The 72,089-nt window shown below is 37.7% G+C and overlaps 1 protein-coding gene and 2 long non-coding RNA genes across 3 annotated transcripts; 2 read left to right on the top strand and 1 right to left on the bottom strand.

Moving 5' to 3' along the window:
• Positions 1–12,652: 12,652 nt before the first annotated feature.
• On the top strand, positions 12,653–15,209 carry LOC145823275 (uncharacterized). The gene is made up of 3 exons (XR_014365558.1): positions 12,653–13,096; positions 13,183–13,250; positions 15,121–15,209. It is a non-coding gene; the product is annotated as an uncharacterized LOC145823275 (long non-coding RNA).
• Positions 15,210–37,266: 22,057 nt separating this feature from the next.
• LOC145823274 (uncharacterized) lies at positions 37,267–38,030 on the top strand. Its single transcript, XR_014365557.1, has 2 exons — positions 37,267–37,382; positions 37,677–38,030. It is a non-coding gene; the product is annotated as an uncharacterized LOC145823274 (long non-coding RNA).
• An 11,180-nt stretch (positions 38,031–49,210) lies between these two features.
• On the bottom strand, positions 49,211–50,862 carry LOC145823632 (receptor kinase-like protein Xa21). The gene is made up of 3 exons (XM_082923117.1): positions 50,583–50,862; positions 49,787–49,854; positions 49,211–49,483 (listed from the first exon to the last, which is right to left on the bottom strand). The coding sequence occupies exons 1-3, from the start codon at positions 50,860–50,862 to the stop codon at positions 49,211–49,213; spliced, it is 621 nt and encodes a 206-aa protein (XP_082779243.1).
• Positions 50,863–72,089: the final 21,227 nt, after the last annotated feature.

The raw sequence follows: 72,089 nt of genomic DNA, 5'->3' as shown, positions 1-72,089 counted from the left end.
TCAACTTGTAAATTGCTACAAATTTCAACAAGTGAAGATAAGGAATCAGCTTAATTCCAACTTGTAAATTGTTACAAATTTCAACAAGTGAATTAAGGAATAATCTCGGCTTAACTTCAACTTGTAAATTGCTACAAATTTCAACAAGTGAAGATAAGGAATCAGCTTAATTCGAACTTGTAAATTGCTATAAATTTCAACAAGTGAATTAAGGAATAATCTCGGCTTAACTTCAACTTGTAAATTGCTACAAATTTCAACAAGTGAAGATAAGGAATCAGCTTAATTCCAACTTGTAAATTGCTACAAATTTCAACAAGTGAATTAAGGAATAATATCGGCTTAACTTCAACTTGTAAATTGCTACAAATTTCAACAAGTGAAGATAAGGAATAATCTCGGCTTAACTTCAACTTGTAAATTGCTACAAATTTCAACAAGTGAAGATAAGGAATCAGCTTAATTCCAACTTGTAAATTGCTACAAATTTCAACAAGTGAATTAAGGAATAATATCGGCTTAACTTCAACTTGTAAATTGCTACAAATTTCAACAAGTGAAGATAAGGAATCAGCTTAATTCCAACTTGTAAATTGCTACAAATTTCAACAAGTGAATTAAGGAATAATCTCGGCTTAACTTCAACTTGTAAATTGCTACAAATTTCAACAAGTGAATTAAGGAATAATCTCGGCTTAACTTCAACTTGTAAATTGCTACAAATTTCAACAAGTGAAGATAAGGAATCAGCTTAATTCCAACTTGTAAATTGCTACAAATTTTAACAAGTGAATTAAGGAATAATCTCGGCTTAGCTTTGCCTGAGTTTGACTTGGGTTTACATTAATTATGTCTTCAATAAGCATCGATGCATAACTTTATCAATCATACATGTTTGAAAGGATTCTGAAAAGACTTTATTGATGATATCGGCCAAACAATGATGTGTATCTAATGATAGAAAAATTTCAAATTACAAGTATTCCAAGGTCTGGGAAATGCTTTGCCCTCATTGTCCTCAAGCCGATAAGCTTCATTGCCTAATACTGAAGTAATTCTGTAGGGTCCTTCCCAGTTTGGGCCAAGCTTGCCTTCCCTGGGATCCTTCTTGTTCCCGACGACTTTTCTTAGGACTAGGTCGCCAACTTGAAAATCTCTTGGATTAACCCTCTTGTTGTAAGCTCTGGCAAGCTGTTGCTGGTATACTGCGAGCTGAACTGCAGCTTTCTCTCTTCGTTCTTCCAATAAATCCAGGTCTCGGGCTAAGAGTATGTCATTGGTGCCATTCTCCACTCCCTGGGTTCTGATCCCTAGGATGCCGATCTCCAATGGGATGACTGCTTCTGTGCCATAGGCCATGGCAAAGGGGGATTCTCCTGTTGACCTTCTCGGCGTAGTCCGATATGCCCAAAGTACGTTGGGCAACTCGTCCACCCACTTTCCTTTTGCTGCCTACAGCCTCTTCTTTATTCCATCCAGGATTACTTTGTTGGATGCCTCTGCTTGCCCATTGCTTTGAGGAAAGCTTGGTGTTGAGAAATAATTCTTGATCTTGAATTTTGCACAAAAGTTTTTGATAAGTTTGCTGTCGAACTGTGTTCCGTTGTCGGCAACTATTGCTCTTGGAATCCCAAATCTGGTGATAATGTTTCTCCATATAAAATTCTTGACGTCCACATCTCGGATTTTGGCAAGAGGTTCTGCCTCTATCCATTTTGTAAAGTAATCTGTTGCTACCAGCAAGTATTTTCTCTGCCCAGTTGCCTGGGGAAGTTGTCCAACCAGATCCATGCCCCATTGGGCAAACGGCCAAGGGCTGGATACTGGGTTCAGGTCGGCAGCTGGCTGATGTATCAAAGGTGCAAACCTTTGACATTGTTCACACTTCTTTACATAGGCTTCGGCATCCTTTTGCATGTAGGGCCACCAATACCCCTGGGTAATGGCCTTGTGGGCTAACGACCTGCCCCCAGTATGGCTTCCACAAATTCCTTCATGGATCTCGTAGAGAAAATCTTCAACTTGTAAGGGGTGTACGCACCTTAAAAGTGGTCCAGTGAAGGACCTCCTGTAGAGATGGCCTTCTGCTCTTAGACTGAATCTGGCCGATTTCAGTCTAATTTTATGTGCTTCTTTATGGTCTTCTGGCAGCTTTCTCTCTTTTAGGAATGCAATGATTGCATCCATCCAGCTTGGTCCTAAGCCCACGCACATTGCTTCTTGTTCGGTGCTCTGTTTATCTATGCTCGGGGCCGACATGTAGTCGATCATAATTGTCCTTGTTTTTCCAGTTTGAATTGAACTGGCCAGGTTAGCCAACGCGTCGGCGTGGGTGTTGTCATCTCGGCTAACTTGGAGTAATCTGCAGTTCTGAAATAGGGCTGCCAGTCGAATGACTTCCTTTGCATATGCCGACATTCTTTCGTCTCTGGCTGCAAATTCTCCTGTTGATTGGTTAACAATGAGTTGTGAATCACAAAAAACAATTACCTCGTCTGCCTCCGCTGCTGCTGCTAGCTTTAGCCCTGCAATTAATGCTTCATATTCTGCTTCATTGTTGGAGGCTTTGAACCCCAGATGGATGGACTGTTCTACAATTTCTCCATCTGGAGATATTAGCAGTACTCCTGCTCCTGCTCCCTGGCGGTTTGAACTTCCATCGACGAATAGTCTAAATGAATCGCCGATGTAGATGCTGCATGGTCTGAGCTTTTGCTGATGAACCTGTTTAGGGCTGCGGCCCTTCCAGTAAGCACTTGAACTTGCTTTGCCGATGTCGGACTCTGTAGTTCCAGGATGGCCTTGATTTGGTCTGGGCTGGCCTCAATGCCCTTTCTTGTTACCAGATATCCTAGAAATTTACCTGACCCAACTCCAAAGGCACACTTTGAGGCGTTGAGTCGGTGCCGATATCTTTTGAGTATGTCAAAGACCTCTTTTAGGTCGGCAAGATGACCTTTTGCTTCCTTGGTCTTTACGACCATGTCATCGATGTAAACTTCTACTGTTTTGCCAATAAGGTGTTTAAACATCTTTGTCACTAACCTCTGATAGGTTGCTCCTGCGTTTTTCAGCCCAAAAGGCATTACCTTGTAACAGTACAGGCCTTTCGGGGTGATGAACGCGGTCTTCTCCTCATCCGGAGGGTACATAGCAATCTGGTGGTACCCTCTGTATGCATCTAAAAAACTCATCCTTTCATGTCCCGAAGTGGTGTCTACCAGTTGGTCGATTTTGGGCAGAGGAAAGCTGTCTTTGGGGCAAGCTTTGTTGAGGCTGGTAAAGTCTACACAAACCCTCCACTTGCCATTCTTCTTTTTTACTACTACTGTGTTGGACAGCCATGTTGGGTATTGAACTTCTCGGATGGCCTTGGCTTCAAGGAGTCTGTCTACCTCTTCCTCTACTGCTTCGACGTGCATCAACGTCGGCCTTCTGGCTCGTTGAATCACAGGTTTTGCCGATCTGTCGACATTCAGACTGTGGCAAGTGACCTCGGGGTCAATGCCAAGCATTTCATAAGGTGTCCAGGCGAACGCCTCTATGTTTGCCCTTAAAAAATCTTCCAGTTCTTGTTCCTCTTCTCTAGCTAAGCTTGAGCCAAGAAGAAAAAATCGTTCTTCGTCGCCCTCCTGGACGAGGATTTTCTTTAACGCCTCTTCGCTTTTCTCGGCTGGTTCTTTGCCGACATCTTCCAAGACTTCTATGGCTTCATCTTCGATTTCGACTTTCCCTGGTTCTCGTATGCTGCAGGTGGACTTCATTGCCACCATGGAGCAATTTTTTGCCTGCAGTTGATCTCCTCTGATCTCTTCAATCCCATGCTCTGTTGGGAACCGAAGTAGTTGATGCAACGTTAAGGGAACTGCCCCCATTGCATGCAACCACGGTCTTCCCAAGATGATGTTGTATGGTGAGGGTGTGTCAATTACCAGAAATTCCGTTTTGACCTTCTTAGTGCCGGCTTGTACTTCCAAGCTTGTTGCGCCCAGTGGCCACGTCGGCGTTCCATTAAAGCCGACCATCGGGCCGCTGGATTGTTCTAAGTCATCAGGGTGAAGGCCCAGCTCCTTGTAACATCTGACGTACATGATGTCACAAGAGCTGCCTTGATCTATTAAGATGCGTTTCACTTGGTATTCCCCAACCTGAAGGGATACTACCAAGGCATCATTGTGCGGATGTTGGACCAATTCCAGGTCGGCTTCAGTAAAGGCTATGATCGGCCCTTGGCATTCTTTTGGCCGATGTCTTTTTTCCCCGACTTGGTAGACATGCTGTAAATGTCTTACCCTCTGGGTCTCCCCTCTGACTTCGTTTTCGTTGACCCTTGAGTGGATCACATTAACCACCCTCGGCCCTCCTGCTTGTGGTAGTTGTGCTGGGGGTGGCGGTGCTGCTGGTGCTTGTGGCAACCTTGCCTGTTCTTCCCTTGTCCTGGCTTCATCGACCAGGTCCCTCAGAAGACCTTGTCTTACCAAGTCCTCCAAGTGTGCTTTTAAGGCTCTGCAACCTTGAGTTGGATGCCCTTCTTCATTGTGGTAGGCACAGCGTCTACCAACGTTCCTTCCCATGAATTCCCCCGGTGCTCTTGCCGGAGCCCTGAAATAAGGTTGATTTCGAATCCGATCTAAGACTTTATGGATTAGGATCCGGAATACCGTTGTTACCGCCTGTTTATTTCTTAATTTTGTTTCTTGTTTGGTCGGCCCATTGTTGACTCGGCCTCGCTTTGGCGAGCCGTTTCCCTTTTCTTGTTTCACCTCTTTGTTTCCCGATGTATCTTCTTCGGCCCTGGCGTATTTCTCAATTCTTGCCATGAGTTCTTCCATGCTTTTTGGCAATGTTTTTGCCAAAGACTTCCGTAGCGGGCAGTCATCTTTCAGGCCGTTCTTGAAAGACACGACTGCTACTTCCTGGTTGCATTCGGGTATTCGGTTGAACACCTCGTAGTATCTCTTTGCATAGGCCCTAAGGCCTTCTTCCTTGGTGATTCTTAGAGCCATCAAAGCATCAACCCTCAGGGGTTGCAGCTTGTTGGTCACGAACCTGGCCACAAACATCTCGGCCAAGCCTTCCCATGTCTTTATGCTTCCTTTTGGTAACTTATGGAACCAATCAGATGCAATTTCCCCAAAGGACGAGGGGAATACTTTGCAGAGCAACGGCTCGTTCCCGCTATATAACGCCATTGAGTTTAGGTATAGTCCAACATGAAAGTTTGGATCTGACTTGCCATCATAAATTTGGAACCTTGGCATGTTGAATCTCTTCGGTGGTTCGAATTTGTCCAGTTCCACCGAGAAGGCTGTCTTCGGTTTTACTGGAGAGTTTACCTCGGCTTCTGCATTCTGCTGCCTCCTCTTGAGGTAGTCCCTTAGGTCTTCTTTGCTCCTCCCTAGAGCTCGGCTGTCTTTAGATTTTAGTCTTTTTGGTACACTGCTTTCGGCCTCGTGGTGGGTCCGTTTGGATCTTTCTTCATGGGTTGTGTCAAAGTGGAGTACTTGACCCTGAACATGTCGATGTTCTTTGGGGTCTGGATTCTTCATGTGGTGCGTCCTTCGGGACTCTTCCTGCCTCGGCTTTTCCCGTCCGACTTCCCTGGAAGGCCGGTGAGAATGCCTTCCGCTCCTGGTATGCTGAGGGACCTCGGGGATTGTTTTTCTTCCACCCTTCTGAGTGTTGGTCGCTGGCATCGGCGTATCTTACAGCGGGTATGGTGGCTGCATAACATTATTCTGCATCATGAAGTTGACGACTGACTGAAGGTCCGCCAACTTGTTTGCTAGTTCTTTCACTTCCTCATCCCTTCGTAGGCACCTGTCCCTCCATACCTGGAGGTTATCTTCATTGTAGTACTTTCCTTGGTTTGTTCTTTTTGACGTGTCGCCTTCTGGGATGACGTCGTTCTCTCTGTGACCCTGGTCACGGGCTTCTGCATTGTGGTTGTCTCCTTCAATGTCAAGGTCAATTGGTCTGCCACTCCCAGTGGGAGTGTCATCCCCAATATTTTCCTGCTGTCCGTTACTGGCCATCTATTCTTCCTTCGTTCCCACAGACGATGCCAAATTGTGTGGGTGAAAATCTGACCACACTGCCCGTTTAGTGATCAACTGGAGAGCACAGACAGAATAGATGGCTTTAGCAACCTGTAACAGAAAGAAAAAGCTCCGGCGGTGGTTCTTCCACCCGGGGGCATTCCGACGATCAAGTTAGTATATCTCTCAAAGATAAATCACATGTTAAACTGAATACTCAAAACATAAATTGCATACCTTAGACCCACGGGGGTGCCTCTCTTTTATAATATACTCAATCCAAGTCCCACTTGAAGTATGACTTCTATGAACTCCAATTTTAGTGCTTACTTTGGCCTCTTTAAGAGATAAAGATAAACTCCTTAAGAGCTTTATCCTTATCTTGGTTAAGTCCCCTCTTTGCCTTAGGACTCTTGTCCCTTATCTGCTTATCTCGGATTCCGATATCTTCGGGTATAACCTCGGCAACTCCGAGATCTTCTCGGCTTAACTACCACGACACGTGGCACCTCGGCTAACACGTCGGCGCCACCATGCCACGTGTTGGTATTCAGAAAATATATCCCCACATTTTGTTACAATGTTTGAACCTTAAGATTTTTTTGTGAATTTCTCAAAACATTAACTTTATTGAATATTAGTAGCTACATGAGCGAATCATTTTGTTTCAGAAAATAGGAATTATTTATTCTCAAGTATCATAATTGTTTCTATATTTTTCGGGACAAATCAAATCCGATCATGTGGCTATTAATGTCTCATCATCATAACTTTTGTAGATGGTATTTTTCAAGACAAATCTAATCTAATCACATGGCTACCGATCATGTGACAAATCTAATCCGATTTTTTGGCTTCTAATGTTTGACCATTCTAAATTTTTACATTATTATTATTATTAACAAAATCTTATAATATAAATTGTTTGAATTATTGAGTTAGGCATGAAGTGGAGCCCATTCAGTGAGGGGAGCAAAAACACCCCCTGCTCCTAACTAGGCTACACGAAGTGCAAATAACTAAATGAAACAAAATGTTCTCACAAAACCCAAAAAAAAAAAAAAAAAAAAAAAACAACAACAACAACAACAACAACTAAATGAAATACAAATAAGATTTGAGCCCTTCTAATGCCATGAATTATTTCGTTCAGAAATCCACAAATAAGTTTACTAAGTAGGGAAACAAAATATTTTCCCTATATTAAAATATTCAAAGTTGTTGAGAATGTTGAAATATGAAAGTGTAATCAACAATTGTAATTGTTTTAAAACAAATCTGACAAAAAATCTCATGCCCAAACTAAACACAATTATTTTCAGAGTCGCCACGCACGACAGCTTGAACATACACATATTGATGCAAGGAAGGTAATGGATTGAACAATCGAACACAAGGATGAATTTGATAAAAAGAGATATATTTTTTTTGTAATAATATTAATCTCCAAAATAAATTGATTTTCCCTAAGGCTTGCAGCCATTATTTATAATAGAATGAAGTCCTAATTAAACTTAGGAAATGAACAGGAAAAGACCATACTTGCTAGTCAAACATAAGTCAAAAGAATTACAAAAATTACCAAATATTAAAAAAAAAAAAATTGAGTTAAGCTCAAATCTGAAAACTATAATAAAAAATATATATTCTTGAGAAAACCTAGAGCCAATTGGATTTGTCGTAAAATTGCGAAATTAAAGCATAAACATTAGAATTAGCCCCAAATCCATCATAGGCCATGTCAAAGCAATGAGTATTAGTTGTCACATCATTTTTTATGTCCTGACCAAATTTCATATCATTCCGAACATGTACCATCTTACGTCTATTAATGCCTTTTGCCTTTGCTTTATTTGTTCATGAGTTTCAAGAACTCTATGACCATGCATCACATATCAAGTAGATCCACTTCAAAGAAGTTGCAACTTGATCTTGTTAAGCTTGAACACCACATCCTTAATGTCTGTCTTGCATTCAGGCAATTCTGCACAACACCCTACACCTATTTCCATAATGGCCAAAAGAGAATCTTTATAGGCAATCACATCCCTACCATCTTTTGTTCTCAACAAACCACCATCCACAATTTCCATTGCTCAGTCTGGAAGTGAAGCATTCACCCATTGCTTCACAGTCAGTGCTTCAGTGAACATCTCATCTGTTGGTTTCTTCCTTGTGAATGTTCCTAGTAACATTATTCCATAGCTGTATATATCACCATTGGTAGAGACTCTTCCCTTTGAACCATACTCTGACAAGAAGCATGACAACAAAAATAAATAAACAAAAGTTCTTAGAGTGTGTTTAATGCCTATAGTAAACAAAAAATAGAGTTTCAATGTAGTTGTTTGCCAAATTTTGATATTGCTATCCCTTGTGCCAAATATGACGACAAAGGTATGACGATAAAGGTTTGGCAAATTAACAAATTTTGACCAGGGTTTCTCTTTATCTCTCTTGATGGAAGCCCATATAAGCTATTTGTAATAACTTTTGTGAAATAAAAAATAAAAAAGAAATTACACTTCTTTTATTGGAACAGGGTTGTCAAATTTTGAGATTTTGAGTATTGTAGCATACCAAATATTAGTTTAGTATGTGTTTTGACAATTCAACATTAGAGATAGTCTAATAATATATATATATATATATATATATATATATATATTCTATTAGGCCTTGTTTTATATTTGTAAGTATTATTTAGTGTGACTGGTTTGAGTTTTTTGGTTTAAGTTTTTTAAAAACTGAATTTTTTGGTTTTCGTATTTTTGTTTTTGTTTTTAGTGAATATTTTTAAAATTTTAAACTTTTTTTTTTACTTTTTTAGATGTGTTTTACTTAGATGTATCTAAAAAGTAAAAAATTTGTGAAAAAATAGTTTAAAAAATTAATAAATACATAAAAATACAAAAAATATACAGAATTCTTGTTGTTTTTTTTGGGTTGTATTTTTGGTATTTAGTGAATTTTTAAAAGGTTTTTTTCACAAATTTTTTATTTTTTAGGTATATTTATGTTAGATATGCCTAAAAAGTTAAAAAAAAAAGATTGCTTAAAATATTAAAAAATTCAATAAAAATAAACAATACTACAAGAAAAGTGGGCTTATGAGACGAAACTTTTTGCGACGGCACATTTGCCATCGCAAAAAGTCATGTTTTGTGACGGAACAACTTGCCGTCGCAAAAAATGTGACCTTTTGAGACGGCACAATTTGCCGTCGCAAAAAATATGACTTTTTGATACGACACAACATGCCGTCGCAAAAAATGTGCCTTTTTGAGACGGCACAGCTTGCCGTCACCAAAAAAATGTGACTTTTTGAGACGGTACAACTTGTCGTCGCGAAAAATGTGTCTTTTTGAGATGGCACAACTTGCCGTCGCAAAAAAATGTGACTTTTTGATAAAAAAAATAATAATAATTTTTTTTTCATTAAAATAAAAATAAAACAAATAAATTTTCAATCTATAACTAAAAAAATATATGATTTTTTTTTTAAAATTCATTAACTACAAAAAAAAAAATAATAATTTGGCGACGGCAACCCCCTTTGCAAAAAAAAAAAAAAAAAAAGGTTAAACCACGTTTTGTTGTTTAAATTTCATTTGTGACCGAAATTTTTTTTTCCATTCCCACTATGTTCCCCCCCCCCTTTTTTTTTCATTCCCCTCTCTTTTTTTTTTTTTCCATTCCCGTTCTGTAACCCCCCCAACCCAAACAAAAAATCCACAATCTCAAACCACCCCGCCCAAAACCAAAAATCCCTAATCTCTTCTTACCTTCCTCTCTGTCTCTTTTCACCTATTTTTTTATCTTCCTCTCTCTCTTCTCTTTCTCTCTTTCATTCATCACTCTTCTCTGTCTGTCTGTCTGTCTGTCTATCCGTCTCTCTTTCTCTCTGTGTGTCTCTCACTCATCTATCTCTTCTCTCATCTCTCTTTTGTCTATCTCTTTCATCTCTTTCTCTTTGTGTCTCTCGTCCATCTCTCTCTTCTCTCTCTGTCTCTCTCTCTCTCTCTTTTCTCTTTATCTCTCTCGCTCATCTCTCCCTGTCACTCTCTTGTTTATCCCTTTTCGCTCTTTTTTGTTCTCTCTCTATCTCTCTCTCTTTGTCGATATCTTTTCACCCATTTTTTCATCTTCCTCTCTCTTTTCTCTTTCTCTCTCTCACTCATCACTCTTCTCTCTCTGTCTATCTGTCTATTTGTTTATCTTTCTCTCTCTGTGTCTCTCACTCATCTATCTCTTCTCTTATCTCTTTCCTCTCCCTGTCTCTTTCGCTCATCTCTCTTCTCTCTATCTCTCTCATCTCTCATCTCTCTCTAGATTCTCTCTCTTCTCTCTATCTCTCTCTCTGTCTCTCTCGTTCATCTCTCTTCTCTCTATGTCTTTCTCGCTCATCTCTCTTCTCTCTATCTCTCTCTTTCGTCATCTCTCTTCTCTCTCTGTCTCTTTTTCTGTCTCTCACTCTCTATCTCTTTATCTTTTTGTCTCTCTCTCCCTCTCTCTCTCTTCTTTCTCTCTCTCTCTCTCCCACTGTGTTGATGTTGCTCACTATCTCCCTTCTGTCTTCTCTATTTACTGAGCTCCCTCTCGATTTATCTATCCACTACAAGAAAATGCACTTTTAGCGACCACTTTGTCTCTCTCTCGCTCATCACTCCGTCTTTGTCTCTCTCTCTCTCTCTTTCTCTCCTCTATCTATCTCTCACTACCCATCTCCTTTACCACCTTCACCACTACTGCAAACGCCATTCCACTACCACCATTACTACCACTGTCGCCACTTCACCTCTACGACTACCATTGCCACTACTCCACTACCACCACTACCACTACTGCCATTACTACTACCAACTTCACCACTAATCTCATTCGCCACCACCTTCACCACTACTGCTGCTCCCTCTCCTTTACCACAAAAAATTAGTTCATGATTTTTAATAACAAAAAAAAATGGGCCACAGAAAAATATTTTTCATTGACCACAGAAAATTAACTTTTATTTTAGTGAATAATATTTTTTATTAAAATATTATCCCTACTTCTACCAAATAAAAAATAATAATAGTTTTTTTCATTAAAATAAAAATGAAACAAATAAATTTTCAATCTTAGTAACTAAAAAAAAAAGAATTTTTTTTTAAAAAAAATTCGTTAACTACAAAAAAGGATATATTTTAACAAAAAATAAAATTTTTTGACGACGGCAACCCTTGTCGCAAAAAAAAAAAAATTTAAACGGCGTTATTTTTTTTATTTAAATTTCATTTCTGACCAAAAAAAAATTTAATTTTTATTTTTTATTTTTTATTCCCGCCCATTTTTTTTCCATTCCCGCCCTCCTTCCCCAAAACAAAAAATCCCCAATCTCAAACCCAAAAATCCCTAATCTCTTCTTACCCTCCTCTCTCTCTCGATCGACGGCGAGTGGTGGAGGAGCAGCATCAGAACAGCATCGTCGTCGTCGTCGGAGCAGCGTCGGAGGAGAAGGAGCAGCGTTGGAGCAGCAACAGATCTTCCGATGTTGCCTGGCCTCACCAAGTCCTACCCTGTCACTCCTTCTTGTATTCACAGTTTTATCATAAAACAGTATCTGATATGTGTTCAAGTATCTGATGATTTGATTCCTGAAAATATTCTCTGTTTATTTTGACTAGGTCATTTTTGAAGGGGTTTATGCTTTGCACCCTGATATCAGAAAATCACTAGACTTGTGGATTGCTGTTGTAAGGATGAATGCCACTTCATTTCTGAGGCTTTATATTTTATTTTTTTTGTTGATTAACCTTCTTGTTTCTCATTATCTGTATCAATTTCTTTTGGATGAGTAGAAATACTTGTTATGAGATAACCGGTTGTTTGAGAACAGGTTGGAGGTGTTCATTCACATCTTATTTCTCGAGTTCAAAGGGACAAAAGTAGAGTTGGGTGCTTTATGTCCCAAAATGACATTATGACGATAGTGTTTCCAATGTTCCAGCTGCACATTGAACCACATCTTGTTCATGCACATGTTAGTAGATTCGAAACCATTTGAGGCTTATTATTGTTGCATAATTTATTGTTTCATGTTTTTTTGTCAAAGAAAGAAAAATCATTTTTCACTCTTAAATATTTTAAAGGTTGCCATGGCTTTTTTATATTTGACTATTTTGAACTTTTTTTTTTTTTTTTTATCAAATCTAGTTTAATTTTTTTTTATCATTGATTCAGAAGTATCATAATTTTGTGCAAATATTTTGATATATGATATTTGTGAGATTTAAACCAGGGTAATATTGATGTAGTGACTACATATATCAAACCTTTAGAATTACTCACTGCAGGTTATGGTGGATAATTTCTTATATGCATGCATTGCCTTATCTTTTGCTAATTATTAGAATTATTCTTTAGCAGTAACAGGCGTGAAGGCGAACTATATATATATCTTTTGCTAATATATATATATATATATATACATTGATATTTCAAGAAGGTAGTCGTATTCGTATCATATCCTTATCAGATGCTAATACATTTTGAATACTCACGGGTAGTTTCTAAACGTCTAGTATTGAAATTAATTTTCTTGAATTTTGACAAGTATTGGATACTTTTGGATAAGTCATGTATCTAAACTATTATGAAACTGAGATTGTAATATTTCTTGCATAGCTATAGAGTATAATTGTTAAAATAAAAACAATAATAGTTTTAAATACTCAGTTTATCTCTAAAGCTAGGGTTTCTGTCCATCTCTCTCTCTCTCCCTCTCTAGAAAATTGGGGACAATCGTCGAGTGCCATGGTTCGTTTCAAAGCTAAAGCTTAAATCTTTGTTTTTTTTGTTGTTTGTGTGTTTGATAATTGTATATTTCTGATATCGATATCAATTGAACGTGTACTGATTTGATTGTTGTTTTTTTGTTTGATAAATGATTTGTTAAGCCTCAAGGAGATTGCATAGAGCTTCACAAGAAGAGAAATGGCTATCGCCATGATCATTTCGAGCGCAAACGAAAGAAAGAGGCTCGTGAAGTCCACAAGCGATCTCAGATTGCTCAGAAGGTTCAGTTTCTTCACTTTTCTCATGTATGCATTTATGGAGTTTTGTGTGGAAGTTCTAATTTTGTGCTTCAATTTGAATTAAGCAGTCTTTGGGTATCAAGGGTAAGATGTTTGCTAAGAAACGCTATGCTGAGAAGGCCCAAATGAAGAAAACGTGAGTGTTATGTTTCTTTTTAATTTCTTTTTTATACATTTACATGTGTTTTCATTTTGTTTAATTAAGATTTTGATTCTATACTTGTTTTTGAATCCTGAATTTTAATATTGATGCATTGATCCGTAAACCGTAGTGGTGTTTAGAATTAGAATTGTCGGTTTTTTGAAATAAGTTTGTTTCTTTTTGTCTTTGATGAAATTAGCAGTATCTTTTGAGGAAAAAACATCTCATCTTTCTTAATGAGTTCTGAGAAAGCTTACCCTCCATTTTAGTTAAATGCAAGAAAGTTTCCAGCATTCACTGGGAAAGTCTTTTCATCTAGATGGTTCTGTATGAGTTTGATAGGCGTTTTCGGGTTCTCTTGTTGCAGAAGAGTTCAGATATGGTCAATTGCAGTGAGGTCCCCCACAGTTTGTCTTTAACCTTATGGACCATTCCCAATTTTATGACACAAAATGTATGCTGGTCCAGTCTTTTCTGACTTTATTTCAATTGTTATTTAGTCAGTTTCTCTCTGTTTTACTGTGATTTTGGTTATTATTCCTGACAATAAGGTCCTTGGAGTCTATGGTAGGGGCTGGTTTTTACATGGCTCACCATTGCAATTGATTATGATAAATCATTACTATAATGCACACTGACAACATGTTGTCAACCCAACACAGTAATGTACAATTACAAGGAAACTCTCCCCAAAAGAGAGAGAGAGAGAGTGAGAGAGAGAGAGAGAGAGAGGAGAGAGAAGCCCTTGAGTAGTGGAAAAGAAATAATTAACCTATGTTAAGGCAAATGATTAATTGTGTTGTAATATTCTATTATTTTATGGCATTTTATTTATCATGTGTTGTGGGAGATCTATTAAATTAATATAATAATTATATATTATGAGAAAAATATAAATTATGATAAGATAATGTAATCATCGTATTGTTATTAAACAAAGATTTAACCCTCTCTGAAACATGCTGCAAAATCAGTAATGCTAGAGATTAAAACCCAAATACAAAAAATATATATAAAAAAAAATTAGTGTGATCTAAATTTATTTTAAATATGATCACACTTGAAATGAATTTGAATTATACATTAGTTTTTTAGATTTTTTTTTTTGTTATTCTTAGTCATCCTCCAATTGAGCTATTGTTAATAAATAAATAAAATAAAAAAATTCGACAATAGTTATATGAAGAAGAGAGGAGAAAATCCAAGAAATGAAATACAAAATATATGTTACTTTTTTGTTTTTGGTTTTGGACCAATGATAACTGGAAGAGATGTTAAAAAAGAGAAAAAGAAAAGTTGAACAGTAAAAATGAAAAGGGATTAAAGTGAGAAATGAAAGGCAAAATGCATAAAGAGTAGTGGTAGGAATTATGAAAAAAATATTGTAAAAGATTATTTACTTTTGGATTATAAATATAATAAAATATTATATACTAATTAAAGATGAAAAATTTTTATGAAAATTTTTTATAAAATATTTTATGATATTTTTTTCATAATTCATAATATTATTTATGCCTGAAATCTGTTCAATGCACCGTTGTCCTGCCTGAATTTGCCCTTCACATAATTCATAATATTATTTACGCCAATGTTTTCCCTAGTACACATTTCTGAAGTCAATCATGTTGTGATTTTAGTTATTTCATTCCTTTACTTAAACATTTTCTTAATATCTTTGTTTGTTTGTGTGTGTGTATATATATATATATATCATTCTTCTTTTGTGTGTGTATATATGTATATATATATATATATATCATTATTCTTGTTTTCCAATTGTAGATTGCTGTCATTTATACTTGTTTAATGCATTATGGTTTGAATAAACAACCTTTTGGCTAATTTTCCACCATGTCTACAGGTTGGCTATGCATGAAGAATCATCATCCAGGCGAAAGGTGGATGATGATGTTCAGGAAGGAGCTATTCCTACCTATCTGCTTGATCGTGAAACAACAACACGGGCAAAGGTATGCTATTTTTAGCTAAGATGATAGTACATTTTATAAAGTTCTCCATTTTATGGATGTTAAGTGTAAATATATGTTGGCCATGTACCATTACTGATTATCATACAATGCTATCTATAGGTTCTTAGCAACACTATAAAGCAAAAAAGAAAAGAGAAAGCTGGAAAATGGGAGGTTCCTCGTCCCAAGGTAGGATCAGCTACAACTTTGTACATAGTATCTTTCTTGCATGTTTTTTTCTTGAATTTACTGGATGTCTTTCTTATTTTATGTTTTCATACCCTAGTGGACCTCTTTTTAGGGAAATCCGCCTATTATAGGAGTGCAAATGGGGAAGATGATGTGAAATTGTTAATAACCAATTATGTATTTAAAGAAAATAAAAATGCCAATTTTCAGTTCTTCCCTACACCACAGAAATTAACACATAAATTATATTTAAAGAAATTAACCCATAATTATATTGTTATTAATTATTTTTATTTTTTGTTTTCAGATATTTCCCTAGTAGTAGTTTGCTTCTTGTGGAATGCAGACGTATGAAGATTGCGATTAACTTTTATTTTTGTTACCCACGGAAGAATCATGATGATAACTTTTGTTTTTGATTTACGTTATTTTGAATTGTGAACAATATTATGTATTTAAACATTGTATATGTATTATGCAACATTATATAGTGCGATAATTTTGCTGATGTATTGTTATGAATGGAAGAATATTTTTATTATGGATGAATGGAATTTTTATATTATTATGTAATTATTGGTTTCTTTTTCAATTATTTTTCATTTAATACAAGTAATTTTCATATTTTTAATAATTTTATTGTAATTTTTTTTTTTGAGACGGCACCACGTTGCCGTCGCAAATGATATCCGCACTAGCTGAGACAAAAGCCTTTTGCGACGGTACTCTTTGCTGTCACAAATGATATCTGCACTAGCTAAGACAAAAGCCTTTTGCAATGATACTCTTTGCCGTCGCAAATAATCTTTTAGCGACGGTAGGTATCCTGTCACAATAAAAGTTCTTTAGCGACAGCATTTTGCCGTTGCAAATAATGCCTTTAGTGACGGCAACATAGTGCCGTCTCAAAAAATCTCAAATTTTTTCATATTAATGGCGACGGCAAAATTCCGTCGCAAAAAGGCAACTTTACCGTCGCAAAAAAAAGGCGACGGCAACGTGCCATTGCTAAAACCTTTTTGCAACCCCCTTTGTTGCGACCCCCCACTTGACGTCGCTAAAAGTCCTCTGCCGTCACAAAAAACCTTTTGAGACGGCATTTTGAGTATTTGCGACAGCATTTTACTATCGCAAAAAGTCAATTTTTTTGTAGTGCAATCACGCTAAACAAGGAAGTAGAATTTTTTGAAAAGTGTTTTTTTTTTTTTTTTTTTTCTGCGGAGGTAATTTCACTATGGTCAGAAATTCAAAGTGTGACACACATTTACACAATAATTTAGGGGTTTGTTTGGTCTATAATGGCTAGACATGGTGGATATTTGGTACTAGTATAGAGAGTTACACAACCAAACCCATAATTTTTTCTATTTCTTTACTAATGAGTAGGACCATGGGATGTTTGGATTGGAAGTTTAACTTAAGCTTACTCTCACCAACCAAAGCGAACAAGAAGTGATCTATTGACCTTAAGACCAAAAAGTTATTGGCATATATAGCGATTTTGGTTTAGACCCAACCCGTTTGATGTTTGGATCTGGGTTTCTTTGCTTTATATGGTTGTTCATACTCTTATTCATTCTTTTCTTGATTGAGTTTGGTTATTGGAGTGTCATTGTTGCATTTGGAACAGGTTAGGAGTCCGTTTTTCAAAGGAGTCATTGCCCCAGATTTTTGACATGTTCGCTCGAGCGGTCTTTTGGTTGCTTGAGCAGTCTTTGAGAACTCTCAGTACTTTTGCATGTTTGCAAAACTATTGTGAGGGTTGCATTCTTCGCTCAAGTGGTGTTGGCTCGAGCTGTCTTTCTTGCGCTCGAGCGGTTGTCCTTTGTCTGCAAAACTTTTGGGAGTATATCATTGTGTGCTCGAGTAGTCACTTTGTTCAGTTGAGCAGTCTCACTTATTGTATCTAGTTGCTTGAGCAGTGTTTTGGTTGTTCGAGCGGTTTGCGTGTATATCAGTTCGTAAAAGTCACTTTTTGAGTCACTTTTTTATCTCTTTCTCTCTCTAAACATTCCAAAAAACCTAGATCCGCTTTATCTCTCTCTAAAACTCATCTTAAACCATCAAATACATCTTAATCCATTGATCTCTACACCCTAGTCCCTTTGATAAAAAGATAGAGCACACTGAGAGCTTTCTTTTGATCGGAACAAAGTTGATCTTTGGCTCCATTGAAGTTTCTTCACTCTTTCCCTTGTCTTCTAGCTTGAGGTAGGGACTTCTCCACACTTTAGCATGATTTTTAACTTAGCTATTTGTTTTTCTAAAATAACATTGTGATTTGGAGATTTTTGAACAAATCTAGGGTTTTAGTTTAAAAATGGAAAGAGGGGTTTTCAAATGGATTCTTGAAAATAGTTGAGATTGTAAATGTGGTTGAATTGTGATGAAATGATGGATTTTTATCCTTGGAATTGATTTTTAAAGAAAAGAGGATTTTACCCTAAAATCTTGGATATTTAATTTTGTAAAGAGGAAATGGAAATGGTGTGCTTTGATGAAATTGGAATGATGTTAATGAAGATAGTGGAGTTGGATATATATTATCACTCCCATCTCAAAAATTTGGAATGCATATCTTCATTGGAAATTATTTATCTGTTTAAAGATATATGTTTTGGGCTATCGATGGAGGATAGCTATGATTGTTGTAGAAATTGCATGAGAATTAGGAGAATTGAAACTAATTTCTTATCCATATGCATTGAACATTGTTGCATATTTGATACATTGAAAATGTTTATTGTTTAAGAAAAATGGGCGAATACCTTAGTGAATGTGGGTAGGAGGTGTGGTTGTGGTATTATGTTGGCCTGTGGGTTCTTGGTAAAAGTCCTGAAACCCACACAGTTAGGTGTCGAGCCTTCCGGTTAATACTGGTAAAAATGTGATGATCGGTTCGAAAGCCGTCGCGTTTCTTTTTTAGTTATGTTGGGTAAGTTGTTGAAAATTCTTTTTCTAAATATTTTCGGTTGCATTGTTTCATTTCCAAGTTTTCAATTGTTCCAGAGGGCGCGAGGTCGACTCTGGAGTGTCAGGAGAGAAGCCAAGGTTTTTCTGGGATGGAAGGCCAGAGCCGCATGTGCGGGGCCTTGGGCTGCACGTGCGAGAGATCAGGCTACACGTGCGGGAAGTAGGGGAGATGGCTGTGTGCACACTACATAAAAGGCAGGTGCGGAAGTGAAGGTGCGCAAGACACCACACGTACGAGGGTGAGAACCGCACGTGCGGGAGGGGCACTCCGCTTATACGGGAGAGGCTGCGCATGTTCGGCCAGATGCGTGAATTGTCTCATTTTTCGTGCATTTCAACTATGTATTGCTCTTTTGCTCATTTTCCTCTCATTTCAGATTATATGTCTCTCTCTACAATGTTTCTCTATTTTTCTCTCATCTCTCTCTACCCAAACCCTTAAAACTTTGTATTTTCTTTTGATCTCAAGAATCCGTTGGGATTTTGGTGCTAGTTCCTGATGCCAAAATGATAAGCATATCGAGGGCTTCGTCTTGACCGGTGGAGATCGAATTCCGGCGAAGTTGATTTTTGGGCTTTTCTCCTCTTGTCTCCTCGAGGTAGGGATTTCTTTGATCTTTTTCAATGCCTCTTTTATTGATAGACATGCGGTATCTTCTATTGTATAAAAACCATGTTGTTATGGATCTTTTTGGAAAATCATAAAGGGGGACCTAAGTGTTGATGCATAAGGTTGAGATTTGGGAAATAAATTGTTGTTTGGTTAATTTAGGGGAAATGGTTTAACATGTTATGGGTAGAGAGAAGTAAAGCCCTAGTTGTTTTTGTAGTAATGCTTAATTGGTGAAGATGGCTGAAATGGTGAGATAATCATGTTGTGAATTAAAGAAATTGATTAATGACTTGGTAATCTATTTGTGGGTAAATCAGGTCTTATGATTTTTAACATTTATTTTGTGTTGGGTTGATTATAGTTAAATATGACGAATTGATAATTTGTTAATTGTTAAAAAGGAGATTTAACCATGAGATTCGAAATTTTGGGTAATACCCTTGTTATGTTGAAATTGAGCAGATTATGGCTTGTTATCCGTGGATTGAGTTTTTGGTTAAATGAATGAAATGAGTCTCTTTATTTGTATATATACATGTATATAAAATTGGTGTATTGCGAATTGGAAATTTTAGAAATTGACATTGGAATGTAGAGGCAATCATAACTCTTTGTAAATTGAGAAAGAACCTTGGCAAAAGTTGAAAAACTTGGAATATCATTGTTGTTGTGGGACCTAATGCCTCATAAGAATTGGATGATTGTATTTCGTGCATTTAATACATGTTGCTTAGAGGTTTTGTCCTTGGTCATCGGTGGAGGATGACATTGTGAATGCTGAAATGATTATGTGTCTGTAGTACACTTGAGTTATCTATGAATGTTATATAAAGTGACGGTTGGAAAATGTGTAATATAGCGACCCTAGTTTTGACCCGTCCCTTGGGGTGTTTCGTATTCAGGTTTGTATGGGTTGAATGGTGGTTCATATCTTGTTTTCCTTATCTTCCCCTTATTGTTGGTTGTTGGGTTATAGTTGTGTGTTTGAAAAAGGTTGGCTGCTTGTTTTTCCAAACTCTTGGTTGCCCAGAATTTCGGCTCTCCGCTCGAGTGGGCATTATTGCGCTCGAGCGGGCTTCACAAATTGCTCTACGCTCGAGCAGGCATTCGGGCGATCGAGCTGGGACTGTGACTGCAAAAATACTAGGAGAGCGTGTTTCATGCTCGAGTACAGAGTTTCACGCTCGAGTGGGAGTCTGTGTCTGATGCTCGAGCGGGGCTTTCCACGCTCGAGCGGACCGCGCTTTATCAGCTCGCGAAAGTGACATTTCAGATCACTTTTTGCAATCCTCTCTCTCTCTAAAACTCTCCAAGATCCAGATCTAGAACTTCTCTCTCTAGAGATCATTTTCTTTCTTTGATTTCTCCAAATCCATTGGGATTTGGGCCATAATTCCTTCGTTAAAGTTGTGTAACTTCTCGAGAGCTTCGTTGTGTGCGGTGGAGATCGGGTTTCATCATCGCTGATTTTTGGGGTTTCAACTCTTTTCTTCTTCAAACTTGAGGTAGGGATTTTCTTTGACTTATATGTATATATTTTTGCAAGATCTAGATGATTTTCAAATCATCCTTTGATTTTCTTTGAAAATGGGTAGTTGATTTAAGAAGATGAGTAATTTTTGAAAGTGGGTTTACTTTCGTGTTTCCTTAAAAATTGAAGTTGAGGGTTTTGAACTATGTTGATTGAAGAAAAAGGATTTTGGTGGGATTTTTCTCAAATGTTTGAAGATGGATGGTTTTGGTGAGAAAACCTAGAAATTTGAGGATTTAAAAAAAAAAAAAGAAGTTGAAAATCCATGGTTGATATTGTTATATTCATTTTGAATGCCCAAAATAAGTGATATTTGGAAAATTTCTTCTCTATATTGTATAAATGATAAATTTTGAGAAATATGAGAGTTGTTGTTCATTTTGAGAATTGTTATTCAAAATATTGATTTAGTCTTGAAATGGCTAATTTGTTGAAAATGCTCGGAATATGGAAGATGTGTTATTCCTCGGATGAATTGAAATAAATGTATATTTCTTCATCTTGTGAAATTGCATGGAAAGGAGAAATGGGAATTTTGATCACAATGGTAGAATTGTGTGGAAGAATTGGAAATGGGAGAATTGTTGTACTGTATTGATTATTGTTGCATTGGCATACAAATTCATTTGGTTACATTGAACTTTGAAAGTTGATTTGAAAACCCGCATTGAGAAAAGAATGTTGATAAATGTTTTCATGAAATGGTTTTGAGGTAAATACGGTGGTAAGTATTGACAGGTGGTGTAGATGATAGGTGTCGAGCCTTCCAGCTAACACTGGTAAAAATGACAGATTATAGGTGTCGAGCCTTCTAGCTAACACTGGTAAAAATGACAATTGATAGGTGTCGAGCCTTCCCATTGAGACCGGTAAAAATGACAAATTGGTAGTACTTGTATAGTCTACTTACAGACACCGACCTAGGGACTATCAGAGTTGTATTTACCGCCCCTCGAACAAAATTTGATAAATGTTGAGCAGTTGAAATTGCATGACATTATTGAGCATGTTGGTTTTCAAAAGATGAAGGTGTATATACTTTCAAAAGAGGCATGACATGGCATAAGCATTTCATCTCATGAAACTTGTATAAAATGTATATACTTTGTTAAGAATTTCCTACTGGGCTTTATGCTCACCCTATGGGATTTTTTGTGCAGGAAAAGATGTGGTGTTTCCGCCTAACTGAAGGTGTGGGATTGTGTGCAGAGAGCATAGTGTGCTCATTTGCTGTGACTCTGGTTGTAAGGTAAGGGCTTTATATGTGTGGGTTTGAATAACCATTTTGTGTAACCCGACTCAAGTCTTGGAAACTTGTAAACCCTTGGGGGTATTTGTTGTTTAATTAATTGTTGTTGAATTATTTGTACTATCGATTGAAGACTATTTACATTATGTAATGTAAGTATGAGGATTTATTACCAGTTTTACTTTAAAGGGTTATGATTATTGTATTACCATTTGGGCATGAAAATGGGGGCGTGACAACTTGGTATCAGAGCTACCGGGTTTGAATACTTGGAGCTCGTGGGAAGTGGTTACTTTACCACAATGGGTTCATGCTGCATGATAGGTTGCATTATAGGAAGATGTTATACATTTTGTGACTATGTGATAACATGCTTATGTGACTATGTGGGTATTGGGTTGGACTTTGGGGATGTTGTTTATGCCTGTTAAATTCCTTGAGGTCTTTTTAGAAGGGTACTTGATTAATACTCATTCTACTAAGAATTCTTGGTTTTTCATGGGACAAATTTCATCATGAAAGAATAATCCGTATGTGTTTACATGACTAAGTGCTTATGTGGAATGAAATTGAAATGTTTATATAGTAGTGAAATATATAGAATTGCGGTGATTAAACGTGTGAGGTCAATTGCGGGCACGTACGGGTTGGTTTGCTAAACCATTTCTATTGTCCTTTATAGGATGTCAGGAAGAGGTCAAACCCGTGGTGGTAGAGGCGTGAGACGTGGTAGGGCTCGCCGAGGTGTGCATGAAGTACCGGTCCATGAGGTTCCGGTGCAAGAGGAAGAGTCCGGCCAAGCTAATATGGCTGATCAAGTGGACCAAGTGGGCCAAACCACAATGGGGGCCCTAGCTAGAGAAATAGCAGAGGCTATAAACTTGTTGAGGGCGGAGAACCAAGCTCGAGAGAACACCTTAGAGGTAAGAGCGAGTTTTCTTACTAGGGAGTTTTTGCGGGCCAAACCGGATGAATTCCATGGTGGCCCCGAGCCTAAGAAAGCAGATGAATGGCTCGAACAAACTGTGAAGACATTTGAGATGCTTCACATTGATGATAGCGAATTGAGAGTGACTCTAGCGAGTTACTACCTTAAAGGGGATGCGGGTCAATGGTGGAAGTATGCCAAGAGTAGAGTGGAGCCAACATGGGAAGCCTTTGTAGCTGCTTTCCAAGATAAACATTTACCTCTCACTGCTAGGGAGAGATTGAGGCAAGAGTTCAAAGACCTCAAACAACTCGACATGACCGTGGCCGAGTTTGAGGCAGTTTTCTGTAGTGTAGCTAAATTTGCAACAGAGTTGGTGGCAACGGAGGAGCACTGTTGCATTGAATTGGAGAAAAAGTTGAAAACCAAAATTTTCTTTAAGATTGTTGGAAACATGATTCAGAACTATGACCGTCTTGTAGAGTCGGTGGCATACGTTGAGATTTTCGTGCAAGCCGAGAATGAGAGGCTTCGGAGTTCAAGGCCTAGGCGCCAAGAGTCTCAAGGATACTATAGGCAAAATAAAAAGAGCAGGGGTACCTTTTCATCTCAGCCCCAACCACAACAGCCTCGATCTACTTTTCCTGGGCCTGCACAGAGTGGCTTTTCTTGTTTCAAGTGTGGCCAGTAGGGCCACAAAGCCTTTTCTTATCCACAGAAGGGTGGAGGATAGTTGATGTTGCCACCACCACCACCTAACCGATCTTAGAGTCTGTCTCAGTCTCAGAATGGAGGCAGGGATTTAATTGTTACCAGTGTGGTCAGCTGGGGCATATGAAGAGAACTTGCCCTCAGTTGGGAGGCGCATCTGGCGCATCAGGGTCGAAACAGACTCAGAGCCACCAGCAGGCTCATTCCACTCAGGCTTCACGAGCTAATCAGGGAGCCACTTCGGCTCATTCGGTACAACAGGCCTATGCTCCGAGAGGGGGGCAAGTTAATCAGGGGCCACAGGGGCGCGTGTATGCTGTTACCGTGCTAAAGCAGTTGCCATAATCCTCAGTTGTGAGAGGTATTTTTGTTGTGTGTAATTCTTTGGCTAATGTGTTGATAGACACGGATGCGTCTCATTTATTTATATCTACTGCATATGCTTCTGCATTGGGGTTAGAAGTAACACAGTTAGTGTCTCCACTCAGAGTAGAGTCACCTGTTGGGGGTACGGTTGATTTAGACTGCGGTTGTCGTGATTGTGAAATAGAAGTTGCTGGGCGTCGACTTTTGTTTGCTTTTGTGTTGCTAGATATGTCGAGTTTTGATGTCATATTGGGTATGGACTGGTTATTATCATACTGGGCTGTTATAGATTACTACCGTCAGAAGGTTACTGTATGTACCTTGAGCGGGGATTGCTTTTATTTCTTGGGGAACCGAGTGGATAGAGTCTTATCACCGGTGTATGATCCGCGTGGGCGGAGTGAACTCAATTGTCTTCTTGCTAGCTTTCTGAGTAATGAGCGTGATGAGATTCAGGTTGAGTTGTCAAGGGTAGTTTGTGAATACCCAGATGTCTTTCCCGAGGATCTTGTTAGTTTACCGTCTTACCAAGAGATTGAGTTCTCTATTGATTTAGTGCCTGGCACGGCACCGGTTTCTATGGCTCCATATAGATTTGCACCTGCTGAATTGAGTGAGTTGAAGATTCAACTCCAGGAATTACTAGATAAGGGTTTTATTTGCCCTAGTACTTCACCTTGGGGAGTACTGGCTCTCTTTGCTAAAAAGAAAGATGGAGCCTTACGACTTTGTATTGATTATCGAAAGTTGAACCGAGTCACTGCTAAGAATAAGTACCTAATGTCTCATATCGATGATCTGTTTGATCAGTTGAAAGGGACTTGTTGTTTCTTTAAGATAAACCTAAGATCAGGTTATCATTAGTTGAGAGTAAAGGAGGAGGATATCCTAAAGACGGCATTCCGTACGCGGTATGGCCATTACGAGTTTCTTGTGATGCCTTTTGGGCTAACCAATGCACCTGCTGTATTTATGGATCTAATGAATCGGATTTTTCGTGAGTTCTTAGACCGTTTTGTAGTTGTCTTTGTGGATAACAATTTGATTTATTCGCTTTCCGATGAGGAACACGAGGAATATTTGCGAGTAGTACTTGAGTTACTTAAAGCCCACAAGCTGTATGCTAAGTTTGGGAAATGTGAATTTTGGCTGAGAGAGGTTAAATTCTTAGGCCATGTGGTATCCGGGGAAGGGGTGACTGTAGATTCATCCAAGATAGAAGCAGTGCAAGATTGGGCACAACCTAAGAATGCTTTCGAGATTCGTAGTTTCTTGGGGTTGGCCAGGTATTACCGTCGGTTTGTGAAAGATTTCTCTAGACTAGCTTCACCTTTGACTAAGTTGACGAGGAAAGAAATCAAATTCGTGTGGAGTGAGACATGTGAGAAGTCGTTTCAAGAGCTTAAGATTAGACTCACCACTGCTCCAGTATTGATTATACCGGAGAGGGGTTTGGGTTATTTAGTATATTGTGATGCTTCACGGGATGGTTTAGGTTGTGTATTGATGCAAGAGGGTAAAGTAGTGGCCTATGGCTCACGGCAGTTGAAAGTACATGAGAGGAATTACCCTACTCACGACTTAGAGTTAGCGGTGGTGATATTTGCCTTGAAAATTTGGAGGCACTATTTGTATGGAGAAAAATTTGAAGTATTCTCTAATCATAAAAGTCTGAAGTATCTGTTTACACAGAAAGACTTGAATTTAAGACAAAGGATGTGGATGGAATTCATAGAGGATTATGATTTTGAGTTGCATTATCATCCCGAGAAGGCCAATGTTGTGGCCAATGCTTTGAGTAGGAAGCCAATTAACAATGTAGCTTCTATAGCCATTCGAGAATGGGAAATGTTGGGTATTCTCGGTGAATTTGACTTGCATCTGGGTGAGTCTGTTGAGTCCGCAGCTTTGTTTTCAATAGTTGCACGGCCTACACTTGTGAATCGAGTGTTGGAAATGTAAAAGGGTGATCGTGAGGTGGAATCTTTTCGAGGGAAGATCTCCAATGGGAAAATAGAAAGAGGTTTAATTGTGTATCCCAATAGAGAGTGTGAGATACTGTGAGCATTTGTTTATACCAGAGTCTTGCCGAGAGGAAGTGCTCAGAGAGTTTCACCATTTGCGCCTTACGGTGCATCCGGGAGGTACAAAGATGTATCATGATCTTAGTTGCCAGTTTTGGTGGAGAGGTATGAAAAAGGATGTAGCAGTGATTGTATCAAAGTGCCTTACTTGTTAACAAGTGAAGGTTGAGCATCAGAGGCCAACGGGTTTGTTGCAACCATTGCCTATAGCTGAGTGGAAGTGGGAACATATCACGATGGATTTTGTTGTGGGTCTTCCAAGGACTCAACGGGGTAGTGATGCCATTTGGGTGGTCGTTGACCGATTGACTAAGTCGGCACATTTTATTTCTATGCGCGTAAGTGACTCGATAGATTATCTTGCCGATTTGTACATTAGGGACATAGTGAGGTTGCACGGGGTCCCTGTGACGATTGTTTCGGATAGAGATCCGTGTTTCATTGCTCAGTTGTGGCAGAGTTTGCAGAGTGCCTTGGGCACTAGATTGACTTTTAGTACTGCGTATCATCCTCAGACTGACGGGCAGTCCGAGCGTACTATCCAGATCCTTGAGGATATGCTTCGAGGCTGTGTCCTTGACTTTAAGGGTTCATGGGAGAGGCATTTGCCATTAGTGGAGTTTGCCTATAACAATAGTTTCCAATCGAGTATTGGCATGGCACCGTTTGAGGCCTTGTATGGTCGACCGTGTAGATTTTCTGTTTGATGGACTGAGGTGGGTGATGCACCTTTGTTGGGTCCAGAGTTGGTTCGGGAAACGACGGAGAAAGTAGTACTTATCCGTAAGAGGCTAACTACCGCTCTGAGTCGCTAGAAAAGTTATGCCGACCGTAGAAGAAGACCTTTGTCTTTTCAAGTAAGAGATCATGTCGTTTTGAAAATATCACCTAGAAGGGGTTTGATGAGATTTGGGAAGAGCGGGAAGTTATCCCCTCGGTTTATTGTCCCTTTTGAGATCCGTGAACGGATTGGGGAGGTCGCTTATCGTTTGGTGTTACCGCCACAAATTTTCGGGGTTCATGACGTGTTTCATGTTAGTATGCTTCAGAAATATGAGCCGGATCCATCGCATGTATTGGATTGGACCGACTTAGAGGTAGATGAGGATGCCTCGTATGAGGAGAGACCGGTGAGAGTCTTGGATAGACGGGACCAAGTCTTGCGAGGCAAGACAATTCCCTTGGTAAAAGTATTGTGGAAACATCACGGAGTCAAAGAAGCAACTTGGGAACGTGAATTAGAAGTCCGAGAGAAATATCCGAATTTGTTTGTTGATGCATGAATATGTATTGAGAATTTGTTGCATTAATGAAAAGTATAAGCATTGTATATGTTTTAACTTGTAAGAACATTGTATATGTTATAACTGTTTGGGAAAAAAAAAACATGGATTCAATATAAACATTGTATATGTGTTGAGAATGTGGAATATTGTGGGTGTTGTATCACTATTCGAAGCGTCGTATATGCTGTTGGTAATCATTTTGGAAATTGGCTAAAACATGGTTTTTATAACATGATTTGTAATTTCGGGGACGAAATTCTTTAAGGGGAAGAGGTTATAGCGACCTTGGTTTTGAACCGTCCCTTGGGGTGTTCCGAATTCGGGTTTGTATGGGTTGAATGGTGGTTCATATCTTGTTTTCCTTATTTTCCCCTCATTGTTGGTTATTGGGTTGTAGTTGTGTGTTTGAAAAAGGTTGCTTGCTTGTTTTCCAAACTCTTGGTTGCCCAGAATTTTGGCTCTCCACTGGAGTGGGCATTATTGCGCTCGAGCGAGGACTGTGTCTGCAAAAATATTGGGAGAGCATGTTTCACGCTCAAGCGGGAGTCTGTGTCTAACGTTCGAGCGGGGCTTTCCACGCTCGAGCGGACCGCGCTTTATCAGCTCGCGAAAGTGACATTTCAGATCACTTTTTGCAATCCTCTCTCTCTCTAAAACTCTCCAAGATCCAGATCTGGATCTTCCCTATCTAGAGATCATTTTCTTTTTTTAATTTCTCCAAATCCATTGGGATTTGGGCCATAGTTCCTTCGTCAAAGTTGTGTAACTTCTTGAGAGGTTCGTTGTGTGCGGTGGAGATCGAGTTTCATCATCGTTGATTTTTGGGGGTTTCAACTCTTTTCTTCTTCAAATTTGAGGTAAGGATTTTCTTTGAGTTATATATATATATATATTTTTGCAAGATCTAGATGATTTTGAAATCATCCTTTGATTTGCTTTGAAAATGGGTAGTTGATTCAAGAAGATGAGTAATTTTTGAAAGTGGGTTTACTTTCTTGTTTCCTTAAAAATAGAAGTTGAGGGTTTTGAACTATGTTGATTGAAGAAAAAGGATTTTGGTGAGATTTTCCTCAACTGTTTGAAGATGGATGGTTTTGGTGAGAAAACTTAGAAATTTGAGGATTTAAAAAAAAAAAAGAAGTTGAAAATCCATGGTTGATATTGTTATATTCATTTTGAATGCCCAAAATAAGTGATATTTGGAAAATTTCTTGTCTATATTGTATAAATGATAAATTTTGAGAAATATGAGAGTTGTTGTTCATTTTGAGAATTGTTATTCAAAATGTTGATTTAGTCTTGAAATGGCTAATTTGTTGAAAATGCTTGGAATATGGAAGATGTGTTATTCCTCGGATGAATTGAAATAAATGTATATTTATTCATCTTGTGAAATTGCATGGAAAGGAGAAATGGGAATTTTGATCACAATGGTAGAATTGTGTGGAAGAATTGGAAATGGGAGAATTGTTGTATTGTAATGATTATTGTTGCATTGGCATACAAATTCATTTGGTTACATTGAACTTTGAAAGTTGATTTGAAAACCTGCATTGAGAAAAGAATGTTGATAAATGTTTTCATGAAATGGTTTTGGGGTAAATACGGTGGTAAGTCTTGATGGGTGGTGTAGATGATAGGTGTCGAGCCTTCCAGCTAACACTGGTAAAAATGATAGATTATAGGTGTCGAGCCTTCTAGCTAACACTGGTAAAAATGACAATTGATAGGTGTCGAGCCTTCCGATTGAGACCGGTAAAAATGACAAATTGGTAGTACTTGTATAGTCTACTTGCAGACACCGACCTAGGGATTATCAGACTTGTATTTACCGCCCCTCGAACAAAATTTGATAAATGTAGAGCAGTTGAAATTACATGACATCATTGAGCATGCTGGTTTTCAAAAGATGAAGGTGTGTGTACTTTCAAAAGAGGCATGACATGGCATAAGCATTCCATCTCATGAGACTTGTATAAAATGTATATACTTTGTTAAGAATTTCCTACTGGGTTTTATTCTCACCCTATGGGATTTTTTGTGCAGAAAAAGATGTGGTGTTTCCACCTAACTGAAGGCGTGGGAGTGTGTGCAGAGAGCATAATGTGCTCATTTGCTGTGACTCTGATTGTAAGGCAAGGGCTTTATATGTGTGGGTTTCAATAGCCATTTTGTGTAACCAGGCTCAAGTCTTGGAAACTTGTAAACCCTTGGGGGTATTTGTTGTTTAATTAATTGCTGTTGAACTAATTGTATTAGCGATTGAAGACTATTTACATTATGTAATGCAAGTATGAGGATTTATTACGAGTTTTACTTTAAAGGGATATGATTATTATTTTACCATTTGGGCGTGAAAATGGGGGCGTGACATGTAATGCGCTGAGAATGAGAGGTACCATTACCTTCCAGCTAGCGCCTGGAGAATTGGTTGGCTGAGAATGAGAGGTATCATTACCTTCCAGCTAGCACCTGGAGAATTGGCAAATGTACCATTACCTTCCAGCTGGTGTCTAGTAAATTGGCATTTTATTGAGGAAATATGTATCATTGGCTTACCTTGTTGTAGGCAGGTGGAGTGGAATTTGTTTATTATTATTGCTTCGATATATTTGAGTATGTCAAGTGTTATGATGGTTATGGTTTTTGGAAGGCCAAATTGCTTAAATTGCAGAAGTAGATAGTTATCGGATGCTTGTTGTGTTTCATTTCGTACTAAAGGTACACTTGCATGGGCATGGATATGTGGGAAGTAGACGTGAGTACTGTATTGAGATTGTAAGAAATGAGGAAGTTATTGGATACTCATTAACATTTTTTTTTTTTGAAAAGTCAAATCAGGTGCAAGTTCAAAAAGGGTGAGAAAGTGGAAAAGGTTTTTGGTGAAAGTCTTTCTTTCAAGAATTTGTTATTTGTTATATAAATTTTGGTAAAATGGTGTTAAGAGGGAGGAAAGGTGAGTTGTCTACGTTAACGAAAGAAATGAATGTTTTTTAGAAAAGTATATATATAAGTATACTTTGGTTATAAATTGTCACATTACTTATACAGTATGAGGCTAAGCATTCATGATCATAGCTATCTATAGGTTATTATTGTTGAGGACGATGTTGAGATCCCTACTGGACTATATGTTCATCCCACGTTGTTAATCTTTTTCAGGTGAACATGGAGAGGTGTTTCAAGGTCATGGATCTTCCTTATCTTGTTGACCACAGGGCCTTATATTTGTGGGCAGAATGCCATTGATGTAAAAGGGTTATGCCCTTTCTCTGCCTTTTAAGATGTAAGCCTTCGGGCAATTTATTTGGATATACTCCTGTCACATTCATTTTATATTTGAATGAGAGAATTATTATTTATGTATTCCTTGTAAATATAACGAGCTTTTATATGCTATCTCTGAAATTGAATTTATAATAATAGTTTTGGTAATGGAATCTGAGTAATAAAAAGTGGGGCGTGACAAAAAATAACAATTAATTATGCTTGTATAGCCTACTTGCAGACATGTACCTGGAAATTCCCAGAGTTTGTACTTACTGCCTTGTTTTTTATTGTAAATGAAATGATTTCATGAATTGTGATATAAACTTGGCATTGCATGGTTTTGTAAAAAGATACAAAATGTTTTGATACGAGTATTGCATATGCATTCATCTTATATCTTTGTTAAGATTCATACACGGTGATAAAGTATCTCTATTAGGTTTTGGCTTACCCTATGTGGAAAACCATTTTTAGGTGCTGATGATATGCCTCCGCCAAGACAATAGCTTGGGAGGACTTGAAACAAGCGCTTCATTTTTGCTTATTGTTGTAATTACTTTGTACAAGCCTAGAGCTTTAACTGTATTGAGTTTGAACTCACTTTTGTTATAACCAAGTACCGTCTTGGAAAGTTGTAGACTTTAGGGCATTTAATTATCTGTTTAACTTTGATTCATATCTCTTACTTATTGCACATGCTATAGATTCAGAGTTAGAACTTATGAATGTATAGTTACATGTGTCATTTTTTGTACAAATGAAATCATATGAATGGAAGTGTCACGACCCCAAACCGCCCCTAGAAGTTTAGTGCCGTGATGGCCAGTAATCCGAGATTACCGAAGGCCAACCTTCAAAATTCACACACAAACAGAGTATAAATATATATGGGGCTCACAAGTGCGGAAGCAATAATTTAAAAATACAAGTGGTCCATAAGAGCAGTGCGTAAGTTACATGGAATGGCATACGACTTTACATAATATTATAGCTTGGATACAAATACAATAAAGTACAAAATACATTTTACATCTTGACCAAAAGGCTTCTCTAGCCGACATGTGTAAATTACAAGCATTATAAGCCGAGAAGCATAATTTTCAAGACTGCCGACATGAATACAAGTTAGGCCGACATAACAAAAACCCAAAACAAGCTTGCGAGTCACACCTAGGCGTCACCGCCTTCCTGCTCATCACCTACATATATATATATAGAGGGTGAGCTTGGATACTCAGTGAATGGTATAAGAAATAAAGGGGTTTGCATGACTGGTGTTCAAGATCTTTATCAAACAATACATAACATAATTAGTGCAAGTCAAGGGATGAACCAAGTCCATTTTCCAAATCTGTCAAGTTTCAAAGGATGCTTACTAACATCATTATAATACAAGTGATGACATCTCGGAAAACAAAACCCACGCGGTAAATCGCCAGTGGCAAACAAGACAAGACAATGGAGATATCTCAATTCAATGGTGCCGTTGCATTATAGTCCCCTGACACTAAGGACTTGTGCTACTAATGCTTAGAGTCCCCTAGCACGTACGGACTTTCAAACTTTGTGCTACTCATGCTTATAGTCCCCTAGCACGTACAGACTTCCAAACTTTGTGCTACAAATGCTTATAGTCCCTTAGCACGTATGGACTTCCAAACTTTGTGCTACAAATGCTTATAGTCCCTTAGCACGTATGGACTTCCAAACTTTGTGCTACAAATGCTTATAGTCCCTTAACACGTACGGACTTTCCAAGAATGTCATCAAAACAAGATAATATAAATATATTTTCCAATTAGGAATAACCATTCATGCTTACAAATACTTTCCAAAACGAAGCAAAACAAGACTTTTATCAAAGCATTATAATATAGCTTTATTAAAAATACCACTCACTTAGCTCTTCAAACGTCGGGGTCGAGGCAAGTCCAAACCCTACAAACACATGGCAAAGTCTGTTGAATGCACTTTCAAACAAGTTTCACATGCATGCAGATGATCTCGGCATTCCTCAAGACTAAGTCGAATCAAAACAACATAGTTCTTTATCTCGGGAAAACATGCTGGGCAACAGCCAGGTCTAGGCCGAGGTCCCACACCTCCTTACCGAGGTGTTGCCTCGATGGCCACATTCAAGGAAATGAGGTCGGGAAAAATCTGGGTTTCCCTCTCTTGAAGAGCATGATGAACATGAAGAACATGATCATGAGGAAGATGGATGCAAGGATAATGATTTGCTATTACAAAACCTGAGATTTCATGCTATGAGTTCAAAAACATGGACCTGGGTACCCATATTCAAGGATCTTGTGAGAATGAACACAAAAACATGAATCTAAATGCAAACTTTCAGATCAAATAAGACTTTTTCTTCAAGAACACATGAACACTATTTTCTCTTTCTAAAACCCACTTTAAATCGATGCATGACATGCAGAACGGGTTCGATCATGCAATGTCGCTAGATGATCGATAAGAACGACAAAGGTAAATCAAGAATCTAACCTCAATATGCGAATCTAATGGTCTGATCTCTGGGAATCAAGCTCGAAAATCCACTCTCTCACTCTAAACTTCTTCTTCTTCTAGAGCTTTTCTCTCCTCACAAACAAAGACATATAGCAAAATGATACATTTTTAGGTCTGCTGGCTGACTTAACCCTCTACAGAGGTGGCTGAGTGAGAAGACAAGACCATGACAAGTGTGTTTAACAAGCAAGATGGTATGGGCACTTCGGTAGGTAATGATCTCGGCTAAAAGCAAGGCATCGACAAGTAAGGGAATAATGACCTCGGCTAGGAAGGACAACACTTGACTAAGCTGTGCCACACCTTGGCCTAGATGTGCCACACCCCGGTCTAGGTCATACCTCTCCGGGACAAGATCACTTAGGTGCAAAGGTAACATCTCGGCCTAGATGGTTCACATCTCGGCCTTGGTGATGAACACCTTGGCCTAGATAATGACATCTAGGCCAATATGTCAAGGCGGAGGTGGAGGTCAAACAAAGTGGTTCCAAGGTAATTCTAGACTGAAGATGACCTTGGCTGAACTCACACCAAGCAAGGTACAAAACATGCTGAAACACTTTAAACGAACAAGGACAAGACTTGAAACACAAGCTTACAAGACAGACTCACATGAATGCAAAAGAGTATAGTTAGGATAACGCGAGGGTTATTACAGGAAGAGTATATTTCTAGAATGCATTGTCATTTATTTAACATTGTGGTTTATTGTTATTTATTTCAAGGCATTACAATATAGAATTTTTTTTTTTTTGTAAACCACATTTAAGTTATACATAGACTAACAAAAGGCTTCAACAATTAATCAATTATATGTTGCTGAAATGCACACCTAGTAATATCTATCACATACAAATTAATATATGCCTTCTCAAGAAACTTGGAGAAAGTGAGTATAACATGTGAGAGAGAAAAGGTTCCATCTAGGAGGTCAATAACCCATTCCAACTATTTCTAGCCTTCAAAAAAAATATTGGATCAAACTCATCAAAACGAAGAATAATTAAAAAGTAATACGGACGACAGATAAAAGAAAAAAGAAGTTATTTGCAAAAAATTATGCAAGGTTCCATGAGAATCAACAAAGTTATATTTTTGTAACATCCGTGATAAGAAACTTCATGTCTTTCGCTGAAGAAAAAACAACTTGAGTAAAGGGCAGAATTCATACAAATATAGATCAAACTAAAGTTATTAAGCATAACAAACATTTTGTTCCTGGAGATAATTGCATTTTTATTGAGTTATTGATATATTTATTTCATTTTCTAGACTTGTTCGGTAGATCAATTTTCTATTCAAGAATGAGCTACTAACTAGCCACCATGGGTAGACTGCATATAAAAAATAATTTATTTGCAAAAAATTATGCATAATTATGAGAATCAACAAAGTTGCATATAGAAACTTGGCTCAACAAGACTTGAATCCCATATATTAAACTCATATATACCTGCCACATTGCAATAGAAATTGTCAATTTAATTCTTCAGTGTATCAAATCAACTAAGGTTGCAATCCACAATGATAGTTATACTTGCTACACTGCAAGAGAAATTATCAATTTAATTCTTCAGCCTGTCCAATCAACTAAGAGTTACAATCCACAATAAATAACAGTTAATTTAGTGAGGATCAAAACCCAAGTAAGGGCCCTTGATATTTGATAATATTTCCAAGTTCTTTATTCAAAATGAACAATATAGAAAAATCTAGCTGAAATCCAAAAATTATAGAAGCCAAAAGCATACTAATTCAACAATGACAATAAATTGGTAGACCGTGGAATTAAGATACACCGACAATAGATTGAAAGATCTCAATTCAAGTAATGTTGAACAATACAATAATCTCACTTTTTCTACCCATAGAATATATCATTCACTTTCCACACATTCCATGTGTTAAATTCAACAATGGTCATGAACTGAACTAAATTTTAACCAAATCACCATAACATGCAAAATCTATAAACATTAAAATCATATATTTTTCAAAAAATACATTAAACCCATTATCACCAAAAAGAAAAGAATATAGGCAATTAAACCCATTAAGGAAGATTTGATAAATGTCCTTTCAAACACAAACAATTACCCAACCCTTTCCCACATTTATTTTTCTTCATTCATTTCGTCATTTTCCCCCCGTTTTCTTCTTGTGTTCATCAATATCAATTCCCCCTTTTTCCCTTTGTGCTTGTACAAGTAGAGTTGGGTTAACAAACCAACTATGCAATGCAAGTGTGCATGTGTGTGTTTTGAATTATTAAAGCACACCACATATTCTACAATTAACTTGGAAAATGAAACTATGACTACAAGGAGCAAAAATAGAATTGATTTTAGAAGTGTGAAAGAGATGGAGAAATTAATCGATCATGAAAAAAAGAGAAAGTCAGTGCATGCCAAAAATCGATTAAAAGAGAGATTTTTAAGGTTTCTCAGAAATCAATTTGAGAGAGAGAGAGAGAGAGGGGTTATTGTTGCAAATGGAGGGATTTTGAGTTTTCGAAGTGGTAGAGGAGATTGGAATTAGGATGAGGCTTTGGTAAAGGGAAATCATTGAAGTGAAGAGGGCAATAAAGAGAGAGAGAGAGAGAGAGAGAGAGAGAGAGAGAGAGAGAGAGAGAGAGAGAGAGAGAGAGAGGTCCATATATGCCTGATATTTATCTGGATGGAGAGAACCCCTTCACTTCAGCGATGGAAGGGTTACACAGAGATGGTGAGAGCAGCAGAGGAGGAGAAGGACCAAGAGACAAAAAAAAAAAAAGAGAAAGAGAAGCATAATCGTTGTGGGGGAGTGAGAGGAAAATAGGAGGAGAGAGAGTTAACCGGTTGCTCAAGTTTCCCATTTTCTACCATTAAACAATTCAATGATCCTGATCAATTGTTCGTAATCCAATGGCAGAAAAATGCTTAAAGATCACACTTGAGTAAATTAAAACATGATACTTTCAATGACAGTATGATTAAAAAACTGAAATTAATATTTTAATTACACCTAATTTAATTAAGTGTGATGATATTTATTTTTTATGTCACTTTTTAATTAAATGTGATTATATTTTTTTTAATCACATATTTTAATTAAATTGTGATTACATATATATTTTTTAAAATTTTATTTTTACATCAAATATTCCCATATTCTTATTCTGAAGATGCCGAAGCATCCTTATTTTGAAGAAACCGATCGTCTCTCTCTCTCTCTTTCAACCCCAATCGCTCTCAACTGATCGAATCAACAATGATTCATCTCAGTGATTTCAATGCATCCCAGAGAGGGAGTGAGAGATTCATCTTAGAGCAATTTCGATTTTGATTTCAAAGTTCTGTCTCTCGATTTCGAAGTTCTGTCTCTCTCGATTTCGATGCTCCACCGCCACCACCATCACCATCATCTGCACCGGCGAGAGCGAGCACCATCGTCTACAATCTCAGTTTTGTATTCTCTTCCTTCCCGTCGATTATTCTCCTAGGGTTTACAATGTTGAATCTTCTCCTAGGGTTTTCAATCAGCCTTCTCTAATAATCTGCTCAACATAGGTACAATGTTGATTTGGTTATAAGGATCGAAGATTGGGTATAAAGTTTTAGGGTGTATGTTCTCAACACAGTTTATTTGTTATTGTTTTGTGAATTGATGTGGTTTGTTTGTTGTAATTCATTGTTTGGATTTGATGGTCAATAAATAGAATTGATTTATTTAAGCATTATTTTCATATATTTTACTGACGTCCTGTCTAATTTAATTAAATATGCCAAAGAAATGTTTCTATATGCTGAAAAGAGGTATGCACAACGACTACAAATTTCAATTGCAATTTTCAAAGCTATAACCATTATTTCTTCTTTCTTGTAACAATCAAATAGATTGGAACAAGCTGGGATGGCTTTTGGAGCTGATATGACAATTGTTGTTGTGCATTTTGAATATTTTTAGTTTTCACATTTTGATCCATTGTGCATGAGTGCATGTAAAAGTTTAGTTGTTCAGCTGCTGTTTTTGAATTGACATTTTTTGCATTTAGTTTTTTGCTGAATCTAAGCACTGTTAGAAAATTGAATTGTAATATATGTCTTGACTTAATTCTTCATATTGTATTTAATAAAATGTCTTATTTTACAGTTCACTGAGTAATATCAAGTACTTCATGTTAATGCCTTCTACCCTCTGCTTCCTGGGGAAGAACAGATCTTTATTAGTAGTTTTAGTTGTTGTTGTTCTTATTTTATTTATTTATTTATTTATTTTTATCATTAGTGCTGTTATTTTGTTGTTAAACTGATTCTATGTTTATCTGCAGGAGTTTGGTAATCATGTTAGGTTGGCAACTCATGTTAACTTCTCTACTTTTGTAAAGTCAGCTGGTATAGACTTCTACCCTTTCGGTGGTTATCCTCGGGTTTTGGCAGGATGTAAGATGTCCTTGACTTGATAACTTTTTTTCCCCCCCCCATCTCTATTTAAAAACAGAATTGATTTTCTTCATGTGTTAGGTTTTTGAGAAATCACTTTCTAAGCCTCTCCTTTTGTTTTGCTTGGATCAATTATTATTTCTTTTCTGTTTGTTTGTCCTGTCATATATTTATCATATTACTGACAGTTTCATAACTGGTGTTAAAATTGGGATAGGATGTGCAATCCCAAGATCTTTATTTTGGACGTACTAAGTGGTGCTTTTTTAATTATTTTATTTTTTCATTTTCTAGTTCTCCACTGCAATTATAGATATGGCCAGGAACAAAGGTTTAATTCCATCTGCACCAGGAGAAATATCTATACAGAGAAAGCAACTAAAGGCCATTGTCGAATCTCTTTAACCAGCATGCACTGAACCAGATGTAGATACGGGTGAGCCTTTTAGAGCTCAGGCAATTATTGCAAATCCTCCCACTTATGGTGAGTACCCGACAAATTGAATATGTATTGCTCTTTTATTTTGCATATGATGTGCAACCTTTACGGGTTGCACGCCCAAACAACTCCCTTACCTTAAATACCATTCTCATATCAATTTTACATCTCACAATGTTAAATGGAAAGATCCAATCATCTACAGCCAACCCAATTTCCAAATTTTGTCAGATTAACACTTCATAGGAACTTTGTTAGGTTTTTATTCTTGGCAATCCCGTTTGACAAAACTCCTTTTTGTTGTATTTGTTTTCGCACTTTTTATTTCAGTGAGGCTATGAGTTTTTAGATGCGAATCTAACTCGAATTGTGCCTTGCAGAGAAGTTTTGTGATGTTAATTTTTTCAAGATTGCCACTTCGCTGATTATGAAGGGGATTGAGCTGCCCGATCAGCTCGAGGGGGTCCAGGGGGCTGCGCCCCTTGGCGGGTTCGGGGCAGCGCCACGGCGGGGTCGAGGGGCAGCGCCCCTGAAGCAAAATGCAAAAATGCATTCCAAGTTACCTGTCCGCTCGAGCGGACATTCCCCCGCTCGAGCGAAGAATGCTGAGTTCCAGAAGTTTAGTCCACCTGCAAAAATACTGGATGTTGTTTTTTCTCGCTCGAGCGGAACTTTTCGTGCTCGAGCGGCCAATCTGACGCTCGAGCGGAGATCGCGGGACAGTTTTCTATAAATATGTGATTCAGTCATATTTCACGATTACTTCTCCAGATCTTCTTCTTGGGTTCTAGGGTTTATATCTGGGGATATTTTGCTAGTTTTTTTTTGATGTTTTGATTCAGTATTCAACTCATGGTTTAAAGAGTATACATCAAAGGGTTTTTATTTGTTCTATAAAAGAGAGAGTTGTTCTTCGATGGATTCTGAAGAATTCAAGCCTGAAGCTTTGGTGGATTCTGGAGTGGCTCATCGTAAAGACAATTCCGAGGTGAAGACGGGGTTAGAAGAGACACATAGGGGTTGGTTCAATTCGGGTGTGGATTCACTAGGTAATTGAGAGTATACCAGTGTAATTCTTTTAAATCTTCTTAGTGGATTGTTTTGTGGCTGTTGCCTGGGGTTTTTTTATCACAATTCGAGGTGTCCAATTATGGTTTTTCCACATAAAATCGTTGTGTCGATTTGTCTTGATTGTTTGATTGGGATTGTTATATACTGCTTAAGATTGATACATAATCACAAATCAATATCTAGGGGATTTCTAGATTTTTCAAACTTGAAGGTAAAATGCCAAATATCTATATTTTGAAATTGTAAAATTGGTAAGATTTTGTTTTTCCCCCTGAACTTTCCACATTTTAATAAATTAATACAAATGAACTAGAACAGTGATATATTTCTTGTCAATATTAGTATGAGTACTTAACTTGGGAAATTCCGCACCCCATCTTCAAAGAATAATTATTTCTTTTCTGACTACATGACAAGTTCCTTATTACCAAAGACAGGTGCTGATTTGTTTTCTTTTCTTATCAATGTTTTTTATTTATTTTAAAGGGGTGGTTGGGGGACTACATCCGACACAAATCTATGATCAAAGTCAACATTACTCCTTCAATTGTATTCAATTTTTTTTTTCTTCTTTATCTTAGTTCATATCCTCATGGCTTCAATTTTTGTCCATTTTTGTGTGTGCACGCATGTGTGTATTAAAGTTCACTATCTTCTCAATAGAAGAACAAAAAAATGTAGCTATCTAATTGTTGATAAAAAATTAGAAGGAAAAAAAAAGAAATAGAAAAAGAAAAATTAAGCTTTGGTTTATATGCTTCTTCTTGTTAAGAAAGATTGAAGCAAAAATATGGTTCCAAAATACAACAAATATTAGCAAAGAAATAAAGTGGCACACCCGTCAATGCCCTGCTTTCAATTAAAAGATAGCGAATACTAGCAAACAAATAAATTGACACACCCGCCAGTGCCCTGCTATCAATTAAAAGAAAGCAAATAAATAAATTGGCACACCCGCCAGTGCATTACTATAAATTAAAAGAAAGCAAAGAAATAAAGTGGCACACCCACCAGTGCCCTGCTATTAATTAAAGGAAATAAAATACAAGCAAATAAATAAATTGGCACACTTGCCAGTACCTTGCTATCAATTAGAAAGCAAACGAACGCACATAAATTAGCACACCCGTTAGTGCTACTACTAGGAGGGAGGGAGGTATACCTTTACTTCTATTTAAAGATGGTGAAATTGAGGACCTGCGACAAAAGAAAATAGAACATGAAAATGTGTTAGAAAATAAGACAATGCTTTAGGAAATTTAAGATTATGGGGAGAAAGGGTATAATATATTATGACGAATGTCATTTTGCACATATCCTTCCACATTCACAATCTATCTACACAAACACACAAATATAATCATTTATCTCTTGAAGTAATACATTTACATTCATCATATATTGTAAAACTGCATATAAATCCAATCCAAGATTACTTTGAGCTACAAATTTGCTATAGATTGAATATAAACAGATAATTTATTATTTTTAAAATATATATTCTACAATCATTGCCACTGGATCCGCAATTACATTAAAGTCCCCATGTTTTGAAAAATATGTTTTAAGTTTTAACTAGGCTTAAAAAAATAGACCATAACCTCTTCCAATTCCTAGAATAGAAAGCAGATTTTCTGTTGGGGAATGACCATATTATATGAACCCAACTGTCTTCGTATTTTTGTTAAAACAGACAAAAAAAAGAAAAAAAAGTGTCTTGGTATTTTTGCGTCATTTTTGGTTTTAGACCAAGAAATAAACAAAACACTATTAGCACTACAAATTGCGGAGCTCTTTTCGTTGATAAGTTTTTCAAAAGGGTTTTGTTGGAAAATAAAATGAGTAATGCCATGTAAATATAAAATTCATACATAAAATTTATTCTGAATGATATGATTTCTTAAGCATGTTGTTTTCGTATTGTTTTTGTGACAAATTTTGTATAACAATTATGTTTAAATGGGTGCATTTGAAAATTGAAAATGGAAGATCCAAAGTCTCCCCCATGTAAAATTGCACTTGTAAACCCTGCAAAACCCAGATTATAGCAAATATTATTGCACCTCTAAAGTCTTTAAACAAACTAAACTACTAAAAGAATTTCCCACTTATGCCTGATTTCATGAAATGATCAAAATGTGCATGTTTTGTTAAGGTTGTATGCCCAATGGGTGATCATAGTTTGTGGCACTAGGTAAGTGTTGTTAACCAAGGGGAAAAAACACTCTATATGGTTGTGTGCATAATGAGCATGTAATTATGCACAAAAGAACACGCGACACAATGCACTCACTCACAAAAATATATTCAACACGACAATGTTTACAGTAAAATCATAAAATTCAAACAAATCAAATAATCCAAATCCGTGAAAATGAAATTATTGAACAAGTACCTCAAGTAATACCATTTTCAGATTTTTATTTTCAACGAAAATAATTTAAAATCATTACAGTTAAAAAGAAAACTCAAAAGGAACCTAATCCTTGCATGCATTACTTGCATATATCCGATGTTTGGTTACAAAAGAAGAATGAAAAAGATTTTAAAGTTATTACATCTCACATAAACATTGATCTGTAGAAATGTATGTAGCAAATAAAAAATTAATGTGAAGCACAATGCTTTCCCCAACCAATGTGCTAGGTTTTGAATAAGCTAAAATTCAAAAAATTTCAGTAAGATATATTTGATCATTGTATACCCAAGATATATTTGATATAGTTCAGTGAGCTAGATTTTAACTATTTTTGGTATCCAAAATCATTTGAAAGATCTCATGCTTAATAAACACTAATTTACCAAAAAGATTTACTTATCTTCTTTCTAGTGAGTAAAAAGGGCAGCACATTCAAATTCCTCTCCAAATGCTCTTCACTAAAGTTTATTTTTGTTGATCCCAAAAAAAAGAAGAAGAAACTAATGCATTTTTACGAATATCTTAAATGCAATCAAATTTCAAAGAACAATTTGAAAAAGATCATTTAAAATACAATTTGGAATAGTTTCGAACAGTCTCTCATTCTTTGGATTATCTTAACTATGATCAAAGAATCGTTTAGAACAGTTTGGAACAGCTTAAATCTAATCAAATTCAATCGTCTTAAACACTAGAGAGAAAAATAGTTTAAAATCGCTACCAAGTTTGGAAAAAACTCTTTAAGTTGTAGTTTCCCTAGTCCAATGTTCAAAATTCTTAGATAATATGAAGAATGAGAGACAAAATTGGATAAAAATCAAAGTGTCTAGAGTTTTCCAAATAGCCAAAAATGAAGGGTTAGTAAAGTTATAATAAATAGGTCATATGGGTTTCACCCCACAAACAATGAACTTAAAAGAAGTAAAAAATCAACAAGCAAAGAAGAGTTCACAAAATGGACCATAACACAATGATAGAGAGAGAGAGAGAGAGAGAGAGAGAGAAAGAGAGAGAATATATCAGCAAAAGAACACAAGAAGATGCATAGACTTCAATTGCTTCTTATATTAACACATAATCAGAATAAGGCTCACAAAATGGAACAACATATATACTAGATTAAGTTGCAAAAAATGGAGATGGAAGAGTTTCGACTTTGCGGGAAGGTCTTTCGAGTAGCGTCGTAGGAGAGAGAAAATTGTCGGAGTCGCGTTGGGAGAAAAACGTTAGGGCTTTCTTAGAGGGGAGAGAGAGAAAGAGAGAGAGAGAGAGAGAGAGGAACTTTTCAGTCAGGACAACAACTGGTTGAGAAGGTTTCAAGTTTTTTCCATTAAATTATTCAATGGCTTAGATTAGTTTGTGAAGATTCAATGGTTAAGATATAAAGTGCACATGGTAGCAGGACTCGGAAATCAAAAGTGACAAAACAGTGGAAAAAAAATTCTTTATTTTTTGCAAGAAACATCTATGTATATTTTGCAAGAAATTGAAAAGCAACTTACCATGTTGTTATGGGTTGTACAATAAATTTAACAATCTTGCATTTTCCAACATTATCATTTATCATGCTAAATAAAGAAGGGAAAAAACAAAATTCAAAATTTTCCCTTTCTCACACTTTCCACTACTTCAATCCTAAAGTTTCACACTAATCTTTCATGGTTGCTAGGAAAGCATCCACGCTTAGAGGAAAGACAGTAATTCATGGGTTATCTTAACATCAATACACTTTGAAAAAAGTATGTGGTGCAAATTCATTTTATTAAACATAAGCTTCATGTTGACTGCTTTTTAGCTAAAATTAAAATCATATACTTCAATTCTTTTTAGGTTTTCACACTTTTTTATTGGTTGGTGTCTCTTTCCCGTTAGCTTCTCAACTACTCATGCTTAAACAACGATACAACTGAAGTTAAAGTACTCTTTGATTAATATTTTTGGAAGTATTTTTATTGTATGTGAACTAATTTCGCTTATATATATATTTGAAAACCAATCAAACAAATGATTTACTTGAGATGGCTATTTAATTCAACTAGAACAAGAAGTACTAAACATTACCAAAAACACTTGGAATAACTATTTTCCCCAACGTACAAACTGGGAGGTCCCACCACAAGTTATAGTTGCTTCATGTGAATATCACTAAATATAAATTGGAATAGTCAATCATAAGTTTTCAACATCTAAATACAATGAAAATATAGTTCCAAAATACATTTGTTTAAATTGCTAACAAACTAAGCATTTTTACAAACATATTAAATGCAATCAAAATTCAAATAACATAATTAGCTCTATAATTTTAATGCCAAAATTTCTCATAAAATATTTTGCAACAACTCACGAACAAGTTATGGAAGCAAAAATATGGTTACAAAATACTATATTAAAAAATGTAAAAATGGATTATTTCATTAAGAATGTCAGCCGAGATATATAAATAGCAAAATAGAACAAAATTGTTACCAAGCCTTGCTTCAGTACAAATTTCGAAGTGTGAGCCAAGAGACACTGGAATAGAAATCCAGATGGAACACTAGAGACAACAAATAGGGTAAAAATCACAGAGGATAGTTTTAGAAGAGGGATGATTTCAGAAATATTCAAAGAGTAAAAAATGGGAAAGAAGAGAGTTTTAGAAAAGGGTTTAGGGTTTCAGAATAATCAGAGGGAGAGGCATACCTTGTTGATTGCTCTTCAAAAAAAAAAAAAAAATTTTTTTTTCTCAGAAACCAAACGAAGGGTCACTGGGTTAGATTAGGGTTTTAAACCAAACAACCACTTAGAACCCGCAATCAGTTGAGTCAGACGAAGAGAGACGAATGAGCGCAGTAGAGAGAGAAGAGAGCGAGAGTAGCAGGGAAGAGATCACTCGAAGGAGGGAGTAGTAACGGGAGAGGGAGAGGGAGTGGGAGAGACGAAAGAGAGAGAGAGAGAGAGAGAGAGACTACGTTAATATTGGATTGGAGATGGTCAACCGGTTGCTCCGGTGTCTAAATTTTCAAAATTAAAGAATTCAATGGTCATGATGTATTTGTGTAATCCAATGGCCAATAATTGTCACCGTCTTTGTGCGCGCGTCTCTTTATTGAAATTGTGTGACTATAAACTCTTACTTGGCTACAGTTTTGTATTTTGATACAAGGTATATTGAATGTATATCATGTTTTTTGTTGTGCATTTTTTTGATGTTAATTTTTTTTTTTTTTTTTTTTTTGTAAACATATACTTTTTCTCATGTTGATGTCTTCATGCTTTGTCCCCTTAAAAACAAGTTGTTTCTTAGACACATTTTTTGTTCTCTCTTTCTTTTTCTTTTTCTTTTTTTTTTTTCGTATCTGCATTTGTTTATAAACTAGTGATCAGGTTTTTTGCAGGTGGGAAGAGGGGGAGTAGTAGGTGTTGCAGGTAGTTTTTAGGTTGTCCACTTAACCAAGTTTTTGGTTGTTTTATTGTACTTAATTTACTCATATGATTCCCCATCTTTACCTTAGAAGTGCTTATTAGTTGGGTTTTGGTTCACAAATTTTTCTGAAAGGTGGCCAATTAGTTGGGTTTACAAATCAAGTTGTGAATTGGCTGGTTCGTGGCTGATTCATTATTGAGCCATAAATTTGTTAAACATATTTCATTTGTTTGGTTGTTTCACTTGATTATCGAAATACATTGCTTTTTAATCAATATATAGATTTTCTAATTTATTTTACTTCTTTTAATTTTTCTTGCATTGTTTTCATTCTCAAAAGTGGTGGAGAGAAGAAGTAACCCAATATCTAGCTTTGTATTGCACTGTAAAGGTACGTTAGTTGTTTTGCTTATATTTTAGAACATCTTCTTTAACTGTTTTTTAGCTCTAAAATTGTTGTATGTCTTTTTCATTATATTGGTTCAATTGCATTGATCAATTGGATGTTGGATTATGCAAAAGACCAAGAAATTTGGCAACTTACTATGGTATGTAATCTTCCAGGGATGTAAGAAAATTGGTTGATTACCTTTTTTTGCTCTAAATAGTTTGAATGCTCTCAATTGAATCTTATTAGATGTGAAGTTATAAAATATTTTGGATTGATTATGAAAAAAATCTTGTGTTGATGTCCATTTTAAGTTTTATGTTTTTGTTATTTGAGCACAACCTTTGAATAATATTTTTTTTAAGGGGTACAGTAAATGATCATCTCCAAACAAATTATCTTCATTGTTCAAGGTACTCTGGAGTGTTTTGGAAAATTGGTTAAAAGCTAGTTTTTTAGCTTTTTTTTGGCTTTTTTTGTCTTTTTGTGGGTAAAAATATGAGAGGTGGTGTGATCCAAAATGAGTTAAAAACCAAAAGCTTTCTTTTAACCAGCTTCCCAAAGTGCCCCACAACTTCTTTGGTACCCAAAAGCATTATTGAAGTGGACTTCGTTGGTATTTTGTACACGATTTTGCTTAGGATGGTAAAACTTTGATGCGAAGGTTCCCGTCACGAATCGGTATCAATATTTTAAATTTAGCAATCACCTCATTAAAAAAAAAAAAAAACACTATTAGAATCAACAAGGGAAATTTTTTCATAAATGTTTGGAAAGGGCCTACCTAGGTACAAGAGGGATAGAACAACTGAAACAAAGGATTAATTGTACCATGTCCGTTAAGAGATATGGTAAATCCTATGGTATGCACCCCCAACACAAAAATGTGCAATTTTATCAAGAAAAATTCATAACATTAACTATAAAATGTGTAATCTCACTATAAATTTATGTTATAAATCTAAAATTTTGCAGTTGCGAAAATTTGTGGTTTGGTTATGAATTTTTTTGTTATGCTAATTTGTAGCGAGATTATATATTTTGCTATTGATGTTACGAAATTTTGTAGTAGGATACATACACATAATATTGCAAGTGTATGTGTATGTGCATGTGCATGTGATGCAAGGTAGAATAATGAGATGAAACTCAAATACAAAGATTAACTACGAATTTCATAAAAGAAATACTCTCTCTTGAACATATATTATTTCTCTCAAAATAAGATGCTTTGCAATAAGACTCACTCCCATTATTTATAGGGAACAAGCCCCAATACAATAGGAGAAAAGCTAAGGTAATACTCACTAATCAAGCCTAAATCAAAGATAATATGAAAATTACCAATAATAGAAAGATTTAAGTTAATCTCAAATCTAGAAACTTGAATAAAAATTACATATTTTGGGAAAAATCTAACCGCAAATGGATTCGTTTACACCAAGTAATTAACGAATCAATTATTTTCAAAAACAACGAAGTCGCGAAATTGGAGACCTAAATATTAGAATTTGGCCCAAATCCATTGTACACTATGGAAAATAGATGGATATTGATTGTGACGTCATTTTCTATAGAGACCCTAATTTTTTGTAATTACACTTGAAACTCTGAGCCTTAGGTTAGTAGCATTTTAGCCCTAGTTCCATAAAAGTCTGCGTAAGGGCCCAAGTAAAGAATAATTTCTCCGTGTGTTACCATAATTAAATCATAGAACACCACTCTATGATTGGAACTATCCTAAAACTTGGTTTTATTTATTTTACCTCATAATTTCTAAATTAATTCACACATTTTATTTTTATTTCTATTTTTTTTGTTTTTATTGTCTTTCATTTATTATTTATTTGAATAGAATACTATTATGTATTTGAATATATCATAGTTTAAATATATATATATATATATATATAATATGTTGGTAGAAGAGTTGGTTCGATAACAACAAACAAACAAAAAAAAAAAACAAAAAAAAAAAAAACAAATATCTAGATATTTAGTTCACTTAGCCATTAAGCTACCTTATACTCTATAAATTGAGATCTTGTCCAAATCCACTCCCACGTTTTTGAACAGCCCAAAGAGAGGGTGAGAGAGGGAGAGTTGGCTCAAAGGAAGTAGAGAAGTAAGAAGAAAAAAAAAAAAGAGAAGAGAAAAAGAAGGAATTCTTGAAGGTAAGAACATACCTCTCCCTTAATTTCTCCAATCCTTTCATCAACTCATTCTATTGTCTAGTATGTCTCTTGTGTTACAAATTAATGGTAAATAGGGTTTTTGGTGTGTGTGAAAGTATGGGCATGATATAGTGTCATTGTCTTTGCAAATTTGTGAAATTAAGCACTGCTGCAACTTCTCTAATTTAAAAGAAATATCAAATCTATCTAATTCTCAAATCTGAATTTATTTTAGAATATTTTATGTGTTTAGAGCTTGTGACAATTTTATTAGCTCCTAATTGTGTGTTTTTAGGGCTTGGATAATTTGTTGAAAAATCTGGTCCTGAGTCTCTGAAAAACAGTTCACTTTTAGCAATTTTATAAAATTCTAGAAAAATCATCCCATGTTGGTTCTTCTGTAAAAATTTAGAACTCTGAGTTCTCTTTCCAACAGATTTTATTTGACTGAAAACCATCGGGTAGATTGAGAGAAAAGCTAGTTTTCCCAAAGGGTGACAGATCTGGACAGGTTTTCAAATATAGTTTGTAGATGAATTTTTGGAGGGGCTGTGCAACTTCTGAAAATTGAAACTGAAACTAGACAGATTGAGTATTGTTTTTGTGCAATTTCAGCCCCTAATTTGACCTATAAGTATTTTTACCAAAGCGTTCTTGTTAGCCCTGTAGAACCGAACAGTGCTGGAAATTGTATTCTATTATGTTAATTGTCTCTAAGTGTTTCAAAGCATTTCTAATGTTGTTTTCTTGCCTTACTATACTTATGAATGATGATCATGGACTATATTTCCTCTCGTATGTTTTTCTCATACTCTTATATGATCGAATTACCGAATGTGACTAACTTACCTAGCAAAAGATCTAATAAACGGGAAATGATAAGGGGCTGGCAATGGGTGACGTTCATCTTAGTGTTTTAGAACAATTTTATACATATGCATGACATGAATTATGATGGGATTAATACCAAATGAGTTAAGTTTTGTGTAAGCGTTTTGAGCGAGCCCCTAGGTTGACACGGACGTATTCAGACTCTATGTGGTGGTTTCAGGGTGTAAGCGAGCCCTTAGGTATGGTATGTGCAGGGTGTAAGCGAGCCCTAGGCACGATTTGGGGTGTAAGCGAGCCCACTTGTTTGGCCGTCCCTTTTGAGGTCCATCGATGTCGTTGATTGATAAATAACCGGGAGGCGGGCATGGGTGGTAAGGTCTGCAAAGCAGCAAAAGGGGGAGTTCTGAGTAGTCCGGTGTTTAATCTTTTGGTTGGGTAGAAGGATGTCTTTGGGGGGTTCTAGATGCCTAGTCTAACTACTAATTCATAAAAACCTTAACGTGAGTATGTTATGTTACCTGATTTGTTTTGTGTATGGTTGATTGATTGATAGAAGATATAGGGGTGTGTGTGTTTTTACTGGGCATTTCAAGCTCATGGCGTGTTATGCCAGGTGAAGAAGCAGCTTACGACGGGGAAGGTTATCTCGAAGACAATCAAGATGAAGTTTTAGAGCCGTGGTTCACTGGAAAATTTTGGACCAGTAGTTTGTTTTTGTTTTCTCTCTTCTTTTACCTTTTGGTTTGACGGTGTTTTGTAAACCTCTAGTGGAACTCAAATTAGTTATCTATGTTATAACTCTGCTTATACCTGTATATTAAAATATTGTGGTTATCTCTTTTGTTTGAGTTGTACTTTATATATTTCTCTTGTGGTCTCAAATTTTGGGGCGTGACACTTTCAGTGTTTCGACTGAATTCTACGTCATTCTGAGTGCGTACTAACTCACATCTACTAGTGCCTTTTGTCTTTGCTATGCTTGTCCATGAGTTCTAGAGAACTCTATGGCCAAACACTCTGCATCATCATGTCAAATACTTTGGATGCGAAGGAGTTGCTTTCTGATCTTGTTCAGCTTGACAAGAACCTTTTTAATGTCACTCACTAGTGCACTCTAAACCCAACTCTAAAATAGCAAGAAGAATGCTTTGTGAGGTAACCATGTCAGTGCCATTTTGCATCCTCAATAAACCACCATCCACTATTTCCATAATTTTGTTGGGAAGTGATGCGCTCACCCATTGCCTTAAACTGATGTCTGCAGAGAACATTTCATCTGTGGGTTTGTTTCTTGTGAATGTTTCCAAAAGCATCACACCATAGGTATGTATATCACCATTTGTTGAGACTCTGTCCTTCGGAGCCATACTCTGTATAAAATATGAAATTTGTTATATATCACTGATCTTTGTTACCATTTTATGTTGCCATATATATGGATCCATATAATTGACTTCCTTGTTTGAAGATGATTATGAAAAAATTAATGAAAACAACTAATATCTTGCCAAGTATCTTGGTCATCTAAAACGGTGAAAAAAATAGATGATATATATAGAATTTCATGGAGGTAGCCCAATTAGGCAAAATATTTTATTTCAAAATTGGTTAAAACTGGATAACATAGACACCTATGATCCATAAAATATGCATTTTGTGTCTCCTTAATATACCAAATTTGAATTTTTGTCAAAAAAGTTTTTAAAATTTGAGTCAAACTTCTCCAATTTCACCCAACGGTCTAAACATTGACAAAATAATAATATAAATTCATCTATGTATCGATAGTATGCGTGTCATATCACTTGAGTCTAAAGTTTTAAATTTATCAATTTTATCCAATAGCATTGTGAGGCTATGCTTTGTCTTCTTAATTAGTGTTTAGTGACCAAAGCAACAAAATTGAAGACTTTTGAAAAATAAGTGACATGAAACACACTTCAAGGATTATAATTGTAGTTATTACTATTTTAATGATTTAAACAATCCCTTGGAAATTAAACCAATTTGTTTCAAATTGAAAACATTAGGAATAAAATTGACAAAATTAAAACCCGGGCGACAAAAATAATATGACAGAATGTATATTTTAGGAACCCGGTGTGTTTTATCCTAAAATCATTCATTGCCTCGTATTTTCTTCTTTTTTCTTTTTGGCTATATAATCCTTTAACCTTGTAATCTAATTAATCTAGTAATTAGTGTCAATATTAGGCATGTGGTTCAACATTAAAGTTGCATTGAAAAGCCAGAACCTATCTCAACTTGACATTATGTTCTTGATGAAAGCAATATATTGACACTTAACAAAAGCCATCTATGATATTTCTTCGGCGAACTTAAAACATAAAATTTACACTCAAGACATGCATGCCAAACAAATTAATAATAAATACATAGAAAATTGATTTGTAACAAAGTCTGTCAAATGAGAAATATATAGTAAATAAAGGTAATTAAAACATTTACCTGGAGCAATATAGCCGATGGTACCTAAAGTCCTGGTCTGTATTGCAGTCTTGTTTTCAGCTAAAATTTTTGCAATGCCGAAGTCAGCAACATGTGCAACCATGTCTTCATCTAGAAGGACATTGCTCGGCTTCAAATCACAATGAACCACAGGGTCTAATTGACCATAATGGAGATATTCCAGAGCTAATGCTACATCAATCATGATACCAATCCCTTGAAGGAGATTAAGGTAGGAGTTATGAGAATATAACCACATTTCAAGGCTTCCATTAGACATATATTGCAAAACCAATGCTCTTAACTCAGGATTAGAGCATGTTGTTATAACTCCAACGAGATTTCTATGTCGAGTTGTTCGCAACACTTTACATTCTACATCAAAACTTTTGAAAACTCCTTCAAGTTGCTAATTTAAAACCTTAACAGCGACAATTGTCCCATCTGAAAGTACACCTTTGTATACCGAGCCATAGCTTCCTACTCCAAGCAAGTTGGCTTTGCAGAAGTCATCTGTGGCTTGTCGAAGCTCTAGATATGAAATCATTCTGTGCTCCGTTGTTGCATATAAATCTATCAGATTTTGACTTTGGACATTGTTTCCATGATTTCTTTTCACAATATACACACCAATAGAAAAGATTAGCATCAACGCAATGACAGGAAGAATGTATCGAAGATTAATTTTAATCATCGACTTCTCAGAACTATTGCTTGCACATGGTGGCACTTTCAAAATAGGATTCCCACAAAGTGCTTCATTCTCCATGAAAGACCGTGATGTGAGGTTCATGAACGGCCCTTCATTTGGAATCTCCCCAGCCAATTTATTGCAAGAGAAATTCATGTATTGGATATGTGAAAGTGCCTCAAGAGACTTAGGTATCTGTCCAAATAGATTGTTGTGTGAAAGATCCAAGTAATCCAATGTTATCAAATTGCCCATTGTGTTTGGAATGGGTCCCGAAAATGAGTTCCTAGACAGGTTCAAAGAAGTTAGGCTTTGAAATGACACAATAACTCTCGGAATGCTTCTTGAGATTTGATTCCAAGATAAATCCAAGATTTCCATCACTTTTGATGGTTTTATGTTTGGATCTAGGCTTTCACCTAATGAATTGAACGAAAGATTCAAGTCCCTTAAAGTTTCAAGGTTCCATAAACTCGATGGTATGAAGGTCAGTTTATTATGAGAAAGCTTCATCACCTGCAAACCTCTAAGATTTTCAATGCAACTGGGGATCAATCCAGATAACTTATTTTCCTCTACATAAAGTTCCCCAAAGTTGTCCAAAAGGCAAATCTCATTTGGAATTGATCCATCAAAGTTGTTACCGCCAAGATACAACCTTTGTGAGCTTTTAATTTCTCCAAGAGTTGAGGGGATGTTTCCATTCAGATTATTGTCAGCCAATGCAAGTACAGTCAAATTCCTCAAAGAGCCAATCTCTTTAGGAATTGTACCAATTAGTGTATTTTGAGAAACATAAAGTATTTCCAAAGAGTTTGAAAGATTTCCAATAGAATTGGGTAGGGTGCCACTTAATTTACTTTGTTCCACCTCCAACCGCACCAAGGAAGTACAATTTGTCAAATCTGTGAGAAAACTAAGTTCAATACTTCCTCGTTCATTTGTCAGTTGATTTTGAAATAAATGCAAACGTTCTAGGTGTTTTAGATTGCCTAAATGTCTTGGTACTGGTCCAGTAAACAAGTTGGCCGCTTGTCACGCCCCAACCCTGCCCCTAAAAGATCGGGCATGACCTGTGCGGAAGTAGACACTAAACCTGGTATAAATATATACATAGGGGCCTGAACGGAAGCGTTGCTGACTAAGATAATATAAGAAAGTATGACATCCATTGAGCTACCACTATCATGCCAGGATCACAAATATCGTATAAGACGAATAGATATAAGGAGCACACATTTGAGAACTAGATATTTATATATACATACATAAGCATATATAGAGCCAGCCCCAAGATTGGGCATAGAACAAAAAATATTATATACATAACCCCCTAAGCCAATAACGAAAGTATATGCCATGATCTAGCAAAACATTACATAAAAGAACGGCTACAACCAAGGGCTTAGGCTGACAAAAGTGTGACGGTGGCCGGTTAGGACCGACCTCTAGCATGGTTACCTACAGAAAGAGACATAACATAGAGTGAGCCAGGCTCAGTGAATAATAGTATTTAAGTGCTTCGATACTTTATTAACATTGTAATACATATAAAAGTGTAAGTAATGCGGAGATCATGTAGCGAGTCTGAATTTGTACACATTTACTGAATAACTTTATCGGTTCACAGTCTCATAGATTGGCCCTTGGCCTAAAGGGTTCACACGTTCACAACTTAGCCCTTAGCTTCATAATTCCATAACTTAGAATCATAGTTTCACAATTTGGCCCTCGGCCCCTTAAATCCATATTTCACAAGTTGGCTCTCGGCCTCATGGATTCACATTTCACAAGTTCTTTCGATGTTTCCTTAGTTCACACTGGGTCTCAATTTTATGACTTCACAAGTTCTTTTGGTACTTTCACAACTTCACACCGTTTCTTAATTTCATAGCCTCACATTTCTTTCCACATGGCACATATATTAAGCACAATGTTAATAACAATAATACTTGGCGAGATTAAAGTACATCTAGTACTATTACTCACTGTGTTGCGGCGGGGCACTTGATCCTCTTGAAGCATGTCCTACACATGCACAAGATACACATTAGTTTCCCTCTTTCTTGTTAAATCAATTCTTGATTCATTTTTCTTTGATTAATTTAACGAACATTATAACAATATCAGTTGCAGGTTTCGACAATGTTAGAGGAGCCAACACGCAAAACAGAGCAACCCGTGTTTCCCGGCCTGGGCCGTACGTGCGGCAAGGTCTCCCGCACGTGCGGCAGTGATGCCCCGCACGTGCCTTTTTAGCAGTGTTGAACTCCAAAATTTGCCATTTTTCCCGCACGTGCGGCCATGACTCCCGCACGTGCGGCTGGGGCTCCCGCACGTGCAGCCTTGGACCCGGTACGTGCGGCGATTCTGCACAAAAAGGTCCGAAAATTCTACACAATTCTATCCTTTTGTAGATGTGTTTAGGGCCTCAAAACTTAACTATAAATTGCTAATGTAAGGCTCAAATGCATGTGAATAAGCATCAAAATACATACTTCATTTGAATATAAGTTAAATCATTATTCCACACTCATAAACACTCCCCATTTCATGAGATTCCTAACTTTACACACATATATAGACAAAGCCATGTCAAATAATAAAAGTCAAGCAACTCAATTGAGTCATAGCTATTTTAAATTAAGTCAAAACATTCACATTCACTTCTTACACACCCTTAGAACCACAATTCCAACCCTTGAGTGCCATGATTTTGAGCATATCTCTCACTATAGAAGAAGAAGGAGAGTTGTAGGAGTTAATTAATATAACATCTACATACCTTGTGCTAAAGTTTCTCAATTCCCCACCTTCTACCCTTCAACCTTTCTCTCCTCTAAGCTTTTCTCTCCAGAGCCATGTATTGAGTGAGGAAGTTGTTTTTGTTTTTATCAAGTGGTCAAAGAACACCCACATACATATATATATATAAGGAGGGAATAGGACAAAAAATTAATCGTTTAATCATTCCCAAATCAAATTTCTGCAAATATGCTTATTATTACTTAAAAATTATGCCGTTTCCAAATACGAAGTCTGTTTCAGATTACCAAGTCTCTAAGATTCTCAATTTCTGATTTACCCATTCTAGGTGTGACAAATACCCCCATTGCCCAACAGATACATGTTAAATTCATAACGTTTGTATACATAAATTTAATTTCTCCTGAAATTTCACATTAAGTATTTGAAGGCTCAGAATAATTGACTGAAATATATCACACAATCATAGACGAGGGTCGGGTTATTACACCGCTAGCGTTAGCTTAGTGAGCTTAGAAGAATTGGAGAGAAATGAAGGGATGTTTCCAGTTAGTTGCTTGTCATTCAAATAGAGGGATTCAACATTAGGAAGGCAAATGCCATTATTTGTTGGAAGGTTTCGAGAAAAGGCATTCAAATTCAAGTCTTGATTAACCATTGAAGGCTTGTTAAAAATTGCAGGAGGTATTGGACCTGTGAGATAATTGAATAGAAGGTAAATTTTCTTCAAATTTGGAAGTTGTGCAAATTCAGTTGGAATGTTTCCATAAATGTGATTCACTTCTAGCCCAAACGCTTCTAAGCTTGAAATGTTGCCAAAGGAAGGTGGAATAGTACCTATAATGTAACAACCCACATTTATGGCTTAGTCATGTTCATCTGCATTCACATCATGTGGTCTTGTTAAGTTTGCATTCATGAATCTTGCCTTGTTTTGTGCTCATGTGATTTGTCTAAGTGTTGTATGCATGCTTTGTTCCTTCCTTGGTGTCGCAAGCCTAAGTTATGTTAAGCCTAGATCATTCTAAGCCGAGCTCATCTTCAGTCCAGAATTATCTTGGAACCACTTTCCTTGACCTCCACCTTTGCCCTGACATATTGGCCGAGATGTTACCTTTGCACCTAAGTGACCTTGTCCTGGAGTGGTATGACCTAGACCGAGGTGTGGCACATCTAGGCCAAGGTGTGGCACAGTTTAGTCAAGTGTTGTCCTTCCTAGCCGAGGTCATTGTCACCTTAGTTGCCGAAGCTTTGTCCTTAGCCGATGTCATCACTTGCTGGAGTGCCTTGCCGGGTAGCTTGTTAGATACGCTTTGTCGTACACATGTCTTGTCAATCTATCACCTTTTTGAGGAGAACCAACCAGCCGTTGCCACGTGTCCGAGCTGAGTGTTAAATCAGCCGGCAAAGAGAGAAACCTATCATTTGTTATATCCTTGTTTTTGAAGAGGAGAGAGAGGCTCTAGGAGAGGAAGAGGAGTTCTTGAGGGAGAGTGGATTTCCAAGCTTGATCCCTAGAGATCGAACCGTTAGATCCGTGTTCTAAGGTTAGATTCTTGAGCTGCTCATGTTGTTCTTCATGTTCATGTTATTGCATTTGCATGATTGAATATGATTTGTAAGCCATGCATTGCTTTGAAGTTCAGTTTTAGAAAGAGAAAATAGTATTCATGTGTTCTTCAAGAAAAGTCATGTTTTGATCCGAAAGCTCATGCCAAGATCCATGTTTTTGTGTTTGTTTCCATATGATCTTCAAGTATGGGTACCCAGGTCCATGTTTTCGAACTCATAGCATGAAATCCCAGATTTTGTAATAAAGAAGTTATGATTTTAGTATTCATGTTCTTCATGATCTTCATGTTCATGTTCTTCACGGGTGGAAACCCAGATCTCCAGACCTCACTTCCCTAAGTGTAGTCGCCGAGATCACTCTTACCTAGACCTCACACTTAGGCCAAGCATCGTATCTCACTTTGGCCTACCTTGCATGATCACTTACACCTTTAGTTTGTCTTGTGCGCACCTCGGCATGCAGCCGCACGCCGAAGCCTAGGTAACCACACCTCGGCCAGGAGGTGTGGGACCTCGGCAAAGACCTGGTTGGTACCCAGCATGTCTTCCTAACATGTAAAACAGTGTTTTGACTTCCAGCATGTTTTCCTGAGATCATTTGCATGCATGTAAGACTTGTTTTGAGAAGTACGTTCAGTAGACTTTGCCATGTGTTTGTAGGACTTGGACCTTTGCCTTGATCCCGACGTCCGAAGAGCTATGTGAGTGGTATTTTTAATAAAGTTATGTTATAAAGATTTGATAAAGCCTTGTTTCGTTTTGATAAAAGCATTTGATCAAGCATGAATGATTATCCCTATTTTTATGTATCAAGTAAGCTTTGTTTCGATGACATTCTTGGAAAGTCCCTTGTGCTGGAGGACTCTAAACTTTCGCAGTACTAAGTATGAGAGATCTCTACCATCGACGGTCTATGAACGGATGTCCCCACCGACGGCCTTGTGTGGGTGGTTTGTCTAATCGATTCCGGGTCGATTATTCCTTTGTTTTGCCACTGACAGTTTACCGCATGGGTTTTGTAAGTCCGGAATGTCATCCCTTGTATTATGTTGATGTTATTAACATCCAAAGTAAGTAAGCAAGTTTTGTAAGTTTTGATTGATGAACTAGATTCATCCCATGTTTTGTACAAGCTATGATATGTATGTTTTGCAAAGATCTCAGTTATCATTCATTTAAAACCTTTATTACTTGTACTATTCACTGGGTATCCAAGCTCACCCTCTCTATATATATGTAGTAATAAGCAAGAAGTCGGCTACGCTGAGATATGTGTTTTGTATGTATGTTATGTCGGCATTGAGGATGTCGGCAATCTAGAAGATTATGTTTCTTGACTTGTAGTTCATGTGTTTTGTATATGTCGGCTTGAGAGGCCTTTGATCAAGATGTAATATGTATTTTGCTTATGTTATATTCAAGATGTAAGACCATGTTAAAGATGCATGTTATTTCATTTGATCTATGCACTGCTCTTATGGACCACTTTTATTGTAAATTATTGCTTTTGCACTTGTTAGCCCCATATGTATACTCTGATTGTGTGTGATCTTTGTAAGTTGGCCTTCGGTAAATCTCGGATTACTGGCCATCACGACACCATTCTACTAGGGGCGGAATGGGGTCGTGACATATAAGTTCATTTCCACTTAGAGCAAGGAAACGTAGAGAGGATAAAGTGCTCAACTCTTTCGGAATTCTACCACTAAATTTATTACTTGCAAGAGATATCACTTCAAGCCTTTGACAGTGGTGTAAACCAAGTGGGATGTTTCCTTCTAACATATTAAAAAATAAATAAAGGGTTTTTAGGCGACGCAAATGGCCTATTTCATCTATTAGATGACCGTAGAAGCTATTGTTGCCAAGATCGAGTAGTTGGAGGAAAGAAAGATTACCAACATGAGGAGATATGGTGCCTTCGAGACCCATGTTGCCAAGGTGCAAGCCTGTGACTCTTCGTCTACGTCGGCTGCATAAGACCCCTGCCCAGCCACAAAATTGGTTTCTTTCGTCCAGTTACTCAACACATTATTGGGATCATTTTTGATGGATGATTTGAACCTGAGGAGAGCTAATTGGTCTGTGAAGTTCGAGGAACAAATGGCCAAATCAACCATGTGTAAGTGCACTAACAGTGCCAGAGCTCCCATAAGAGAAGCATTGTACAGACTCCTCATGGACATGATTGTGAGAGAGAGGGAGAGAGAGGCAGAGAGAGAGAATGCTTAAGCATAAGCTTGTGAAAATGTACGTTCATCATCATATCCATACATTATATATAGTGTTTTCCATGTAATCTATTCGTCAATAACTTGAAAAATCTAGAAATCCCCCCTAGATATTGATTTGTGATTATGTTACAATTTTAAGCAGTATATAACAATCCCAATCAAACAATCAAGACAAATCAACACAACGATTTTAACGTGGAAAAACCACAATTGGACACCTCCAACTGTGATTAAAAAAACCACGGGCAACAGCCACAAAACAATCCACTAAGAAGATTTAAAGGAATTACACAGGTATACTCTCAATTACCTAGCGAATCCACGCCTAATTGAACCAACCTCTATGTGCCTCTTCCAACCCTGTCTTCACCTCGGAATTGTCTTTACGATGAGCCACTCCAGAATCTACCGAAGCTTCAGGCTCGAATTCTTTAGAATCCACCGAAGAACAACTCTCTCTCTCTTGTGTATAACAAACAAAACCTTTGATGTACTCTCTTTAAACCATGAGTTGAATACTCAATAAAACATCAAAGAAAACTAACAAAATATCCCCAGATATAAACCTTAAGAACCAAAAAGAAGATCTGGAGGAATTCAATAGTTTTGGGAGAAAACCAACTATTTATAGAAAATCCAAAAGTAATCCTAATTTTGGAAGGAATCCAATTACTTATAAAAATCCAAAAGTAATCCTAGTTTTGGAAGAAAATCAACTTCTTAAAGAAATCCTTGTCAAACGGGATTGCCAATAATAAAACCTAACAATCTCCCCCTTTGGCAATGCCATGACAAAACACACCTAACAAATAAAATCCTAAACACCCCAACCCATTACAGCCAGCAAAAGCCAACTTCTTTCTCAAGGTCATGATATGCAAAACAGCTATTAGTGCCACAATCTCCAAAACAACTATTAGTTCCACAAAAGTATATGAAAAAGCAATAGACATATGACACGATTATCTTGAAACATGAGATGGAAAACATGAATAGATGAAAACTAAGACTCATGAAAAATAACTCTCAAACAACAAAAGCAAGATCATAAACCACACAAGCAATGATATGACGACGTAAAAATCAGGGGTATGCAAAAAGGAAATAATTTGCAAACAGTGCAAAGAAACATGCAAACACAACTATCGCCAATTTCCCTTACCAAACGAATCAAAGTGTTCATGCTAACAAACTCTTGCAATGAAAAACCAAACTCCCCCTCACTAAAAACAAAAAAAAAAAGAAGAAAAACGACAAAAATAATATGGTGGAGCAAGCAAGGAATTCCAGATTTGTACCTTAAAAACACACAAGATTATCCAAGAAGCACCATTACAAGAAAACACAATGTGCACAGTCTGTAGAAGATTCCTCATGAAAGAAAGTGATGTATTATGTGAAAAGCATAGATCCCATGATAAAAGTGTGTGTGTGACTCTTGGAGTTCGACAAACACTAGATTCAATCCTAGTAGTGATATGAAAGCTGGACCTCCAACAAGAGAATCTTAAGCACGACAAAGGAAAGTCAAACCACTAGGAATCAAGGGGTATTTGGTGAGTGTAAAGGCGGAGGCTCCCCCTTAATCAATGAATCTTTTCTTTTCTTTTTTTCCTTTCTTTTGCACATTTTTTCCTTTCTTTTGCATATTTTGTCTTTTTCTTTTTCTTTTTCTTTTTCACAATCATTAGTGGCTGACACGCTCAAGAGTATGGAAACCGAACTAGAGAAGCATGGATATAATAAGGATGGCCTGGTTGGTGACTCTGAGGTAGCCTTTTCCTCATGGCTAGACTGCAAAGAATTAAGGGGAACGCCATGGAGATGCAAAAAGATGGTAGGTGGTTAAGAGACTCAACATCACCCATGATATGCTAGTATAGGTCAATTCCTCTCGAAAAGCAAAAGATACAATGCCAGAAGTCCATAAAAAAAATAATAATCACTAAGACGGATGACTCCAAAATTTGCTAATCCAAGAGTGTGTACAGAATGAGACATGCTAATCAAAAAACACACACACTCCAAAATGAGTAATGACCACAGAAAGCACTCATATATTAACAAGTAATGGATATTCTCATCAAATCCAATATGCACCAAGGACCACTCAAAAATTTCAAGCTTGCAAAACCATACTAAGAAAATCTTTTTGGGATTTTTTTTTTTTCAAAAATAAAGCAAGACAAAAAAAAAATGAACAAGCACGCATTTTTTTTTTCACTAAAAACAACACACAAAAACCCAAAAGCTAAATCAAATAAACAAATTAACACAAGTCAAGTTTTCTCACCCAAACTGCTTTAGTACGAACAAAGTTGTGAGAATTGCAGTTCTTGGGTGGTGTCTTGACGTTGTGGTTCCTTTCCCCTGCAATAGGAACTCATCTCGACATGGTTTCCAACTTCCTATTCCTAGGTCTAGGCAAATACACTCTCCCATGCAACTTATAACAATAAGGGCGAATATGACCATGCATACCACAATGATGACAAGTAAAAACAGGGTGTACCTTCTTTTCTTTTACCTTACCAACTCTAGGAAGTTTGAGAAGTCCATCCTTTTGTTAAATTTTTTGTTCTCCCTTTCCTTGAGTTCTTGTATCATGAGATGTTGAAGCACTCTGTTTTTGCTCTTTCTTACCACCAAAGCCGATGCCACTCTTGTCACAACTCATTTGTTGAGACCCAATGATATCCTCCAAAGTCTTTGATCCTTTGTTCCAAAGGCCAATGGTAGCCATAGCACACTTGAGCTCTTCCTCTTTCTTTATCATTAGTTCTTCCAAAGCAACTTGTGACATCTCGAGAGATTCAATCTTTTCTTCATACATGGCATGGGTTTACAGCAGCTCATTCCTCTTTGTCTCACAAGCCAACAGTTTTGCACAAAGAACTTGTCGATCATCAGCTACCTTGATGGCATTAATCCTGGCCTCAAAAATCTCCTCCTTAAGTTTGACATTCTCACTTTCACATGCTTTGAGTTTCTTTGTGAGTTTGTCATTCAATTTGAATAAGTTAAGAGATTCCTTATACAACTTTTCATAAGCTTGATCAAGCTCTTCATGATCACTCTCTGAGGATTCATCATCAATGATATTCTCAACTGACATCTTCGGAGAATCTATTTGTCCTTCAGCTTCGGAAGCCGCCATGAAAGCAAGAAATTGTTTATGTCCCTCTTCACCTTGATCTTCATTGTCACTTTCATCTTTATCAGATTCTGATTCATCATCCCAAGTGATAGCGAGGGCTTTCTTCTTCCTCAACCGAGTGGGGCATTCTTGAGCAAAGTGGTCAAATCCTTGGCATTCATAGCATTGGAGTCTTTCAGAGTTCCCTTGTATCTTTCCTTTCTCCTTCTTGGCTATGGAATTAATTTTGAGTTTATCTTTGCCTTTAGATTTATGAGAATGAGTAGACTCCAAAAGATTAGGATTCTTTTTCAAAAAAGATTTTTTAAATTGTTTAACAAAAGCAGCCATAATCTCAGAATCTATATCACAATACTCATCAGAATCCTCTCTAACTTTATGAGCACTACTAAAAGCAATATCTTTTTGTTTCTTTTTGAAATTCCTGTGTGCCTCATAAGTTTGGAGATTTCCAACCAACTGATCCAGCTTGAGGTTGTCAACATCTTGAGCCTCCTCAATAGCCGTAACTTTTGGTTGGAACCGATCGGGCAAGGATCTCAAAATTTTTCCCACAACTTTGGATTCTGGAATTTTTTCACCTAAATTGAAGCTGGAATTTACAATGTCACTGAACTTCGCATAAAATTCATCAAAGGTCTCACTATCTTTCATTGAAAGGTTTTCGAAACTAGATGTGAGCCTTTGAAGTTTTGAGCGTTTAACAGAAGGAGTGCCCTCATGAATAGTTTGGAAGATATCCCAAGCCTCTTTTGCGACTTCACAATTACAAATACGACTAAATTCTTCAGGTGTGACAGCGCAAAAGAAAGAATTGCTGGCTTTACTATTCCAGCTACTATTTTGGTAATCAATTGTGTCCCACTTATCAATTGGTTTGGGGATTATAACTCCATCAACGATAATTGTTGGTTCGGTTCACCCATTCATGACGGATTGCCAAACTTTTTCATCAATAGATTTTAAAAAAGATCTCATCCGAGCTTTCCAAAAAGAATAATTGGATCCGTCAAGCAAGGGTGGTCGAACCATAGAATTTCCTTCACGAATTGTATCCATTATCACAAATCAAACAAGATCTCGTTCTAAAAGAATTTTTTCTTTTTAAAAAGAAAATAGAACGACCTGCTCTGATACCAATTGAAAATTCTAGAAATCCCCCCTAGATATTGATTTGTGATTATGTTACAATTTTAGGCAGTATATAACAATCCCAATCAAACAATCAAGACAAATCAACACAACGATTTTAACGTGGAAAAACCACAATTGGACACCTCCAACTGTGATTAAAAAAATCACGGGCAACAGCCACAAAACAATCCACTAAGAAGATTTAAAAGAATTACACAGGTATACTCTCAATTACCTAGCGAATCCACGCCTAATTGAACCAACCTCTATGTGCCTCTTCCAACCCCGTCTTTACCTCGGAATTGTCTTTACGATGAGCCACTCCAGAATCTACCGAAGCTTCAGGCTCGAATTCTTCAGAATCCACCGAAGAACAACTCTCTCTCTCTCTCTCTCTTGTGTATAACAAACAAAACCTTTGATGTACTCTCTTTAAACCATGAGTTGAATACTCAATAAAACATCAAAGAAAACTAACAAAATATCCCCAGATATAAACCTTAAGAACCAAAAAAGAAGATCTGGAGGAATTCAATAGTTTTGGGAGAAAACCAACTATTTATAGAAAATCCAAAAGTAATCCTAATTTTGGAAGAAAATCAACTTCTTAAAGAAATCCTTGTCAAACGGGATTGCCAATAATAAAACCTAACATAACTAACTATAGCTAGATTGTATTGAGTTTAGAATTAGTTAGAACTAGAATCAGGTTAGATGGTTATGGTAGTTTATATATCTGAGGGATGTATCATTGTAAAGACATGAAGAAGTCAATACAGATTTTTTTCTTTTATTGAAATTCATCAAAAACTATTGCACTCTTCTATGCTTTGTTGGCTTAGCATTGGCCACGTGACATCTTGTGGGTTATTTATAATGTTAAAAATAAGGTTTAGCTTCTCATAAATTGACATCTCAATTTAATAGAGCATTTTAGTTAGATAAGCCTATTTTTTTTTACCGATTTTGATAATATGAACCGTTTACTTTTTATGACTCATTGAGTGAAATTTTCATACAAAAAATCAAAACGATTAGACATTGGTAGTTATATGTTTGAATCATTTTTATTTTACAAAAATGGATTACAAATATAATGTTAAGAATAGCCATTTTGATTTGTTCATTTCGATTTTTTACATAAATAGTTTACTCAACAAGTCCTCAAATATAAATGACTTAATCAATGAAATAGAACCTAAAATAGGCCTAACCAGCCAAAACATTTTTTCAAGTTGAGATGATCAACCTGAGAGAAGCCAAACCCAAAAATAATATATATATCTCTCTCGAGGAGAATGCCTTCTAGTCCAAAATTTGGGTTGGAGGGTGCTATTTGGGCCCGTGATTCCCATCATGGGTCCTGTTTTGATGATCCGAACTATTTATTTTGTCAGGCATTTTATGTATTTCATTCACAAAAAAAATTAGGTCGATCTGTTAATTGTAGCATATTTGATTTATTGTATTTGTCACAAAAAAATAGGACAACAATTGTATTTTTAAAACTTATCAATTTTTATAGTGACAGACGCGATAAATTAAATAAGTTATAATTATCGAATCAACCTAATTTTTTGTATAGATGAAATACACAAAGTGCTTGACAAAATGAACAACTCAAATCATCAAAACGGAGCCCATACTGGGATCCATTGGCTCAAACATCGCCCTGCAGTCTATTCCTCCTTATATATATATATATATATATAATAAAGGGGTCATGCTATTATACATATATATCTTTTTTGGGATCTATACCATATACAAGTTATGACAGTTGTGATGTTGATTATCACAAATGTCATAACTAAATCTTTTTTAGTGATGACTAAAAAAAATAATAAATCATCACCAAACACACATAACCAAAGACGTTTTTGATCTTAACTAAAATGATAATCACAATAGATCATAACTAACATCACAATGAATCATAACCAAAATATAGCGATCCCGGTTGTCCCTCTACTGTTCTGTTGTATTTCGGACTCGGTTCCGTGAAGTTGGTGGTTGTGTACCTTGTTGTTATCCTTTGATTCCACCAGTGTGAGTTTTAGGATGTTTTGGGCAGGTGGATTGCAGGTTGGTTGAACCTTAGTCTCAAACCTAGTTGTCCAGGTTTTTGGTGTTACGCTCGAGCGGGTCATTCTGCGCTCGAGCGGAGTTTGGTTTTTGGTTGTCCGCTCAAGAGGGTCTTTTTGCGCTCGAGCGGGCTTTACACACTTTCAGTATTTCATGGCCCTGCAAAACTTCTGCAGGTGTGTTTTCTACGCTCGAGCGGGTTTCTTGCGCTCGAGCGGGTATGGGTTGTGTGTTGATGCAAGAGGGGAAAGTGGTAGCTTATGGCTCACGTCAGTTGAAAATTCACGAGAAGAATTACCCTACACACGACCTAGAGTTAGCAGCAGTGATCTTTGCCTTGAAGATTTGGAGGCACTACCTTTATGGTGAGAGGTTCGAGGCGTTCTCGGACCACAAGAGTTTGAAGTATCTGTTTACACAGAGAGACTTGAATTTGAGGCAGAGGAGATGGATGGAGTTCATTGACGACTATGATTTTGAGTTGCACTATCACCCGGGAAAGGGCAATGTTGTGGCCGATGCCCTTAGTAGGAAATCCATTAGTGATGTAGCCTGTATTGCCATCTGGGAATGGGAGATGTTGGGTGCACTTGGCGAATTTGATTTGCATCTGGGCGAATCTGTTGAGGCTGCGGCCTTGTTTTCTGTTGTTGTGCAGCCTACACTTATGACTCGAGTGTTAGAGGCACTGAGAGGTGACCTTGAGGTAGAGTCATTCCAAGAGAAGATCTCCAGTGGGAAAGTTGAGAAGGGTTTGACGGTGTATCCCGACCAGAGTGTGAGATACCGAGACCGTTTGTTTGTGCCGGAGTCTTGCCGAGAGGAAGTACTCCGAGAGTTCCATCATTCACGCCTTGCGGTGCATCCGGGAGGCACTAAGATGTATCGGAATTTGGGTCGCCAGTTTTTGTGGCGGGGTATGAAGAGAGATGTGGTTGTTTTCGTGTCTAAGTGCCTTAGTTGCCAACAAGTGAAGGCCGAGCATCAGAGGCCAGCGGGTTTGTTGCAACCCTTGCCTATTGCCGAGTGGAAGTGGGAGCATGTCACTATGGACTTTGTTGTAGGTCTTCCGAGGACTCAGCGGGGTAGTGATGCCATTTGGGTGGTTGTAGACCGGTTGACTAAGTCGGCGCACTTCATTCCTATGCGCGTGAGAGATTCGGTGGATCATCTCGCCGACTTGTATATTCGGGACATAGTGAGACTGCACGGGGTCCCAGTGACGATCGTCTCAGATAGCGATCCTCGTTTTACTGCTAGGTTATGGCAGAGTTTGCAGAGTGCCTTGGGCACTAAGTTGACCTTTAGTACGACCTATCATCCTCAGACTGACGGGCAGTCCGAGCGTATTATTCAGATCCTTGAGGATATGCTTCGAGGTTGTGTCCTGGACTTAAGTGGGACGTGGGAGAGGCACTTTCCATTGGTAGAGTTTTCCTACAACAACAGCTTTCAGTCTAGTATCGGTATGGCACCGTTTGAGGCCTTGTACGGCCAACCATGTAAGTCTCCAGTTTGTTGGGCCGAGGTGGGTGATGCACCTTCGTTGGGTCTGGAATTGGTGAGGGAAACGACGGAGAAAGTTGAGCTTATCCGTAGGAGGCTGGTTACAGCCCAGAGTCGTCAGAAATCTTATGCCGACCGTAGGAGGAGACCTTTAGTGTTTGAGGTAGGTGATCATGTCTTTCTAAAGATATCACCTAGGCGGGGGTTGATGAGGTTTGGGAAGAGTGGGAAGTTATCCCCTCGGTTTATTGGTCCTTTTGAGATCCTTGAGAGGATTGGCGAGGTTGCCTATCGTTTAGCCTTGCCGCCGCAGTTGTCCGGGGTGCATGACGTGTTTCACGTGAGTATGCTTCAGAAGTATGAGCCGGATCTGCCCCACGTGTTAGATTGGACCGACTTAGGGGTAGATGAGGATGCCTCGTACGAGGAGAGGCCGGTTCGGGTCTTGGATAGGCGGGATCAAGTTCTGCGTGGCAAGACCATTCCTTTGGTAAAGGTTTTGTGGAAACATCACGGAGTGGAGGAAGCCACTTGGGAACGTGAGTTGGAAGTCCACGAGAAATATCCGGATTTGTTTGTTGATGTGTAATTATATATTAAGATTGTGAAATTTTAATGAACTTTAAGGACAAGGTATATGTCTTAAGTTGTAAAACATTGTGAATGTTTTGGTGAATGGACGTTTGTTTTAACATTGCGTATGTTAAATGTATTGTGGAAATGCAAGCATAATGATAATGTTGCATGTATTATGGAATTGTGGAAAATGAGTTGAGATTGGTAAATTTCAAAGGAATGCATGTTGATAATGTAGGTTGTTATGAATAATGTGTTATGCCTCTTGAAAAGAGATGGGATTGACCGGTAATGGGTCGGGTTGTTTAAATGTTGTAATACTGTTGAGAATATAGAAAACCTGTTTTTGAAAAACTTGTGTTTAATTTCGGGGACGAAATTCTTTAAGGAGGGGAGGTTATAGCGATCCTAGTTGTCCCTCTACTGTTCTGTTGTATTCCGGACTCGGTTCCGTGAAGTTGGTGGTTGTGTACCTTGTTGTTATCCTTTGATTCCACCAGTGTGAGTTTTAGGATGTTTTGGGTAGGTGGATTGCAGGTTGGTTGAACCATAGTCTCGAACCTAGTTGTCCAGGTTTTGGGTGTTACGCTCGAGCGGGTCATTCTGTGCTCGAGCGGAGTTTGGTTTTTGGTTGTCCGCTCGAGCGGGTCTTTTTGCGCTCGAGCGGGGTTTACACACTTCCAGTATTTCGTGGCCCTGCAAAACTTCTGCAGGTGTGTTTTCTATGCTCGAGCGGGTTTCTTGCGCTCGAGTGGGTCGCGCTCGAGCGGGATTGTTGGCGCTCGAGCGGGTAGTTCTTTTCCTAAAAAGTTCTGGGAGATGAAAATCTACGCTCGAGCGGACTGGTTTTTCACGCTCGAGCGGATGTGTTTTGCTTTTGTTTCTTGGCGCTCGAGCGGTCATCTATGCACTCGAGCGGGACCAGATGTTTGTGTTTTACGCTCGAGTGCTCTATTCTACGCTCGAGCGGGTCATGCGTATATGAGTTATCTGCTGGGTGATTTTAAATCACTTTTTACTTTTCTTTCTCTCTCCTACTTTTTCTAAAACCCATTTTTGAGAGCCCCTCTCTCTAGAAACTCCCTTCTCTCTAGGGTTTGATCTAGTTAGAGTGTCCTCCTTCTCTTCGGCCTTTGTAAAAGTTGTGTTGATCGTCGAGGGCGTCGTTTTGATCCGAAAATCTTGGTTTTTGGAGCACTTTGGTTTTGGTCTCTTCTCCATCCGAGCACTTTATGAGCTTTGTCTTCAAATTTTAGCATTTCGATATGTTGGGGGTTGTTGGGTAATTTTGAGAGAGTTTTGGCCTTTCTGTAATTTTACAAAAGTTGGGGTTTTTAAATATATAAAACCTAAATGCATGTTTGGCATGAAGGAATGAAATAAATGTTGAAACATTGATGAAAATGAAACCGTGGGAGTTGAAATGTTAATTATGAAAAATGCCCTAATTACATTGATTGATTAATTTGTATAATTAACTGTTGGAAATGAGGGATTGAATTGAGAATGTGGAAATTGGAAAGGGAAGGGATTAGAGGGTGTAGTTGGATCATTTATCGCTCACCTAATTGAAATGTTGATTTAATATCCATTTTGTGCATTTTTTTCTGTTTAGAAATAACTGCTTTGGGCTATCGGTGGAGGATAGTCTTGATTGTTGTAGACAATGCATGATGATTAGGCAAACTAAAATTAATCGATTAAATGCGTCATAAAGTATGACGGTGGATAGAATACATTAATTTTATGTATTGATTGATTGTGTATAGAACCTTTGTGTTTATATGCATTGTGTGTAGAGGAGTAGATGGGGGATGTACTCCGCAGTTTAGGGGAAGATGGGGGATGAACCTCTAAACCGGATAGTGTTGGGAGGAGATGGGGGATGAACTCCGTAGATACAGCTTATATGCTTGTCTAGAGAAGTGAAGATACAGCTCATAGGCTTATCTTTGAGAAGTGTAGATACAACTCATATGCTTGTCTAGTGAAGTGTGGATACAGCTAATATGCTTATCTTTTGATGTGTTGATATAGCTAATATGCTTATCTATTAAATAAAGGTGGAGAATGAAAAGTGACATAGACTTGTATGTTATGAAATTGTGATGTGATATATGTGGATGTATTAGTGTTGGCCACCTATCAATTGCTAATCTTTTAGTCATTGTTCATAGTTGGTTTAGTATATTTCTGCTGGGCTGTGGCTCACCCTATATGGGAACATCATTTTCAGGTACAGGTAGCATGCCACCTCCAAGGACATAGCTCGGGAGGCTAGAGGCGGACAGACTTTTGTTGTCTTATTTCCTTTTGATGTATTACATGTAAATTTAAGCCAAGGGCTTAATGTGTAATTGAGTTAGTACTCTCTTTTGTAACCAAGTGTTAACTTGGAAAGCTGTAAGCCCGTAGGGCATTTGCTTTTGTTGTTAACATGTAATACTTTTGCAATGAAATACTCTGATGAATTGAAGAATGTGGATCTTTTATATATAAATGCATGTTTATATTGATGGGTTTAATGTTATTATTTTGAGGGCGTTACAACTTGGTATCAGAGCTTACCGGGTTCAAATACTTCGGGTACGTGGGAAGTGATTAAGATCACAATGGGTTTGTCTCGCTTGATAGAGACTTAGATGTAGTGTCATATGCTATGTGTTTAATTGATAACATGCTTATGTGACTATGTGGGTATGGGATTTAGTTTCTAGGATGTTGATTGGATCCTTGGATTTCTGTGAGTCTTGTTGGAAAGGCACTTGATCAATGCTGTTTCTAACCGGAACTCTAGTAACGCCTCGGGACTATCATTATCCGGAAATGAAATTCGTAAGTGCTTATGTGTTTATGTGCTTACGTAGAATGAATTACAGTTGTCCATGCATTAGGACGCGAGTGTTATAGCTTCGGCACATTTGTGAATGTGCTAATAGTCTTGGTTACCTTTATTAGGATGTCAGGACGAGGGCGTGGTAGGCGTGGCAGGCATGGTAGGCAGGAGGTACCTTTACCGGATGACGTTCCGACAATGCAGGACGGTGTTGGTCAGGCCAACGTGGCCGAGCCAGCGGGTCAGCAGGCTATGGGCGCCTTGGCCCGAGAGATAGCAGGAGCTTTGGGTATTCTCAGAGCTGAGAATCAGGTTGCTGAGGCAGGGCCTTCTTTCTTGAAGAGGGAATTCTTCCGGTCTAACCCGGACGAGTTTGTTGGGGATCCGAAGGAGCCACTTAAGGCTGACGAGTGGTTGGAACAGATGGAGAAGACGTTTGAGATGCTGGGCATCGAGAACGGGGCTTTGAAGGTGACCCTGGCATCCTTCCAGCTGAAGGGAGATGCGGGTCAATGGTGGAAGTACGAGAAGGGGCAGTGTTGGTGGTGCATGGGACGCGTTTGTGAATGCTTTCCAGGAGAAGTTTTTATCTTCAGCTGCAAGGGAGAAGCTGAGGGAATAGTTTTGCCAGCTTAAACAGCAGGGCTTGTCAGTGGCCGAGTTTGAGGCTACTTTTACTAGTCTGTCCAGGTTTGCACCTGAACTGGTGGCGTCCGAGGAATGCCGTTGCTTTGAGTTTGAGCGGAAGTTAAGGCGAGGCCTCAAGTTGAGGGTTGGTGGATCTTTCATCCGAGAGTATAGGCGTTTGGTGGATGCTGCAGCTCATATAGAGATTATGATGTAGGAAGAGGAGGAAGGGCAGAGAGGTTCTAAGAGGAGCCAAGATGGTCAAGGTGATGGTAGGAGACAGAGGGGTCCTAACCCTCAGCACTCTCCGGGTGGTTTGGCTAGGTCGACCTTTCCAGTGCCAATTGCAGGCTTCGGGAGAGGTAGTCAGGGGGATTTCACCTGTTACAAGTGTGGCCAGCTGGGTCACAAGGTTTCGGTTTGCCCGCAGAAGGGAGGGGGTCAGCGAGCTGCTTCTTCATCAGCTAGACCTCAGGGCCAGAGTCAGGGCAGGGGCCAGTCCTTGTCTTGCTATCAGTGTGGTCTGCCCGGGCACCTGAACAGGTTTTGCCGCAGTTGAGTGCCACTTCGGGAGCATCTGGTTCTAGGCAGACGCAGAGTTTTCAGCCAGCTCAGTCTGCGCAGGCCTCGAGGGCCAATCCGGGAGCTTCGTCATCCCAGTCTGTGTAGCAGTCTTTTGCTCCTAGAGGTGAGCAGCTGGATCAGGGGCCTACAGGGCGCGTGTATGCTGTTACCGCGCAGGATCTAGTACCGGCTGCATCAGTAGCGAGAGGTACTTTTATGTTTTGCAACTCGGTTGCTAGTGTGTTGATTGATACGGATGCGTCTCATTCTTTTGTATCTGCTGCATTTGCATCTGTATTGGAGTTGGAGTTAGCACTATTGGCATCTCCTATATGTGTAGTATCGCCTGTTGGTGGTGAGTTGATCTTGAAACAAGGTGTTAAGGGTTGTGATATAGAGGTCGCCGACCATAGGCTTCCTTTTCCTTTTGTTGTCATGCCTATGAAGGGTTTTGATGTTATTTTGGGTATGGACTAGCTATCATCATACCGAGCTGTTATTGATTGCTACCGCCAGAGGGTCACCATATGTACCTTGAGCGGGGAGTGTTTCCATTTCTTGGGGGACCAGGTTGGTAGTGTGTTGCCATCGGTGTATGATCCGCGAGGGCGGGGAGAGCTTAGTGGTCTACTTGCTAGCTTTATCAATAATGAGTGTGATGAGACCCAGATTCTATTGCCGAGGGTGGTTTGTGAGTATTCGGATGTCTTTCCCGAGGATCTTGTTAGTTTGCCACCTCACCGAGAGATTGAGTTCTCTATTGATCTAGTGCCCGGCACGGCGCCGATTTCTATGGCACCCTATCGTTTTGCTCCAGCAGAGTTGGTTGAGTTGAAAGTTCAGCTCCAGGAATTGCTAGATAAAGGTTTTGTTCGCCCTAGTGTTTCGCCGTGGGGAGCACCGGCCCTCTTTGCTAAAAAGAAAGATGGTGCCTTGAGATTGTGTATAGACTACCGAAAGTTGAATCGGGCTATGGTCAAGAATAAGTACCCTATGCCCCGTATAGATGATCTGTTTGATCAGTTGAAGGGTTCCTGTTGTTTCTCTAAGATAGACTTGAGATCGGGTTACCACCAATTGAGGGTCAGGGAGGAGGATATTCCGAAGACAGCATTCCGTACGCGGTATGGCCATTATGAGTTTCTGGTGACGCCATTCGGGTATACCAATGCACCGGCAGTCTTTATGGACTTTATGAACCGGATCTTCCGGGAATTCTTAGACCGTTTTGTAGTGGTTTTCTTGGACGACATCCTGATTTACTCGCCTTCAGAGGAGGAGCACGAGGAACACTTAAGAGTGGTGCTTGAGTTTCTTAGAGCCCATAGGCTGTATGCCAAATTTGGGAAGTGTGAGTTCTGGCTAGGAGAGGTGAAATTCTTAGGCCATGTGGTATCCGGGGAAGGGGTGTCTGTTGATACATCCAAGGTAGAGGCAGTGCAAGATTGGGCACAGCCTAAGAATGTGTTTGAGATACGCAGTTTTCTGGGATTAGCTGGGTATTACCGTCGGTTTGTGAAAGATTTCTCCAGGCTAGCTTCGCCGTTGACTAGATTGACGCGGAAAGGGGTCAAGTTTGTATGGAGTGAGACTTGTGAAAAATCGTTCCAAGAGTTGAAAGTTAGATTGACCACCGCTCCGGTCTTGACTATTCCAGAGAGAGGGTCGGGTTACGCAGTTTATTGTGATGCCTCACGAGAGGGTTTGGGTTGTGTGTTGATGCAAGAGGGGAAAGTGGTAGCTTATGGCTCACGTCAGT

The sequence above is a fragment of the Camellia sinensis genome, chromosome 4, assembly GCF_055761805.1.
Source record: "Camellia sinensis isolate YWXY chromosome 4, ASM5576180v1, whole genome shotgun sequence".
NCBI classification, from domain to species: Eukaryota; Viridiplantae; Streptophyta; class Magnoliopsida; order Ericales; family Theaceae; genus Camellia; species Camellia sinensis.
Note: the sequence above shows the minus strand (reverse complement) of the source record. Positions and strands in the feature narration are given on the sequence as shown.

Coding starts and splice junctions, on each gene's coding strand:
- LOC145823632 (XM_082923117.1), bottom strand. CDS start 50,862: ATGTCTAATGGAAGCCTTGAAATGTGGTTATATTCTCATAACTCCTAC. Junction 49,855..50,582: donor CATCGGCTATATTGCTCCAG/GTAAATGTTTTA, acceptor GTCAATGTTTAG/ACCGTTGGGTGAAATTGGAG. Junction 49,484..49,786: donor TTGACAAAAATTCAAATTTG/GTATATTAAGGA, acceptor TATTTTATACAG/AGTATGGCTCCGAAGGACAG.